This window comes from Salvelinus alpinus, chromosome 12 (assembly GCF_045679555.1).
Source record: "Salvelinus alpinus chromosome 12, SLU_Salpinus.1, whole genome shotgun sequence".
NCBI classification, from domain to species: domain Eukaryota; kingdom Metazoa; phylum Chordata; class Actinopteri; order Salmoniformes; family Salmonidae; genus Salvelinus; species Salvelinus alpinus.
Genome location: NC_092097.1, coordinates 3,888,848 through 3,949,896, shown reverse-complemented (window position 1 = coordinate 3,949,896; position 61,049 = coordinate 3,888,848). Strand labels below are relative to the sequence as shown.

At 43.1% G+C, this 61,049-nt stretch overlaps 2 protein-coding genes across 5 annotated transcripts; one reads left to right on the top strand and one right to left on the bottom strand.

Annotated features, from left to right (window-relative positions):
* Window positions 1-787: 787 nt before the first annotated feature.
* LOC139535369 (poly(rC)-binding protein 2-like) lies at window positions 788-15,436 on the top strand. Of its 4 annotated transcripts, none has more exons than XM_071334709.1 (12): window positions 788-966; window positions 2,711-2,849; window positions 3,008-3,064; window positions 3,171-3,287; window positions 3,625-3,756; window positions 6,738-6,872; window positions 7,105-7,179; window positions 9,260-9,301; window positions 10,308-10,380; window positions 10,734-10,789; window positions 10,963-11,132; window positions 14,315-15,436. In XM_071334709.1, exons 2-12 carry the CDS (start codon window positions 2,781-2,783, stop codon window positions 14,349-14,351), a joined length of 963 nt encoding a protein of 320 aa, XP_071190810.1. In that variant the 5' UTR covers window positions 788-966; window positions 2,711-2,780; the 3' UTR covers window positions 14,352-15,436. The 4 variants fall into 4 exon arrangements, with proteins under 4 accessions (XP_071190810.1, XP_071190808.1, XP_071190811.1 ...); XM_071334707.1 differs by having other exon boundaries at window positions 10,287-10,380; XM_071334710.1 differs by having other exon boundaries at window positions 789-966; window positions 6,738-6,866.
* LOC139536495 (mitogen-activated protein kinase kinase kinase 12-like) lies at window positions 15,274-53,417 on the bottom strand. Its single transcript, XM_071337048.1, has 12 exons — window positions 53,407-53,417; window positions 52,851-53,009; window positions 50,572-50,680; window positions 30,708-30,817; window positions 25,364-25,480; window positions 25,021-25,158; window positions 24,478-24,726; window positions 23,738-23,931; window positions 23,114-23,391; window positions 22,884-22,951; window positions 22,434-22,728; window positions 15,274-18,090 (listed from the first exon to the last, which is right to left on the bottom strand). Exons 1-12 carry the CDS (start codon window positions 53,415-53,417, stop codon window positions 17,995-17,997), a joined length of 1,824 nt encoding a protein of 607 aa, XP_071193149.1. The 3' UTR covers window positions 15,274-17,994.
* Window positions 53,418-61,049: the final 7,632 nt, after the last annotated feature.

Sequence of the window (61,049 nt, the reverse complement as noted above, 5' to 3'; positions counted from 1 at the left end):
TCAATTGAACTGTTGGCGATAGTATCCTCCTCCAGTTGGTGGAGGATGTTCAACCTGTCAGAATTATAGTATGCTCAGATTCCCTGTCTGTATCGAATAGTTTATCATCTGGCAAATCTAGTACGAGTGACCTACTATTGGAGGCATTAATGTTATTATGGACAATTGAATTGTAGTAGTGAGATTCTGCTGGGTCCCAGCCCATTCGGGTGTGGAAGGGAATACAATTGTAGACCAGATAATCAAAATAGCTTTAAAATGAGATATCATTTATATTAATGTTTCACTGGGTAGAGGTGAGGCCAAATGTTAGGTGAGAGTCATTTTGATAGATGTGTGGCAGAAGAGATGGGACTCTGAGCCCAAGGGTCAGCATTTATATGCCCTCCATAGAAAGGTTGGTGGACCAAGATTCAAAGGTCAGATTAGGAAGGAAGAGGTGTTTGCTCGATTACGCCTAGGACATTGTACAGTGAACTCGTCATTACATCTGGTTGGCAAGCATGTGAATGGTGTGTGTCTGGAGTGTATGGTCTGTGAAACGGTAGTATGCATGTTGAAGAGACCGAAAGATTGAAGTCGTGGGTTGGAAGGGATTTGGGGCATGCGGAAGGGTCTATTATAAGTCAGTTGGGCTCTTTTTTAAGGGTTATTTTTTTTATTTTCTCAGAAGTACTGAATTAGGTAGGAGGATTTAGAAATGTGGAGCTAATGTTGTACACCGTGATTGACCACACTCCTAAACAGTAGGTGGCGGCACGCACCATTAACGTTTGTTTGCGGACCGCCATTATATCATGGAAGAAGAAGCAGCTCAGCGACTGGAGCCCGATCATCATCTCACACTTCCCTCTTCCCCGAATCCTTTTAAAACTCTCCCCCAGGTTTCTACCCTCCCAAACCTCTCCCTTTCTACCCTCACAACCCCACCCCCTCCCCGACAACGCATCCCAAAACACGGATCAGGTAAGAACATTTTCTATGTGTGTGCAATACAATCACAAATAAACCCACACCGCGTGAATTTGCCAGGCCGCACGACTTGCACGCAGCTCACAAAGCCAGCCAAATGGCTGCTATTTACGCTTGTCCATTTGTAAATGACCAGTGTTGGGGTGTTTGTAGCCGATATATTCTTGAAACAGTACTAGCGTGAATGACAACTGCACAGCCATTCATACAATGTACACATGCTCCACAAATGGATGCTAGCCACTCAGTTAACTTGCTAGTTAGCGCGCTATGCTAGGTCGTAAATCTAGCTAAATGCTAAATTAGAGCCGGCCGGTGAGGCTAAACTGCATGCTTTAGCTATGAGTGAAGTTAAATTCATTGCAGCCAAGTAATCGGACACATTGTCCATTCATTTACGAACTGAGCCGTAATTTATTTTCGTTCGCGATTCAGTCTTGGGACCATTAACCTGTTTGTTAGTCTAACATGCCAGCAGTGTGCTACTAGCAAGCTAAAATATGCACACGTGAACCATTGCTATGATGACCACGCCAACTAAATGTGTTCCTTTTAGTCTAATGGCAGGTTACTTTGCATGAATTATGATACAGTTCTAATGAAAATCACGCACGCAACCTCATACTAGAAGGCCCCATTCTTTTTGGGGGTCAGAAGTTAGTTGAGAACTCAACTCTGTTCATAACGTTAACTACATCTCTACGGCGTTGTGTACAACTCTCAATCCATACTCGTAAAAAATATATATTGTTCAATGCTTTCCTTGTACTAGATTTTCTTTGGGTGCTGAAATCCGTAGTTTAAAAAATAAATAAAAGTAGCATTTTACGCGTCCTCTGCATAGGTAACGTTAGCTGTTGTTGAGAAGGAGCAGACCGTCATTTCACGGCAGATTTTTACAGTCGTTTTGGCAAGGGACACAGAATGCGTTATAGATTTATCAAACTATGGATTCCAACTGACAATCGGGACAAGCACGGTTACACAGTAAGCGTTAAAACATTTATATGTATTAAAGTATCGAGTAGTAGAGCACGTTTGAAGTCGTAACTTCGCACTCCATTGAAAAGCTGTGGAATAAAGGGTGCAACATGACAGACCTCACTCAAAATGACTTAATCAAAAACTACGGAATTCAGCACCCAAAGAAAAGCCCACAGTTACACGGGACAAACATGGGTACAAGGTGAAATAAAATAATGTACATTTTTACATCCCTGGTAGCGACTCGATGTAGTTGGTGGTACTCTCAGCCAACATTTATCGCAACTCTACTCTGTAGAGGTACAGAGTTGAGTTTATGCAGCAAGGTGACGAGCTGCAAAATGATGTTTCACTCTTATAATAATGGCAATCAGTTTAGATCAGGTGTTATGCATATATTTGATTAGTTTGTAAGAACATCAGTGCCTACAGATAATCTCATCCATTGAACTAAAAGCAGCTACTGTTGTAAGAAACATATCATTATTTGGATGGTTTCAGCAGCTTGTATCGTTTACTTGATACCTTCCTATTAAGTTTTACGAGTTCAATAGTTCGCTAGCTATTTAGTATGCTTGTACAAAGTCATAGGCTGAATTAATAACCAAAACCACCGGTCGTGGCCTGTACACTGATCTCACATTCTATATTCAATTGTTCTCCTCCTCTTCCCTCCGCCTCATAATACTTCTTCCTATGCACTATTCTAACTTTTCCTACTTTTCTCACTGTTTTCTTGTCTGACCTCCTCCAGATCCAATCTTTGTGACCATACCCCAGTTTTGACCCATCTGCAGCAGCTACTCTCCCATCCAGTGGTAGTTATGGACTCCGGCGTGATTGAAGGAGGACTCAATGTCACCCTGACCATTAGATTGCTCATGCACGGCAAGGTGAGCAAGATCCCACAGCAAATGACTGTTAGCCCACGGTGCTAAAGGCTAGGTAATGCCATGCTGACCATTAGATTGCTGGTGCAAGGAGTGACCTCCCACAGCAGGTGACTAAAGTTTAGGAATTACAGTTCTAACTGCATTTGTTTTTCTTTTAGGAGGTTGGAAGCATCATTGGCAAGAAAGGTGAATCCGTGAAGAAGATGAGAGAAGAGGTGACAGATGCCTTCTGTTTCTAAATGACACTAAAGCTGTTTGTGTTCTGTCAGTCGCACCTCTTTTATTTAACTCATAACTATTGGTGAATTTCCTTGCGTCCAGAGCGGAGCTCGCATCAACATCTCAGAGGGCAACTGTCCTGAGAGGATCATCACTTTGGCAGGCCCCACCACCGCCATCTTCAAAGGATTCTCCATGATCATCGAAAAGCTGGAAGAGGTAACTTAATTACTCTGTCTCGTCCAGGCCCAACTGTTTATTTGTCACTTTGGGATCTATAGGGAATGTGATGAGGCTATTTTTACGGAACCGATTAACACTACCTCTCAGTTCAGGTGCATGAATAGAGGAACTGACTGGATGTGTGAGGTGTTCAACTAATCCAAGAGGACTATTAGAAGTTGATTTGAAAAAAGGTTCTTTATTAACAATACATCTGTTTACAGTTGTCCTCCAAGAGTGTCTGAGCACCTTTCACATATCCATCAAGGATGTTGTCAAGTAGACGTTCTGGAGTAAGTTAATTGATCAATCAATCTCCTCTCTTCTCTCCCAGGACATCAGCAGCTCCATGACGAACAGTACGGCCACCAGCAAGCCCCCTGTCACCCTCCGCATCGTGGTGCCAGCCAGCCAGTGTGGGTCCCTCATTGGCAAGGGAGGCTGCAAGATCAAAGAAATCAGAGAGGTGGGTGGGAGAACATATGTACTCGCACTTGTTTTTTCTTACTAGCCAGCAATGCAAAATAGTCACCTTTCGGCTAAATTACAATTTTTGAATCCAAAATAGGTGGCCTACGTGATTCGTGTAGATCCGGTGAGAAAAGTTTGGGCGGGGGAGGAAGTGGGAGTTGGCTTTGGATCACTACTGGCTGTAAGCGAACAAGTGATGCGCGTTTGGAGCAATACTGGCTGTATCCAAGGCTCAGCCAATCGTTCACATTAACAGAATGCAACACGCGACTGAAGTTAGAAGAGACAACCAATTTGCTTGTTACAGCATCAGCGTGCGCTCTGGAAAGACAGTGGAGAGTGGAAAGGCAGTTTGCCAGTTACAGCAGCGCGTCCCCTGAACGATAACAAAGAGATAGGTGAGAAACCTAACCACAGAGATGGGGGTGAGAAGGTGATGACGCGTATTTCATGAGCTGTAACTGAAAAACAACTGGCATTTGGAAAGTTTGAGTTGAGGTAGGGCTGGGCGGTATACCGTATTTTACTATATACCGGTATTGATGCACGGACCTGTTTGGGTTTTTACTTTACCTTCTATAATGGTATTTTAATATTTGGTTTGTTAAATGTGATGCGCAGTGTGTAACGTCTGTTTTTATAGTTTACTCCGCTACTTGAGTCATCCCTCTACGCTCTCTCTTTCCATGCCGCTTTCCACACAGACCTATTCCCACCCCAGTCACTCAAGGAGCGCATTTGTTGTTGCTTGACCATGAGACACTTTCGTTCGGTCTGCATGGTCAATGCTGCACATGCAACAATGTTGATGACAACGATGTTTTCGCTTTGATCTTAATATAAATCCACAAGCGTTCTATAATTATAATATTAGTTTGTGTTTCTTACATCTGCAAACAGCTAGTTTGTATTTTCTTAGTAAGTTAAGCTAAATCGTTTTAGCCACTAATGCTAATCGCTAGTTAGCTGGCAAGCTAATAAAAGTACTGAGTCAGAGCAAACGTAGCTAGCTAATACAGCCTGATACCAGTGCTGGTGGAGGCCTAAATCAGCATGTTTGTGCAACAGTATCTTCTAAATCAAAGAGGAATAGGCGAAGCATGAATGTTGGCTACATAAATAAAGATTTAATGTAGCCAAAGACTTTAAGGTCGCCTAGGAAACACTGAACATCACTTTGGTTCCTACCCTGTCACAATAACTCGTCCATGGCATTTTCATTCGTTGTCATGTCAAACAACACTATTCAAAGTGCCCACTATTAGTTATATTCCAACTATAGAATTATAATAAACATTCTATTTCTGTGTTTCCAAAAGTTTACCCAAGTGTTTTGATCTAAATCGCAATTGCAACATTTGGTTATAAATACATTTTGTATTTTTGCCAATACCGTGGAAATTGATGGAAATGCAGAAAATTATTTTAGGTTAAATTGAACAGCATAAAACAATCTGAATGGAGAAAGACCCATTGAAATAATTTAGAATATACGTAGCCACCCTAGGGTCACGCACTACTCATAAAGCAAATGTAAAACTTTTATTAATCAAAAACATAAAATACCGCCAAATGTGAAAAATACCATATGATATTTTGGCCATATCACCCAGCCCTTATGTGAGGAAGAAAGTGTGGTTGAACAAGTATTGTTACCAATGTTAAGTATCTTGCTAGCTGGATCGAATTCTCTGTTAGCTAGCCAGAGAAATGTTGGGCAACATTAGCCAACTTAACTGATCAAATAGAGATTATGGTGTGAAAATGAGCTGATTTAATAAAGTCAGACAGCTAGCTAGTTAACATTACAACATCAGATGAGCTAACGTTAGTAACCTAACCAAAACCTAACCTATAGTATTAACTGGTATGCGACTCCTTGCCGTTCCTCAAGTTATAATGTGTTACTTGCTTACTGGACCCTGGCAGTCTGTGTGAAATGTTAACTAGCTAATGAACTAACTGCTATCTGTGAGCTAATGTTTTCCCTCTACAGTATGTGGTTAATTTTCAGAATGAGAGAATTAGGGGAAAATCAGGCGTTGCTTGTTAAACAAGTGGATTCAGGGATCAAGTGTAGTTGGAGTTGGGCCTGACTTAAGATGGATGCCACTATAGAGGTGAAAGGAACACCACACACTTCCCCCTTCTCACTTTTTCAATATACTTTTTCAATTATGCCAACAAAGGGTATCATGCTCAGCTGGCACATTGTACACTTTCTGCCTGTGGACATCTGTTCTACAATGTAATAATGTGCAGTGTAGCCCAAAGATATTGGTTTTGTTGAACTTTCCTATAACACTTGTGTGAGTGAAGGGGGATTATTACATTTTTTTTACTCTGAACGTTATTTTTGCACACATGTAGCCTTGTGCACTTGATTGATGTCTACTATAGTGGCCACTATAATAAATAAAATAAAAATAGAATCCCTGTTTCATTCTATTTCTACTTTTAAATGTTTTTTCCCGAAGTGCAATATTTATATTGTGTGGTCTCAAGCTTTCTATTATAAAGGCTGTCATGGCTAATAAATTGTTTTTTTTCTCAAGACTTGAGTGTCGTTTGCAGTAGGCAACAAATAACATTGGATTGCTTTCTTAATTTTTTTTAGCTGTGAGTTAGGTTCACGTTAACCACTTTATCTTACACACAGAGACTGATCGTGTAGATTCTTTGTTTAATTAGTTAACTTACATTTCCCCCTAGCAGGGATTTTTGGGATGTTTCGGTGCAAAAAAAGTGTCACCTTCTTGGGCCCGCACCAGTTTGCATCCCCGACTTGCACCGATTTAGCAGAAAGTGGCTATTTTGAAAGGTTTTACTTGCAGTGACTGTGATCGGTGGTCGTTTTACCTACCTTAGTTCAGAGCACTGATTGTAAGTTTTCTCTGGATATGAGCGTCTGCTAAATTACAATTTTTTTTGTGTAATATGTAATTCCAGACCAGTCAATCTCTCCTCTCTCTCTAGTCGACAGGTGCTCAGGTACAGGTGGCAGGGGACATGCTCCCTAACTCTACAGAACGGGCCATCACCATCGCAGGGACCCCCCAGTCCATAATTGAGTGTGTCAAGCAAATCTGCGTGGTTATGCTCGAGGTAGGTGTAAGTAATATCATCAAATTGTTGATCTATTTTTATTCAGCTTAAATGTTAATAATTTTCTTCATTCGTCAAATTACCCTTGCAACCTCTTTGGTAGCCATTTTGGCATCTCTTGCTTACTTATACAAAAGTGTTTTGAAAACACGTTTGAATTAAACCCATTTTCCTGTCCCTCCTTCTCTCCCATCCCTCTCCTGTCTCTCATTTTCTCTTTCCCTTCTCTTTCCTCCAGTCTCCCCCTAAGGGGGTCACCATCCCATACCGACCAAAACCTTCAGGATCCCCTGTCATCTTTGCTGGAGGACAGGTATGTTTGATATATTTTTTAAATGTATATACATGTTTTTATTTAGATCAACTTACTGCTTGCTGGCTGGGAAGGGGAATGGGGGGGGGGGGGTTCCTCTGAGAACTAACCTGTAGTTGATCTGTTATCTGTCCTGCTGTATTTTTATAGGGAATTTACCAATAATAATAATAAACTGTATGATACTTTTGCCCGGCCTTTGGTTTTATGTTACTGTTATGACATCTCTGGTGGTTACTAACAGAAATAGGGATGTGCACGTTTATTTGAATATCTGAACGGACGTTAGTATTCAAATACTTGTGGAAGTATTCATTTTTGTGGGCAAGAGTGTAGGGGCCTATTTTAACAGAGAAAAATGCTTCTTTTTTTTTCAAGTTGAAATATCCATGTTACATACAAGGATATACCATGATATTTCAAATTATTAATTTAATAAAAACCTTTTCAGTGTAGCTATGACGCACTCCCATACGTCATAGCAGAGTCTTCTTGCTCCCATTTCACTGGCCCCTCTGCAGCTTCAGCAATATCGCGCCAGCCTCTCTCCCTTGCGTCGCAGTGCTGTTAAAAACTTAAGTTAAAAAAATATCCAGAAATCCCACACACATGCATGCTATTATTCGAATAGTGAACTTATTTCAAAAGCCCCATCCCTAAACTGAAGTAGACCTCCCTCCACCCACCATTGATACTGTTACTGGGAGAAGGAATTGATAAAATCCCTGAAAACCCAAGCCCAGTTCATGCTCCGCTAGGCAGAGTGGAAACGTGCGTTGTTTTTTCTATGTTTTCAATCGCTTTAACATCCTTTTAGAAATGTTATCTTTCTCGATTAATATGGATACTTTGTTCAATATTTGGCTACTTTAAAATATATTGAGAGCATTTAGAGACATAGACCTATAGGATCTGTGTGTGTTGAAGAAAAATATACTCTTGTTTTGGGGACATGAAACATTCAGGCACTGGAAGCTCTAGTCCTGAGCACCGAGTTAAATTGTTTCAAACCATTTTTAAACTCTAAATTGTTGTTTGAGATGGATGTTCAATGTTTTTGTTGCCTTAAATTTCTCTATAAAAAAAAAAAAAGATAAAATTGAGATTTCCCCCCACTGATCTACACAATATACTCCACATTTTCAAAGTGAAAGAGATGTTATAGAAATGTTCGGGAAATTAATAAAAAAAAAAAAAAACAGACGTCTTGATTGCAAAGGTCTTCACACCCCTTTCTGTGGCACATCTAAATACGTTCAGGAGCAAGTTTTCATAACAATTTCTTGGATGGGGTCCATCTGTTTGCGAAAGAGGTGATTCTCTTGATTTGACGTTAGAGGATTTGACTCTTTTTCAAAAATCAAATGGCACAGATAATTCAGGGTTGCTTTCTTTATAAACAAATACACGGATTTGACAGTTAAGCTATCACTCAAATGAAAGCCAGCCCCTGTCACTCTGTAGAACTACCCGTGAGGTGGTGATTTATTGAAATTATCCAGTCCAATTTTTAGTATTTATTTTGTATTCGCCATCTACCGTAAACTTTGGCACAAGGAGATGGGTTGATAAATGGCTACTACAGGTTCTTATCTATCGACAGTTATATGTTGTATACCCAGGTTCGTTGTGATTTGTCTGTAAGAAGAGCGCAAATGGTACATGTTGCTGCGGTTATTGTCCCAGTTTCATCGATTGCAATATCGAGTAGAGTGATTAATTTGCACGTGCTATTACAGTAGAACAAGCTAATTAATTCCAGTTTAGAGTGGATGCTTGGCGAATGTTTACGCGTGTTCACTTTAAGGTACTAATTTAGCAAAATGAAAGTAATCTGAACGCAAGTGTGACGTGTAGAAGACATTGGTCTTAAATACACAACCTATTTCAGTATATTCATTGTTTTGACACTGGACTATAAATCCATAACAACAGGAAGCAGCAACATGATCAACTTGTGTTTTTAGGCATTACATTTTATACTTTTAACATTCTAACATACGTTTGTCCTGTGTACTCTTGTGGCTGCGAATCGTGATATGTTGACAGGATGCCTATGAACACGTTGTTCTCTTTTCAGGCGTATGCCGTTCAAGGGCAACATGCGATACCCCAGCCAGATGTAAGTGCTGTTGTCACAATTTCTCCCTCCTGGTGTCCGTATCCTCTCTACCCTCTGTCCTTCCCCCAAAATCCTTACCTGTCCCTGGCCTACCTTTCCATACCTTCCCTACCTTATGCTATCATCCCTACCCTTCACCTCTCAATGTATGCCCCCCAGTTCCCTATCCTCTGTACCTCCCTGCCCTCCAATTTATTTTATCTACCATTCCTAACCGACCCTCCCTCCAACCAGTGCACTAGGAAAAGGTGTTAGGTAGACTGTAGGGCCGAGGCTCCAAACCCAGCCTGGTTGTAATGCCTTAAGAGGAAGGGTTTGGTCAGAAACGAGCCTTATGGAGAAGAGATGACATTTAATAGACAAATCATTTAGAGGAGGTAGTGTATTAACCAATAACGTAATTCTCAACATTTTTATTTAACATATCACTGGGTTATGGTTTAAGAAATGATGTTTATGTTCACTATTGATCTTATGTTATTGTCTTAACTATTACTGTGTTGATTATACCGTGGCCTGTAGTTGTGTGGGACTGGTTGGTTTTGTTTGGTACGGGCCAAGAAATATCTATTCCTACATACTGAGAACATGTAGTGTCATATCCATCTGCCAGAAGACTATAGGCAAACGTTCCAAACGGAGTCCGAGTTCTCCAGAGCTACAGTGGAAAGACCACGGGGTACAAATATATGAAGAATGATTCCACAACCCACACAACACTTGTCCGTTTTAGAGAGAGAAAATGAGATGGCTGGGTTATGTGTTCATTAGTGCACGCAACAGAGTTTAACAGGAAAAAGTCCAGGTAGTCCCTTAACTGTTCCAGTCAGTTTGGTATGTAATGAACACAACTCCAACTACTATTATGAATGAATGTTGTGGTGATTGAAATGGTTTCGGTGCTTTACTGACCGTGCTTCTTGTCCCGTCTCTTTCCTTTCCATTTCTCTCCCTCCCTCCCTGCCCCCATCTCTTGCCCTCACAGTCTTCCTCTATCTCTCCACAGCTCACCAAGTTACACCAGCTGGCCATGCAGCAGAGCCCCTTCCCAATGGCCCCAAGCAACCAAGGATTCCAAGGTACTAAGGACTTCACAATACAATAGTTTGTATTAAAAAAAAAATCTAAATATAAGGTTCTTGAAACTACTGCGCTCAGAACTGGTGTGTTGACCGAATGAAACCATCATGCTTTTTAAAGTTTCATTCGTTGAGGCAAATGGCAAACTGCAAATGTTCTGGCTGTCAGGCCATCGTTGGTGTGTCACACGGATAGAAAAAATAACTCCTCGACAAAGTCTTTACCTGCTGAAATGCCAGTTAAGAGTTTGTTACGTTGAACCTGCCACCACAATGGCATTTACATATCACGAAGAGTGCCAAGTTCCTCTTGGTCCTTGTTTTGTTTATGTATTTTTGGCTTGTTGATTTAGGAGGGATGGATGCTTCTGCGCAGACTAGTTCCCATGAGATGACCATTCCAAATGATGTAAGTATTTCCACAGGGATGACTCTGACCCTCCCCTTCCATTTCCCTCCAGTGATTAGACATTTCACACTATAAATCGGCTCCACTCTAATTGATTGGCGTAACTGAATTTCTGGTTCTGTCTGCCCTCTTGTTGATTGGCTAAACTGACTTCCTGTTTTTCTTCCTCCTAGTTGATTGGCTGCATCATTGGTCGCCAGGGTGCTAAGATCAATGAGATTCGCCAGATGTCGGGTGCCCAGATAAAGATAGCTAACTCTGTGGAGGGCTCCGCAGACAGACAGGTCACCATCACTGGTTCCTCCGCCTCCATCAGCCTGGCAGAGTACCTCATCAACGCCAGGTCAGACACATTAGTTACAAGCTTTTTAACCAACTACCATATTTTGTCCTTTTAGAGTCAGGGATCATTTCACTTTTGGTTGCAAAATTCAAGAAACTTCCCCTAAATTCCTGGGATAGATTCTCAGTTGGAAGATTACCTCCCTGCATGTTCCCTCCTGATTCTGGAAATCCTCCAACCATGTTTTCTGAAAAACCTGAGGACTTTGGGTTCTGGGAACTTTCTGGAATTTTGCTGCTGGTCCTGGAGCACCACATTTGCTTGGTGTAGTAGGCTTTTGATCCAGCCCAACGCAAACTAAAACAGAGATGGGTTGGCACAAATGCCTGTGGCTCTCCAGAACTAAGGTAGCCAAATATTCAACCAAGCCCCCTTCTACTTAAAAAATAAAATATTTTATTTTTTAAGTAGAACTGAGAATCCACCCAATCTCATCTACCCCACACCATGGCACTTCCTTTTGATATTTGGGTGCCTCCCAGTTAGTCTGATTACAGTACAATGTGTTTGTGTTAGATGACTGCTTAACCCCCACCTCTATCCATGGCATGTTTGAGGGGATCAGTTTGAACAAGACGAGGCACAGAATCGCCGGTCTTTATCACATAATGAGTAGTTATTCGGGGTTGGAAGGTGATTTGTAGATCAGTGATCCTGTGCAGTCCGGCTGGAACGTAGTCGATCTCAAACACGCACATTGTCTATTGAAACATGAGTCGGTCTTCTAATGATGTTTACTCATTGACGACCACTATTGTCCGTTTTTTTATGCCTGTCACTCTCACACCCCTCCCTGACTGTCAGTCTGTGCTTATGATTCCCCCTCATGCACCCTCCCAACCCTGAAGTCTACCCCTCACTCCTTCCATACTCACCAGCCTATCCTGGAACCCATCCCGACTGTGTGTCCCTCTTTTTCCTTCTTGTCTCTCTCGTTTCTACAGCGTAGAGTCCTCTAAATTCTCCTCCTCGAACCCTGAACAGACTCACAGCACCAGCCTCCTCTGCCCTCCTCTCTCCACTACTACCACCTCTCCTGCCGCTACCTCCTCTACTGCTTCCTCCTTCTCTTCCTCCTCCTGTTTGGCGCCCCCCTCCGCCTCCATCTCTCTGTCCTCGTTGGCTCCTCAAGGACCTTCTTCCTCTGACTCACCACTCCCACCCAACTCCCCTGCTGTCCCCTGTGTCTCCAGTCTGCTCAGTCTTAAGCCCCTCCCCCTCCTGGCCCTCCATGTCGTTTCCACTGGCCCCACCTCCTCCAGTGACCCTGCCCACTCAGCCAATCCCGAGCCAAAGCTTTCCTCCGAGCTGGGCTCCAAGTCGAAGAGGCGAAGGCTTTCTCCGTACTAAAGCCACGGCCATAATAGAAACTACAAGTACAGACGTGAAGTGTGTCCCAAATGGCACTTCCTTCTACAGTGCACTACTTTTCACCGGGGCCCTCGTCAAAAGTGGGCTCTGGTCAAAAGTGGTGCACTTTATAGGGAATAAGGTGCCATTTGGGATGTTGCCAAGCTTAGCGCTGTCTGTACTTGGTCCTCACTGCTTTAAACCTGGCTGTGCCCTATGCCACATGCTTCTTAACTATACAATTAATCCCCAAAAAGTTACACTCAGATATGGCTTCTCTCGTCCATGTCCTTTGGTCCACTGCTCGGTGTATGTCTCGCTCACCCTCTTGAGGGTCCCTGATCGTTCTATCTAAAGACTGCATCAGCATGGGCACGCTTGTCTCAGACTGACTTCAACGTTACTAATTTAAAAGCTTTTGGTTGGATTTTCTCTCTTGCTGTAAGCTCAGGTAGCACCTCATGCCATCTTTATGTTAAGTTCTCATGCCGTGTTTCATTTATTTGAATATTAACTTTGTCCTGGATAATACAGTTGAAGTCGGAAGTTGACAAACACCTTAGCCAAATACATTTAAACGCAGTTTTTCACAATTCCTGACATTTAATCCGAGTAAAAATTTCCTGTTTTAGGGCAGTTAACATCACCACTTTATTTTAAGAATGTGAAATGTCAGAATAATAGCAGAGAGAATGATTTATTACAGCTTTTATTTCTTTCATCACATTCCCAGTGGGTCAGAAGTTTACATACACTCAATTAGTATTTGGTTGCATTGCCTTTAAATTGTTTAACTTGGGTCAAGCTTCCCACAATAAATTGGGTGAATTTTGGCCCATTTCTTCCTCCGGATTGAGGTCAGGGCTTTGTGATGGCCACTTGAATTTGTTGTCCTTAAGCCATTTTGCCACAATTTTGGAAGTATGCTTGGGGTCATTGTCCATTTGGAAGACCCATTTATTTGCGACCAAGCTTTAACTTCCCGACTGATTTCTTGATGTTGCTTCAATATATATTATATAATTTTCCTTCCTCGTGATGCCATCTATTTTGTGAAGTGCACCAGTCCCTCCTGCAGCATAGCACCCCCACAACATGATGCTGCGTCCTCCATGCTTCACGGTTGGGATGGTGTTCTTCGGCTTGCAATTCTCCTTTTTCCTCCAAACATTACGACAAAGCTATAGTTTGTTAACAAGAAATTTGTGGAGTGGTTGAAAAACAAGTTTTAATGACTCCTACCGAAGTGTATGTAAACTTCCGACTTCAACTGTATGTGGGGTAGCTAGTTATATTTGTAAAGTGTTCATTATAGTGTTAAAATCTTGTTTTGTTTTATGCATCTATCTGCCACATGGGGTAAAGTTGGGCTTAATCACTATAATAATTTGCCCTCAGGTATCATATAGCCCTGCTAATCATGGATTGTTGGACCTTTACAATTTCAGGAAATTGATGTCCTCGTAATGCCTAGATTAGGACTCTTGATTCGAGCCATAACTGCTTCCTTTATCCTTTCGCTGGCAATCACTGATGCACTACAATGTATTAGCACTGATCAGAGGTCAGTGACCGTAAGGTGAAATGGAAGGACATGGAATACACTCTTTGAAGAGGTTGATGTCAAGGAAACCACATTCTCTTATCCATTGGTAGTTAATACACCTCTAGAGGCGTATCTATTGGGTAGACATTTTATGAGCTGAAAAAAGTGTTGTGGAGGTTTGTAGGTTAAATTGTGAAAAGGTGAGTTTGTCCTGTTTTTATCGTTCTAATTTGAAACGCATGGCTTATTCTCTCCCCCTTCGATCTCTCAATGTGTCTCTCTCCAGGCTCTCCTCTGAAGCGACAGGACTGGCGGCCAACTGATAGAACAGACTGCATAGACGTGATCTGCACTAACCCCCCCCCCCCACATTTTACCTTCTACCACCAATCGATCCATCAGTCAGCTCTCTCCTTTAAAGTGGTCAATGCAACTATCCAACTCGGTTTATTTTTTATTCTTTTTTGAAAATCACGCCACCCACCTGATTTTATTTTGATCTGCGTTCATTTTTCTGTTTTTACATAATTGTTTTTGTTAAGGCCCTTTGTGTCCCAGTTGGATGTTTTTAATGATTTGTTCTAAGGTTCTTTTTTGTTGAAGGGAGAAAGTTTTCTGTCTTTCTTGACACCATCACAAGAGTATAGGTAGAAAAATCTGAATAGGTTTAGTTCTCTAAAAGTTTTTGTTTTATACAAAGAACAAATAAATGTCCAAACAAAATATACTTTTTTTCTCTTCTGCATTTTTAGCCCCCCCCTCCAACCCACCACCATCCTGCATCCCCTAGTAATTTTATCCATTGCAGAAATTCAAACTCACCTTGATTTGGTGATGTCACTTCTTGTTATGTAACTTCCTGTGATGTCACTATGCTCGCAAAATAAAAGGGGGAATACGTGTTTGTCATCAAAGGGGGAATCAGTCACTGCTGGTATTTTGGGTATGACAAACAGCTCTAACACTACTGGAATACATGGATATTGCATTTGTTGAAAACAATTTCAAACTATGTATTCATGTCACCTTAACTTTTTTGTTTCTGTGTCATTCCTATTTTTCCACCTTCACTTTTGACCCCCCCCCCCGTGATCATGTTTCTTCAATGGAGGAAATATTTGTTTTAACTACCAAAGGAGAGAAACTCCTGAACTATGACTGGCGTGTCTGTTTGTGAGCGTGATGAGAGAAACTACGATATTATGAATCGCTGAAACTAAGACGGGGCGATTAAAAAAAAAATTCCTGCTCTTTGCTTTCTTTGCTCATGTCATATTTAATTTTTTTATTATTTGCAGGAGATAAAGTAACTTTTGTGCACGTTTTGGAAAGAAATGTAGACATTGGGTGCCACGACATTGTTAAAAAAAACTACAGGAATAAAGATGTGAAATGCTCAAATGACAAATTCTCGTTCTGTGTTGCTGCCTGTCGTGTGTAATCTATTCCTTTTCATAATGGGCAATAAGTTATTCTACTGGGCACTGAAGTTCATAGGAATGGTCACTGCTATGATTTTATGAACACTTTAACACTTACCCAGCATTAAAGTCTGACACCCACATTTCCAGTTTTTGAACAGGGATTTTTATTTGTTTCTTAAATATATTTATTGTACACAGATGCGATATAAAAACAAAACATGTACTTTCAAAGGGACGAGGAGTCTGTTTTTGATTCAGCATATTGGAAACTAGCTTGGAGCCAAATCGGTTAGTGTTGTGCTGCACAAACATTAACGTGACATTTACCATGGGGACTTGGTAAGACAAATCAACACATCAGGCTAATCAGAAACATACAGGAGCCTCTTTCTCCAGTCACCATAGGGCTGTGGTGTTTTGCTGTATTGGCAACAAAACAATTAATTATTTGTCCACATCTACAGTCAGGTCCGAAATGATTGGCACCCTTGAGAAAGATGAGCAAAAAAGCCTATAAAATAAAACCAATTAAAAGTTGAGGACAGAATAAATTCAGAGATTTTCTTTAACCTGTTTTTTACAAAATGTATGCTTTTACAGAAAATAAATACTAGTGGATATATAAAACCTTACAGAACACAGGAGCTGCCATTTTATAGCTTATCAAATGGAACCTGCTGAGTCATTTGATAGGAGAGGATGGAACGTAGGCTGTTTAAACATAGGCCTCTATTGCATCCCGATGCTGCCCGAGTTCACACTTGCGCAATAAAACATATATTTGGATTGGTAGAGGGTGGTTCCACCATATTTCTTACAGCAGTCCTTTCCTTTTCAATCCAAGAAGGGAAGTGAACAAGTGCACATTTAGGTGATAAGGATTTAGAATTGGGACGCATCCTTAGTTGACAGGAAAGTAACTAGTTGCAGAACAACTAGTTAGTTTAGGAACACACTAGTCTGCTGTTCATGAGTTAATTAGTGAGTGGTAGATTCCCTTTTTTCTATAGATTCTGTTTCTATGGGTGATTAAGTCCCTTTGATCTGAGCCTCATGCTCTGACTAACATCTGCATTTGGACAAAAAATACAAGTACAACCCATACATACTATATTACAACCATGCTTTAGTGATCTGATCTAGTATCTTTACACTTGTAGATGGCAATGCACATGGTCGGTGACTGAGGCTTCGTCTCGAATGGCACTCTATTTCCTATGAAGTGCACTACTTTTGACCCAGAGCTGTGGGGATTAGGGTGCCATTTGAGATTTGACCTGAGGTTTTGTTCTCAATGGTATCCTAGTACGTAGTATTGCATTTTAATACAGTATAAAGACTGCAATACCAAATAAACACAAGAGTTAATCTACAAAAACAAGTGCGGTCAGACCCTGGAAGAAAGGGGCTGTAGTTTTAGTTTACAGCAAGGGGAATGATTCAGAGTTAGTGGACATATTGCTTGGTGTTGTTCATTATCTATCATTGTTCTGCTCTCTTCAACCTGTCTTGCCATAGAAATATAATGCCATAGAAATATAATTATTAGATTATATTTCTATGCTTATTAATGCCCTGTCATCATCTTCATGAACAGCATCCGGTATCTGACCAATAGAATATCTGTTCAGGGCCATGTTCAGTAGGCAAACGTTGAATGGTTCAGATAGAAATGTCATGAATAGAGCTGACATGGTTCATTTGTTCTACATGTCAGAGAGGTATGTATGTTCTACATAATCTTTTTCTATCTGAAATATCCACAATGTTGTGCCCTGCTGAATGCACCTGAGTTCTGTTGTCTGGTACAATTCAATAGCGCCCTCTAGTGTAAAACATTAGTCAGCACCATTAGATGATCCAGTCTCACATTTCAACTCTTACAAATGTTTGTTAATTGAATAAGTGTCTCAAGAGGTCCAAATATTTACATACATGTTACATTAAATAAAATACAGATTGTATAAAAAAATGTGGACAACAAAATCCCTGATGAAAAACATTTATAAATACATGTGAAAATATAAAGAGGAAGAATGTAAACATTGATTTTCTCTCTAATACCCAATAAATAAATTAAACGACACTCAGTGCACGATCCTTGTGAGGAAACAAAAGATTTTGGACATGAAATAATCCGTACCAATCAAGTATACAAAGTGCAGATGCCTCTCTGACAATGTAGACATATAATCTGAATGGGAGACTTTACATAGAATAGATAATAAAGTATGACAATTTTTTGGACAAAATAGAGAAGTAAGAAACAACGGATAGTGAAAGAACAACGGATAGTGAAAGAATCACTTTAACATGTAGAAGTTACATCTGTAGTATGGTGTTGCAGAGGTCCCTGTAGGTGAGGTGAGTTGGCTTGTTGGAAGTGTTTTTGCAAGGCTGGGACTGGGAAATGAGAGAAGGGAGGTTGAGTTGAGGGTGGGGGGAGTTTGGTTGGCTGTACATAGGCTTGTCCAGGAGGCTGGGGCTGAGGTCTGGGGGGGAATGGGCCTGGGTCTCAGTCTGAGGCTGTGGCCTGGTCTCCTCACCAGTTGGTGCTGGGGAGCCTATGGGGCTGGGGCTCTGTGCAGCCTGAGTAGTCCAGCTCAGCACTGTCACACTCAGAGTCATCATACAGGCCCTGGGGTGAGGTGGAAAGGCAGAGTTAGAGGATGGCAATGGGCATTACTGCATTGTGACTGGTTATTAATACAGTTCTTCCTAGCCATTGATTAAATAAATTTTTCCCTCATCAATCTACACACAATACCCCATAATGACAAAGCGATTACAGGCTTTATTTACATAAGTATTCAGACCCTTTGCTATGAGACTCAAAATTGAGCTCGGGTGCATCCTGTTTCCATTGATCATCCTTGAGATGTTTCTACAACTTGATTGGAGTCCATCTGTGGTTAATTCAATTGATTGGCATGATTTGGAAAGGCACACCTGTCTATATAAAGGTCCCACAGTTGACAGTGCATGTCAGAGCAAAAACCAAGCCATGAGGTTGAAGGAATTGTCCGTAGAGCTCAGAGACAGGATTGTGTCGAGTCACAGATTTGGGGAAGGGTACCAAGAAATTTCTGCAGCATTGAAGGTCCCCAAGAATACAGTGGCCACCAAATGGAAGAAGTTTGGAACCACCAAGAGTCTTCCTAGAGACCTCAGACTGGGACGAAGGTTCACCTTCCAAATGCAAAATGACCCTAAGCACACAGCCAAGACAACACAAGAGTAGCTTTGGGACAAGTCTCAGAATAACCTTGAGTAGCACAGCCAGAGCCCAGACTTGAACTCGATTGAACATCTCTGGAGAGTAGAGGTCGACCGATTAATCGTAATGGCCGATTAATTAGGGCGATTTCAAGTTTTCATAACAATCGGTAATCAGCATTTTTGGACACGATCATGGCCGATTACATTGTACTCCACGAGGAGACTGCGTGGCAGGCTGACGACCTGTTATGCGAGTGCAGCAAGGAGCCAAGGTAAGGTGCTAGCTAGCATTAAACGTATCTTATAAAAAACAATCTTAACATAGTCACTAGTTAACTACAGATGGTTGACGATATTACTAGTTTATCTAGCGTGTCCTGCGTTGCATTTAATCGATGCGGTGCCTGTTAATTTATCATTGAATTACAGCCTACTTCTCCAAACGGGTGATTTAACAAGCGCATTCGCGAAAAAAGCACTGTCGTTGCACCAATGTGTACCTAACCATAAACATCAACGGCTTTCTTAAAATCAATACACAAGTATATATTTTTAAACCTGCATATTTAGTTAATATTGCCTGTTAACATGAATTTCTTTTAACTAGGGAAATTGTGTCACTTCTCTTGCGTTCTGTGCAACAGAGTCAGGGTATATGCAGCAGTTTGGGCCGCCTGGCTCGTTGCAAACTGTGTGAAGACAATTTGTTCCTAACAAAGACAGCCAACTTCGCCAAACTGGGGATGATTTAACAAAAGCGCATCTGCGAAAAAAATCACAATCGTTGCACGAATGTACCTAACCATAAACATCAATGCCTTTCTTAAAATCAATACATAGAAGTATATATTTTTAAAACCTGCATATTTTAGTTAAAAGAAATCCATGTTAGCAGGCAATATTAAACTAGGGAAATTGTGTCACTTCTCTTGCGTTCATTGCACGCAGAGTCAGGGTATATGCAACAGTTTGGGCAGCCTGGCTCGTTTGCAAACTAATTTGCCAGAATTGTACATAATTATGACATAACATTGAAGGTTGTGCAATGTAACAGGAATATTTAGACTTATGGATGCCACCCTTTAGATAAAATACGGAACAGTTCCGTATTTCACTGAAAGAATAAACGTTTTGTTTTCGAAATGATAGTTTCCGGATTTGACCATATTAATGACTTAAGGCTTGTATTTCTGCGTGTTATTATGTTATAATTAAGTCTATGATTTGATATTTGATAGAGCAGTCTGAGCGGTGGTAGGCAGCAGCAAGCTCGTAAGCATTCATTCAAACAGCACTTTCGTGCATTTGCCAGCATCTCTTCGCTGTGCTTCAAGCATTGTGCTGTTTGACTTCAAGCCCATCAACTACTGAGATTAGGCTGGTGTAACCAATGTGAAATGACTAGCTAGTTAGCGGGGTGCGCACTAATAGCGTTTCAATCGGTGACGTCACTCGCTCTGAGACCTTGAAGTAGTTGTTCCCCTTGCTCTGCAAGGGCCGCGGTTTTTGTGGAGCGATGGGTAACGATGCTTCGAGGGTGGCTGTTGTCGATGTGTTCCTAGTTCGAGACCAGGTAGGGGCGAGGAGAGGGATGGAAGCTATACTGTTACACTGGCAATACTAAAGTGCCTATAAGAACATCCAATAGTCAAAGGTATTTGAAATACAAATGGTATAGAGAGAAAAAGTCCTATAATTCCTATAATAACTACAACCTAAAACTTCTTACCTGGGAATATTGAAGACTCATGTTAAAAGGAACCACCAGGTTTCATATGTTCTCATGTTCTGAGCAAGGAACTTAAACGTTAGCTTTTTTACATGGCACATATTGCACTTTGTTTTCGCATTACTTAAACCAAATTGAACATGTTTCATTATTTATTTGAGGCTAAATTGATTTTATTGATGTATTATATTAAGTTAAAATAAAAGTGTTCATTCAGTATTGTTGTAATTGTCATTATTACAAATAAATAAATAAAAATCGGCCGATTATTCGTATCGGCTTTTTTGGGCCTCCAATAATCGGCATCGGCGTTGAAAAATCATAATCGGTCGAGCTCTACTGGAGAGACCAGAAAATAGCTGTGCAGCAACGCTCCCCATCCAGCCTGATAGAGCTTGAGAGGATCTGCAGAGAAGAATGGAAGAAACTCCCCAAATACAAGTGTGACATGCTTGTAGCGTTAGAAGACTTGAGGCTGTAATCGCTGCCAAAGGTGCTTCAACAAAGTACTGAGTAAAGGGCCTGAAAACTTATGTAAATGTGATATTTCATTTATTTTTACACATTAGCAAAAATGTCTAAAAACCTGTTTTTGCTTTGTCATTATGGGGTATTGTTTGTCGATTGATGAGGTAGAAAAAACGATGTAATCCATTTTAGAATAAGGCTGTAACGTAACAAATTGTGGAAAAAGTGAAGGGGTCTGAATACTTTCCAAATGCACTGTACTTTTGTATATATAGTGCACATTGTTCATAACAAGCTGTGAAATCATATAGCATCAATTTTTACAGCACAAAGTAAATGGAACATCCTGGGGCACTCAAATGTGGACTCAGTCAGAACCTCTGGGTCTGGTCTAGCCTCCCTCCTAATGAGTCTCTCGCACTAGGTGGCTTACGTCCGCACATGAGACTAGATCTGCTCTGTCAGGTACAGATGGTGCTAAAGCATAAAGTTCATTGTAATTAATCTGGAAATAAATACTCATAACAGTCATCAGAACCTGGGACCTGATAAACCGGACATCTACATCCAACAAGAGTCCAAGGACAGATGGATACACTAGCTAGAACTTTCTCATCACAGATATAGTAGGACAAAAAAGCATGACCGTGGCTGGACAATTGTATTGTTTCCCCCACGGTGTTCATCAGGTTCTACTGTAGGTGACAAGGCAGGCACCATGTTGTGTGGACTAAAACAGCATAAAACTCGGTGTATCACAAAGCATGATCAAATGAATTGGCCAGCTACAGTAATTTTGAGAAACATTGAGAAATAGTTTGGTAAATATTTTGGTCAAATTAACCAGTTATCTACCTTTGATATAAGTAGCTAGCTATAGCTATCTGGTTGCTTGCTAGCTAGTTATCTCCCATGCCAATTTCTAATATCTGACTTACTCGCAAATATGAAGTTATTTCATAATGAAAGTTAACTGGCTACCACATCAAGGTTTGTGACATTAGCTATCCCCAGTTAGATCATGTGTTTTCCCTTGTTGCATCTGCATGCTTGTTGCGTTCTCCCTGGTGCACTTGTTTGTTCGTGAGCTGGCTGCTCATTCTAAATAGTATAATCTAATCTGTTCAAAACAGTGGCAGCATGTGACATGCAAAAGTGAAATAAGTGTGTTTACGCTGTTGTTCAAATGCACAGATCACTTTGAATATCTTTTCAAAGGAACTACCGGTAGTTTGAAAACTTGGCATATTTCTGTCATGCTGCTTTGTTGACAACTTCAACCACCCCCACGCCCATACACCCAGCCAATCAGCGGCCGCCACTGGTCCCGACACAAGAGCAAAATCCAAATATAGACCTATATTCTGTTATAGGGATGGCAGCCTTAATGATCAGAGCATGCATTATAATCATCGTTTCTCGTCGATTATTGCTAAACATAACAGTTCTCATGGCAACGTTACCATAGTTCTAGTTGTCACGGTAATACTTTGTCACAGTTCTAGTTGTTACGGTACCCCACCTCATAGTTCTACGGTTCCCAGAGTAACCCTGTCCCTGCCTACCTCATAGCTCTGCTCTGTGTTGAGCTGGGTCTTGACCTGGCGGATGGTGGCCTCCTCTGATAGGCCTTCGGCTGGGTCAAGGGTAGGGTCGGCAGAGATCTCCGACCCCTGGGACAGAAGGTCGTCGCTCTTGTCGTCCAGCCGCTCATCCGTGTTGGTGCTGACCACGTCGGGCGTGCCACTGTGGGAGTGGTCGCTGGTGTTGCCCTCCTCTCCGTCCGACACGGACACTGCTGACAGGTTCTCAGAGCTGAAGGTGGACAGGGACTGGCACTTGTTGATGCTCACTGGCCGACTGCATGGGGAAGAGAGGAAATAGATTAAATAATGGGGCTCTCAATAACTCAGACACAAGCTATTTTCTATCACACCAAGAGGTTCTTCCTGCTGGACTATATACTTTAGAATCTTGACTATATACACTATAATGTATAAGATGTATATTCTCACCGTCTCCGCGGTAACTCCACCTCACTGTCCACCTCCCCTTCCTCTTCCTCTGAGGACACACCACATCTCTGCAGGAGACATGGAAGAGATATGATGAGACTTAGAAAGGGATCAGCTTCATCTCACAACTATTTTTCTCAATTGATTTGGCACGTTGTCGGAATGTTTTTAGGAAAAGAACCAGCACCTTATGCATTACAGACAAACATATTTTTTTCTGGCAGATCTACCTGTTTGCGTGTGACTTGTTTTCGGTAGAGCAGTGCTGCAGGTGTGAGGTAGCACCTGGGTGACCTTATGATACCCGTCTCCTCCTCCTCCTTCTCATCCTGGGGTATTCTCCCTGGGCCTCCCAGCAGCGACCCCCTCCCTGCTGTCGCCCCCCTCCCACAGGGCGAATCTGGGCTACTGGAGAACGGGATGGCCGCGTCCTCGCTGGGGGTGTCACTACGCATTGGGGTCTCTGCCTGATCGCCTGTCCCTCCTCCACCTCGACCTCCTCCTCCACCTGCAAGTCATTCATACCAACCAGCATCAGTTTCCTTATTTCCTAAACACAGAAGGACTATACACTGTAGATGTTGTGTCATGGTGTATTTATTGACGAATGTCTGTCTTGATCATGTCTTGTGATCTATGTCCTGTGACTGAAGTGATGTAGGTGATATACTATGGATGCATCCCAAATAGCACCCTATTCCCTTTATCGTGCACCACCATATAGGTCTCTAGTCAAAAGTAGCGCCCTACTTAGGAATAGTTTGCAATTTGGGACACCGCCTATATGTACGCCATGTATCCCTCTATATCACCAGCAAATTTCCCTATGGGACATTATTATAACTATTCATCACCTCCTCCTCCCAGGCCAGCAGAGGCGCTCTGGCTGCCCCCTCTCTCCAGGCCGGGCTTCTCCTGTCCCTTGCTGCGGCCCTCTGCCTCCAGATCGGTGGAGATAAGGTCCGGGCTGGATGAAGACATCTTCTTCAGCAGCAGGTCATGTTGGAGACCTCTCAGGGCTGCGCTGGGGTCCAGGTGCTGCTTGCTGCTGGGGAGGGATACATCTTTATTGTGGGCCCTGAAGGCCGATTTGAGGATAGTTTTCAATGTGCACTGAGTGTACAAAATATGAACTTTCCACGACAGACTGACCAGGTGAATCCAGGTGAAAGCTAAGATCCCTTATTGATGTCACTTGTTAAATCCACTTCAATCAGTGTAGATGAAGGGAATGAGACCAGTTGAATAAGGATTTTTAAGTCTTGAGACATGGATTGTGTATGTGTGCCATTCAGAGGGTGAATGGACAAGACAAAAGATGCCTTTGAACAGGTATGGTAGTAGGTGCCAGCACCACCAGTTTGTGTTAAGAACTGCAACGCTACTGGGTTTTTCACGCTCAACAGTTTCCTGTGTGTTTCAAGAATGGTCCACCACTCAAATGACATCCAGTCAACTAGACACAACTGTGGGAAGCATTGGAATCAACATGGGCCAACATCCCTGTGGAACTCTTTCGACACCTTGTAGAGTCCATGCCACAACAAATTGTTAGGAAGGTGTTCTTAATGTTTTGTACACTCAGTGTAAATACCTGGGTGTGGAGGTGGTGTTGGTGGTGGTCAGTGACATAGTATTAGCCAAGCCTAGGTTAGAGGACAGGGCTGCCTTCAGCCCAGCCAGGTCTCCACTGCTGCCCTTCCCTGCCTTCCTGTAGCGGGACTTGGCCCGACGCGACCTCCCCGGGGACGTGGAGCCCTTCTGGGGGCAAGAGGGGATGGTCACCTGGGTGATGGAGGAGTCCAGTTTGGGGAGGATCACCTCTGACTTCAGCAGGTCTGGCCTACTGGAACACACAGTGCGTAAAGACTACAGTTTCAGTACACTGAATAAATAGAGTCAAAGTCAAGTCAAGAGAAATAGATGCAGCTACAGCCTTTCTCCTTGTATCCAAATAAACAATATACAGTGAGGGCTCAAACTGTACATGCTTACAACCAGTAATAATACATAATAGCTGTATGCCCGGTAAGTGTTACATGCTTATTAATCCAAAAACACATGTATACAGACAGGGATTGAATGTGTGGGATTAGTGAGTGTGAATGGTTCAATGGTTTCCCCCCCTCAGTCTCACCTCTTGGTGTGAGAGGCCAGTTTCTGAGGTATGTTGCGTTTCTTGATGAGTTTCTCCATGGAGTTGGACGAGCGTTCTTGTCTGGAGCTGTGGTGTTTGACGCATACTGGGTACTTCTTATCCAGGGACTGCTCCCTCCTGGGAAACACACACACACACACACAACATCATTCATTCATTCATTACTTAGCCACAGTAAACATATCACAAACGTCTGTATTATGTATTACATTATGTCTGCCGTTCCCTCTCCCTGCTTGTGTCTTTGGCAGATGGGCATGAATATTGTACACACAGGTAGATATTGATTGTAAAGGTGTGCAACAATAAATATGATTATCACTTGAGTAGCTCTTTCTCCTTGAGTTCGAGCTGTAGCATGACAGCATTGAGCTCCATGTAGAGGTTGTTGGCCCTGTCCAGTTTCCTCTCGTAGTGCTCACGGATGTCCAGGGCATGCCTGAGATGGAGAGAGAGAGAGAATGGAACGGGACGGACAGGGTTAAAACACGCAGTACAGCTAGCCATTCAATTTGATGTATGCAAAGGCGCAATGAACACAATTGGTGAGCAACATCATCAACATCATTTGACAGCCATAAACAACACACACAGTAAAGCTTTTGCTGTATGTTGATATGTACAGTTGAAGTCGGAAGTTTACATACACCTTAGCCAAATACATTTAAATTCAGCTTCACAATTCCTGACATTTAATCCTATAAAAAATTCCCTGAAATTCCCTGACCCACAAAAAGTTGGGTGAATTATGGCCCATTCCTCCTGACAGAGCTGGTGTAACTGAGTCAGGTTTTATAGGCCTCCTTGCACGCACACGCTTTTTCAGTTCTGCCCACAAATTTTCTATAGGATTGAGGTCAGGGCTTTGTGATGGCCACTCCAATACCTTGACTTTGTTGTCCTTAAGGCATTTCCCCACAACTTTGGAAGTATGCTTGGGGTCATTGTCCATTTGGAAGATCCATTTGCAATCAAGCTTTAACTTCCTGACTGATGTATTGAGATGTTGCTTCAATATATCCACATAATTTTCCATCCTCATGAGGCCATCTATTTTGTGAAGTGCACCAGTCCCTCCTGCAGCAAAGCACCCCCACAACATGATGCTGCCACCCCCGTGCTTCACAGTTGGGATGGTGTTCGTCGGCTTGCAAGCCTCCCCCTTTTTCCTCCAAACATAACGATTGTCATTATGACCAAACAGTTCTATTTTTGTTTCATCAGACCAGAGGACATTTCTCCAAAAAGTATGATCTTTGTCCCCATGTGCAGTTGCAAACCATAGTCTGGCTTTTTTATGCCGGTTTTGGAGCAGTGGCTTTTTCTTTGCTGAGTGGCCTTTCAGGTTATGTTGATATAGGACTCATTTTACTGTGGATATAGATACTTTTGTACCTGTTTCGTCCAGCATCTTCACAAGGTCCTTTGCTGTTGTTCTGGGATTGATTTGCACTTTTTGCACCAAAGTATGTTCATCTCTAGGAGACAGAACGCGTCTCCTTCCTGAGCGGTATGACGGCTGCGTGGTCCCATGGTGTTTATACTTGCGTACTATTGTTTGTACAGATGAACGTGGTACCTTCAGGCGTTTGGAAATTGCTCCCAAGAATGAACCAGACTTGTGGAGGTGTACATTTTTTTTCTGAGGTCTTGGCTGATTTCTTGGGATTTTCCCATGATGTCAAGCAAAGAGGCACTGAGTTTGAAGGTAGGCCTTGAAATACATCCACAGGTACACCTCCAATTGACTCAAATGTCGTCGATACACAGCTATTTTCTGGTTTCTTCAGAGATGTTCACTTGGGTTCAAGTCTGGGGTCTGGCTGGGCCACTGAAAGACATTCAGAGACTTGTCTTGAAGCCACTCCTGTGTTGTCTTGGCTCTGTGCTTAGGGTCGTTGTCCTGTTGGAAGGTGAACCTTCGCCCCAGAGGTCCTGAGCTCTTTGGAGCAGGTTTACATCAAGGATCGATCTGTACTTTGCGCCGTTCATCTCTCCCTAGATCCTGATTAGTCTCCCAGTCCCTGCCGCTGAAAAACATCCCCACAGGATGATGCTGCCACCACCATAATTCACCATAGGGATGGTGCCAGGTTTCCTCCATACGTGACGCTTGGCATTCAGGTCAAAGAGTTCAATCTTGGTTCTCATGGTCTGAGAGTCTTTAGGTACCTTTTGGCAAACTCGAAGTGGGCAGCCATGTGCCTTTTACTGAGGAGTGGCTTCCGTCTGGCCACTCTACCTAAAGGCCTACAAAGGTGGAGGGAACACAGAGGAACTCTGGAGCTCTGTCAGAGTGACCGTCGGGTTCTTGGTCACCTCCCTGACCAAGGCCCTTCTCCCCCAATTGCTCAGTTTGGCCAGACAGCCAGCTCTAGGAAGAATCTTGGTGGTTCCAAACTTCTTCCATTTAAGAATGTTGGAGGCCACTGTGTTCTTGGAGACCTTCAATGCTGCAGACATTTTTGGTATCCTTCCCCAGATCTGTGCATCGACACAATCCTGTCTCGGAGCTCTACGGACAACTCCTTCGACCTCATGGTTTGTTTTTTGCTCTGACATGCACTGTCAACTGTGGGACCTTATATAGACAGGTGTGGGCCTTTCCAAATCATGTACAATCAATTGAATTTACCACAGGTGGACTCCAATCAAGTTGTAGAAACATCAAGGATGATCAATGGAAACAGGATGCACCTGAGCTCAATTTTGAGTCTCGTAAATAAGGCATTTCTGTTTTTTATTTTGAATACATTTCTAAACATTTCGAAAAACCTGTTTTCACTTTGCATTTAGTGGGGTATTGTGTGCAGATTGCTGAGGATTTATTTTTATTTAATCCATTTTAGAATAAGGCTGTAATGTAACAAAATGTGGAAAAAGTCAAGGGGTCTGAAAACTTTCCGAAGGCACTGCTTGTATGTATGTATAGTGGCAAGAAAAAGTATGTGAACCCTTTGGAATTACCTGGATTGGTCATACAATTTGATCTGATCTTCATCTAAGTCTTAACAATAGACAAACACAGTCTGTTTAAACGAATAACACACAAACAATTACACGTTTTGTTTGTATGTCTTTATTGAACACGTTGTGTAAACATTCACAGTGCAGGGTGGGCAAAGTATGTGAACCCTTGCATTTAATAACTGGTTGACCCTCCTTTGGCAGCAATAACCTCATCCATATGTTTTCTGTAGTTGCGGATCATACCTGCACAACGGTCAGGAGGAATTTTGGACCATTCCTCTTTACAAAACTGTTTAATTTCAGCAATATTATTGGGATGTCTGGTGTGAACTGCTCTCTTGAGGTCATGCAACAGCATCTCAATCGGGTTGAGATCAGGACTCTGACTGGGCCACTCCAGAAGGCGTATTTTCTTCTGTTAAAGCCATTCTGTTGTTGATTTACTTCTGTGTTTTGGGTCATTGTCCTGTTGTATCACCCAACTTCTGGGTGATGTCCTATTGAGCTTCAATTGGCAGACAGATAGCCTTACATTCTCCTGCAAAATGTCTTGATAAACTTGGGAAATCTGTCGATGATAGCAAGCTGTCCAGGCCCTGAGGCAGCAAAGCAGCCCCAAACCATGATGCTCCCTCCACCATACTTTACAGTTGAGATGAGATTTTGATGTTGGTGTGTTGTGTCTTTTTTTTCTCCACACATAGTGTTGTGTGTTCCTTCCAAACAACTCAACTTTAGTTTCATCTGTCCACAGAATATTTTGCCAGTAGCGCTGTGGGACATCCATGTGCACTTTTGCGAACTTCAGACATGCAGCAATGTTTTTTTTGGACAGCAGCGGCTTCTTCTATGGTGTCCTACGATGAACATTATTCTTGTTTAGTGTTTTACATATAGTAGACTTGTCAACAGAGATGTTAGCATGTTCCAGATATTTCTGTAAGTCTTAAGCTGACACTCTAGGATTCTTCTTAACCTCAGTGAGCATTCAGCATTGTGCTCTTGCAGTCATCTTTGCAGGACGGCCACTCCTAGGGAGAGTAGCAACAGTGCTGAACTTTCTCCATTTATAGACAATTTGTTTTACCACATACTTTTTCCAACCTACACTGTGAATGTTTAAATTATGTATTCAATATAGACAAGAAAAATACAATAATTTGTGTGTTATTAGTTTAAGCACACTGTGTTTGTCTATTGTTGTCACTTAGATTAAGATCAAATCAAATTTCATGACCAATTTATGCAGAAATTCAGGTAATTCCAAAGGGTTCACATTATTTTTTTTTCTTCTTTTTTTTATTTTATTACCCCTTTTTTCTCCCCAATTGGTAGTTTATACAGTCTTGTCTCATCGCTGCAACTCCCGTACGGACTCGGGAGAGGCGAAGGTCGAGAGCCATGCATCCTCCGAAACACAACCCAACCTAGCCGCACTGTTTCTTGACACAACGCACATCCAACCCAGAAGTCAGCCGCACCAATGTGTCAGAGGAAACACCTTGCGACCTGGTCAATGAGACAAGGCCAAACCCTCCCTAACCCAGACGACGCTAGGCCAACTGTGCGTCGCCCCATGGACCTCCCGGTCGCGGCCGGCTGCGACAGAGCCTGGGCTCGAACCCAGAATCTCTGGTGGCACAGCTAGCACTGCGATGCAGTGCCTTAGACCACTGCGCCACCCGGGAGGTCCACATACTAGTTCTTGCCACTGTATGTATGTATTTTTTATTTAATTTTTTTTATTTCACCTTTATTTAACCAGGTAGGCTAGTTGAGAACAAGTTCTCATTTGCAACTGCGACCTGGCCAAGATAAAGCATAGCAGTGTGAACAGACAACACAGAGTTACACATGGAGTAAACAATAAACAAGTCAATAACATGGTAGAAAAAAAAGAGAATCTATATACAATGTGTGCAAAAGGCATGAGGTAGGCAATAAATCGAATAATTACAATTTAGCAGATTAACACTGGAGTGATAAATCATCAGATGATCATGTGCAAGAAGAGATACTGGTGTGCAAAAGAGCAGAAAAGTAAATAAATAAAAGCAGTATGGGGGGTGAGGTAGGTAAATTGGGTGGGTAGTTTACAGATGGACTATGTACAGCTGCAGCGATCGGTTAGCTGCTCGGATAGCAGATTTTTAAAGTTGTTGAGGGAGATAAAAGTCTCCAACTTCAGAGATTTTTGCAATTCGTTCCAGTCGCAGGCAGCAGAGAACTGGAAGGAAAGGCGTCCAAATGAGGTTTTGGCTTTAGGGATGATCAGTGAGATACACCTGCTGGAGCGCGTGTTGCGGGTGGGTGTAGCCATCGTGACCAGTGAACTGAGATAAGGCGGCACTTTACCTAGCATAGCCTTGTAGATGACCTGGAGCCAGTGGGTCTGACGACGAACATGTAGCGAGGGCCAGCCGACTAGGGCATACAGGTCGCAGTGGTGGGTCGTATAAGGTGCTTTAGTAACAAAACGAATGGCACTGTGATAAACTGCATCCAGTTTGCTGAGTAGAGTATTGGAAGCTATTTTGTAGATGACATTGCCGAATGTATGTATGTATGCATGTATGTATGTAGCTATGTATGTATGTTTGTATCTTTTGTAGCATTATTTCTGTATGTTCATTCCCTCGCTTTCTCACTCACTCACTCAAATATTCATTCATCCGTCCATAATGCTCTCCCTGTACCTGAGCTCCTCTTTGCGTCGTATGATCATCTCCTCATCCAATCTGTGTATACAGGTCCCCTCAGACTTGATCTTTTCAAAGTGCTGCTTCACCTCCACTCGCCACTCCGCCTGCACCACAGACACAGCAACAGATCATGTGTTAGTTAAAACTCAGCAACACAGGCCATAGTGTCTCAGTCACAACAGTCAGACAGACAGCAGCATAGACATACCATGTGTCAATCAAATGTCAATCAAAACAACGGTCAAAACGAATCCATGTCACTGAGCATCTCAATCGTGCTCAGTAAACACAGTGAAAACATTCTGAAAGGACACCGTGGACATTTTCCTGACTGTGTATCATTCTGACCTGTCCCTCTAGCTTCTGTCTGTTTGTCTTGTCTTTTACAAGGACAGAAAGGTTTTAAAGAGAGAGAGATAGAGAGAGTAAGTGTGTGTGCTCGCGTGCATGTCAGTCTATCACGGTCCCTTCTGTGTGTGTGTAGCTCTTGTTATTAAACTAATGCAGCCATCCCTCATTCCTCTATGTCCCTCCCTTCTCTCTGCCTCTCCTCCCTGCATTTCCTCCCCTCTTGCCTGCCTCTCCTCCCATCATCTCTGCTTCTGTCCCCTCCCTCCCAGACTCTCCTCCTCTCCCCTCCTCTCCTCCTCTCCCCTCCTTCCTGCCTCTCCTCTCCCCTACTCCCCGCCTCTCCTCCCCTACTCCTTGCTTTTCCTTCCATCCTCTCCTCCCCGTCTCTCCTCCCTGCCTCTTCTCCCTACCCCCCCTCCCCTTTTCTCACTGCCTTTCCTCCTCTCTCCTCCTCCCTGCCTCTTCTCCCCTGCGCCTCCTCTCCACCTCTCCTACCCGCCTCCCTGCTTCTCGTCCCCATTAAAACAAATGGGAATTAGCTATGGCATAAGGATTCAGACTCATTGATCTCCTCGTCTTTGACAAAAATAAGAGATAACATGACTAGCTAGAAAGCTAACTAACTGTCAGTAACCTCCATTTGGATCCTATTAAATTACAAGAAGGGCTATGTCATAAACCCTCAAAGTGACAGAGTGGGGTGAAAATGGTAGCCATATTGGTCAGGGAAAATTCAAACCAGTCTAATTTGAATCAATGGCAGTAGAGGCATAATCCTGATTTTACTTATGCAGGAAAATCAAAGTAAGGCATGTGATATCCGAAATTGTGTAATAGAATTATTGTCAAGCTAAGATATAGTCATGTAATTATAAACACAGTTTCTACGGGTTTTATTTTCTGTATAAAATAGCCTCTAAAATGTAGGACGATAAATGTCAAAGGTGTGTTTTATTGGAAAGCTGTGAGTGCTATTATATGATACAATATCAATACGTGTCACATTAACAACTTGTGTCAGCCATTGTATGGCTGTGAATTGACTGCATTGTTTGAATGGAATGTTGACATATTGGCAGTTAATTAGAACAATCAATTGAATAATTCCTGTCTGGCTAGCTAGCTAACAAACATAGAGTGTAGATATATTCTTCAAATTCATTATTTTACACAATATCTTATCACAGCACTGGCTAACCGTGGTTGGCCAACTCCCTGACCAAAATGGCTGCATCATAAGAAGGTTCATGCCCATTCTACATAGTATTCAATGTCCTAATTCTATGGTGCACAGCTAGCTGTCAGTGTCAGTGCCCTCCCCTCCCCGTTTGTTGTTGTTTCTCTCCACTCCAAGTGAAATTCACAACAACAATATGTGCACACCCCCAATTCAGGTCTATCTATTAGTAGCCCCTGTCATTATTTGGTGGTAGAACTAAACTAAAGCATTTCTGCTGTTAGACAGGATTTATATCGAAATAGGGGTGACATTACCCTCTGGTTTAAGGTTTATGACATAAGCCACTGGAGTGTAATAGTGTATCTCTATGGGTACAGTAGAGCAGTGGTTCCTAAACTGTGGGTTGGTGTATTACAACAAAAATAGTATTATTATTTAAATATACAGTGCATTCAGGAAAGTATTCAGACCCCTTGACTTTTTCCATATATTGTTACGTTACAGCCTTATTCTAAAACGTATTAAATAGATGTTTCCCCCCTCATCAATCTACACACAATACTTCATAATGACAAAGCAAAAACAGGGTTTTATACATTTTGGCAAATGGATTACATAAACAAAACTGAAATATCACATTTACATAAGTATTGAGACCCTTTGCTCAGTACTTTGTTGAAGCACCTTTGGCAGCGATTACAGCCAAGCAAGCTAGCCAACGTTAGCCAACAGCTTGACTGCTGATGTTAGGTCAGAACGCTCGGATCCACCCTACTCCTCTGGTTTGTAGAAATGTTAGCAAATGTATTAAAAATAAAAAGCATAAATACCTTATTTACATAAGTATTCAGACCCTTTGTCACGCCTTGACCTGAGATGTCTCTGTTTTATTTATATTTTGGTTAGGTCAGGGTGTGACTAGGGTGGGTACGTTAGTTTTTGAATTGTCTAGGGGTTTTGTATGTCTATGGTGTTTTGTATGTCTATGGTGGCCTTATATGGTTCCCAATCAGAGGCAGCTGTTTATCGTTGTCTCTGATTGGGGATCATATTTAGGTAGCCATTTTCCCTGTGGTGTTTGTGGGTTCTTGTTCTATGTTTAGTTGCCTGTCTGCACTATCCATATAGCTTCACGGTTCGTTTTGTTATTTTGTTAGTTTGTTCAGTGTTCATTCGTTAAAATAAATAAGAATGTACGCCTACCACGCTGCGCCTTGGTCTCCTCCTTACAACGGCCGTGACAGAAGAACCCACCACAAAAGGACCAAGCAGCGTGTTCAGGAGGAATGGACCTGGGAGGAGATATTGGACGGAGCAGGACCCTGGACGCAGGCTGGGGAGTATCGCCTTCCGAAGGAGGAAATAGAGGCAGCAAAAGCGGAACGGCGATATTACGAAGAGAAATACCAACGAGGTAGGCCACAGAAACCCCAAGAAGATTTTGGGGGAGGCACATAGAGCCAGTCAGGGAGTCGGATGAGGAGTTCGACGCAAGATGGAGAGCGCTGCAGAGCAGGCGTGCTGGGGAGCGTGTGACTGGTAAGACACCGTGTTACACAGTGATGCGCACGGTGTCTCCAGTTTGCATTCATAGCCCGGTGCTCTCTATTCCAGCTCTTCGCACTTGCCGGGCTCAAGTGAGCATCCAGCCAGGACGCATTATGCCAGCTATACGCTCTAGATCTCCAGTGCGCCTTCACAGTCCAGTACGTCCTGTGCCTCCTCTCCGCACTCGCCCTGAGGCGCGTGTCCCCAGCCCGGTACCACCAGTTCCGGCACCACGCATCAGACCTCCAGTGCGCTTCCACAGTCCAGTACGGCCTGTGCCTCTTCCCCGCACTCACCCTGAGGTGCGTGTCCTCAGCCCGGTACCACCAGTTCCGGCACCACGCATCAGGCCTCCAGTGCGCTTCCACAGTCCAGTACGGCCTGTGCCTCTTCCCCGCACTCGCCCTGAGGTGCGTGTCCTCAGCCCGGTACCACCAGTTCCGGCACCACGCATCAGACTTCCAGTGCGCTTCCATAGTCCAGAGCTTCCGGCGACAGTACCCAGTCCTGAGCTTCCGGCGACAGTACCCAGTCCAGAGCTTCCGGCGACAGTACCCAGTCCAGAGCTTCCCGCGACAGTACCCAGTCCAGAGCTTCCGGCGACGTTTCACAGTCCGGAGCCTCCGGCGACGGTCCCCAGTCCGGAGCCTCCGGCGACGATCCCCAGTCCGGGGTCTCCGGCGACGGTCCCCAGTCCGGGGTCTCCTGCGACGGTCCCCAGTCCGGCTTCTCCTGCGACGGTCCCCAGTCCGGGGTCTCCGGCGATGATCCGCTGTCCGGTTCTACAAAGGTGGAGGGAACAGGGTAAAGAGGGGGGGCTGCGTCCAGAACCGGAGCCGCCACCGAGGGTAGATGCCCACCCGGACCCTCCCCTATAGGTTCAGGTTTGCGGCCGGGAGTCCGCACCTTTGGGGGGGGGGGGGGTACTGTCACGCCCTGACCTGAGATATCTCTGTTTTCTTTATATTTTGGTTAGGTCAGGGTGTGACTAGGGTGGGTACGTTAGTTTTTGTATTGTCTAGGGTTTTTGTATTGTCTAGGGTTTTTGTATGTCAAGGGTTGTTGTAGGTCTAGGTGTTTTGTATGTCTATGGTGGCCTGATATGGTTCCCAATCAGAGGCAGCTGTTTATCGTTGTCTCTGATTGGGGATCATATTTAGGTAGCCATTTTCCCTGTGATGTTTGTGGGTTCTTGTTCTATGTTTAGTTGCCTGTCTGCACTATCCATATAGCTTCACGGTTCGTTTTGTTATTTTGTTAGTTTGTTCAGTGTTCATTCGTTAAAATAAATAAGAATGTACGCATACCACGCTGCGCCTTGGTCTCCTCCTTACAACGGCCATGACACCCTTTGCTATGAGAATAATTGAGATCAGGTGAATCCTGTTTCCATTGACCATCCTTGATGTTTCTGCAGCTTGATTGGAGTCCACGTGTGGTAAATTCAATTGATTGGACAAGATTTGGAAAGGCACACACCTGTCTATATAAGTTTTAACAGTTAACAGTGAATGTCAGAGCAAAAACCAAGACATGAGGTCGAAAGTTTTGTCCGTAGAGCTCCGAGACAGGATTGTGTCGAGGCAGAGATCTGGGGAAGGGTAGTGAAAAATGACTGCAGCATTGAAGGACCCCATGAACACAGTGACCTCCATCATTCTTAAATGGAAGAAGTTTGGAATGACCAAGATCTTCCTAGAGCTGGCCGCCAGGCCAAACTGAGCAATCGGGGGAGAAGGGCCTTGGTCAGGGAGGTGACCAAGAACCCGATGGTCACTCTGACAGAGCTCTATGGTTCCTCTGTGGAGATGGGATAATCTTCCAGAAGGACAACCATCTCTGCAGCACTACACCAATCAGGCCTTTAGGGTAGAGTGGCTAGACAGAAGCAACTCCTCAGTAAAGGCACATGACAGCCTGCTTGGAGTTTGCCAAAAGGCACCTAAAGTCTCTCAGACCACCAGATATAACTGCCGAACTGCAGTCAGGTCAAGACCCTGGTGAGGATGACAAGCACGCAGATGAGCTTCCCTGAGACGGTTTCTAACAGTTTGTGCAGAAATTCTTCAGTTGTGCAAACCAATAGTTTCATCAGCTGTCCGGTAGCTGGTCTCAGACGATCCCACAGGTGAAGAAGCCGGATGTGCAGGTCCTGAGCTGGCGTGGTTACACGTGGTCTGCGGTTGTGAGTCCGGTTGCACTTCCTGCCAAAATGTCTAAAATGACATTGGAGGCAGCTTGTATCTGGTGGACATTCCTGCCGTCAGCATGTCAATTGCCCGCTCACTCAGACTTGTGACACTTCTGTGCATTGTGTCGTGTGACAAAACTTCATATTTTAGAGTGGCCTTTAATTGTCCCCAGCACAAAATTTGAGAGGAATAAGCTTTTTGTGCTTATGGAACATTTCTGGGGGGGAAAAATTCAGCTCATGAAACATGGGACCAACACTTGACATGTTGCGTTTATATTTTTCTTCAGTATATTTTTCTTGTGACAGAAGCAAGAAGTATTAGCTGGTCGATTTTAGCTTTTGACACCATGTGTCAAAAGTGCATAAAGATGTGCATAAAGATAAACACACGTAACTTTACTTGCCGAAGTCTGGTCGTTTATTCACATACAGCTAGCTAGCATACAGCCAAATATGCTCCTTGTTCTATCTGTGATACAGCGGTACCAAAGACAGCACAGTATGAAGATAGGCAGAAACTCCAATAGAAATCCCTGATCACGCTTGTAGGCGTTGCCAGGCAATGTTGGCTAGGTAAGCTACAACACAGAAACATGCCTTCGGGTCTAACATTCACCTCGCACCGAACTGCGAATGTGCAGACCGTCAAATCAAAGGCACTCCTTCAATATAAAGTAGCTTTTGTCACTGTCACAAGGTTGGAGTAATAACATGTTCAACTATTTTAGACATTGGCTCAACTCTAGGTTGTACATTTAGATTTCAAGAAAATTAACAAACAAGGAAGAATTTTTCACTTCTCTCATTGACTTGTCAAACTCAAAACCCCGGCCTTGTCTGCTTGGTCTGTTTCGCAAGTGTAAGCACCTCTAACTTTAGAATCTCTGTGGCGGTACTGGTACATCCAGATACCTCCGAGTGACTGTGACCTACCCATGATGCTCTAGTCATGACCTAGGCAACAATAAACAAAAACACATTCCATATTTAGGCTAAGGCTAGTGTTCAAAAGATTAACCATAACACTGGCTATGGCTGGTTCTGGAGATGGTTTGTCATAAGCATTTATTATAGCATTTGCCATCTAATGTTATCTCTAAATGGGTGTTCTCGTGTCCACTACCAGTGAAAATCTGTGCTGCAGAGAGGTAGAGGAAGCTTATGTTGCTGATTGCATTTCATTCTCAGTACATAGTCATCAATCATGCAAGGAAAAATGACTGAAAGACACAAAATGACATATAGTGGTTGTTATGAGCCCTTTGTTGTTCACACAAGAAACCTATTTTCAATGATATAGCTACCATCACATAACACAGATGAAAGGGTAAAGGGTTTATAATAATCTTTGAGCAAACTGTTCATGCACCTACACTACATAGTTATTCTACAAAAGAATAGCAATGGTTGTCCTGTAGCAGAAAGTGTATGCCATAGGATTAGGAATGTAATTTAATAGGATCTCTGTGGTGTATGTATGCACTTTACAGGTGATGGCAAAGTGCAAAAACGTGTTGGTGGCATGCTACTGACCACCCAGGTTTTGCCCTATATGCCTTAATATATGCCCTGCAGGCTGTATGCAATGCTTACAGGCAAGAACATGGGGACATGGATGCTGAAATAAGTGGGTAGGTAAATGCAAAGTATGCTATGTTGGCGCACAGGAAGGCTTCTAATTATAGGGAGACTGGACATCCCTTTAATAACTGAAATATCAATTAACCCCGAGTCAATCGGGAAATCTAACCCTGAGCAAAATAATAGTGGACTAGAATACACCTGTAGGCTTTCTGTAGATTGGAATAACTTTGAATCAATTTAAAAGTTTTCAAATCAGATCAAGCATTAACCGGCGATAGCAGACACTCATATACGTTTTGGCGGATGCTTTGTTGGTGTCAGAGGTGGAACTGCATTGGTCAAATCGGTGAGCAGCTGCTCTTGCGATCATTGTCACGAAGCCACACACGTCGTACTCCAGTCAGAAGTTCAGAATGAGAAAGTGTAGGCTATATAGAAATAATTACGCTCAAATAGAAAAATCATTAAAGGAAATTAGGATCTCTGATCCTAATCGAGGTGTAGAGCACATTTTATATTCCAGTGTTCGAACTTGTACACAAGGCTGCATGGGATTCTGTTAATGCGACTCGGTGCAGCCAATGGCAATGTCCACTTTAGGTATAATGCCGGGAGCCACTTGAGGATTTGACAGCTCTAACGCAGTTCTACCCTGACACCGTTAAAACAACTCTCTGCAGATGTTGGCTAAAGCGGATCTGGTTGAATCGAGCCCTTAGTTTGCAATTGTGATAACAGGTTCTGAAAGGTAGGCAAATCGTTGGCAGAAAGTTGCTGTGCATTAGTGTCATGGGTACCTAAGAACAAATCTCCACTTGGTAATCCCAGCGTGTGCAGACCAGGTTCCCCGATCCCACGTACACTGGCTTAAAACTAACCCCATTAGAATGATTTAGTGAGTCAAATTGTGTAAGCATCTTTACTTTATTTGAAGGATATAACTATTTAAAAAAACGGTATTTATTGCAATTACAACCACTCCCTCAGCCTCTGTCCATCTGGTCTCATGCAGCACAGCAGTCCTGTAAAACATATGACACAAATGTAGAGTTAGTTCATTGAAGTTATTGTAGTTGGAATCCTAACTTGAGATCTATGTAATTTAACTTTTGTACAAATCATGATGTGATGTCAGTAGAAGATTTATGGCAGAAATGATGTGTTGATATTACTCAGCCCATTATGTTATGGCTCCAAATCCAACATCAACAAATCTTAGTGATAGGATTCCGTGACTTACCTTCAGCATCCCGGAGTCGCCTCTTCAATGTTGACATTGAGACTGGTGTTTTGCAGGTACTATTTAATGAAGCTGCCAGTTGAGTACTTGTGAGGCGTCTGTTTCTCAAACTAGACACTCTAATGTACTTGTCCTCTTGCTCAGTTGGGCACCAGGGCCTCCCACTCCTCTTTCTATTCTGGTTAGGGCCAGTTTCCTCTGTTCTGTGAAGGGAGAAGTACACAGCGTTGTACGAGGTCTTCAGTTTCTTGGCAATTTCTCGCATGGAATAGCCTTCATTTCTCAGAAGAAGAATAGACTGAGGAATTTCAGAAGAAAGTTCCTTGTTTCTAGCCATTTTGAGCCTGTAATCAAACCCCACAAATGCTGATGCTCCACATACTCAACTAGTCTAAAGGCCAGTTTTATTGCTTCTTTAATCAGAACAACAGTTTTCAGCTGTGCTAACATAATTGCAAAAGGGTTTTCTAATGATCAATTAGCCTTTTAAAACGATAAACTTGGATTAGCTAACACAACGTGCCATTGGAACACAGGACTGATGGTTGCTGATAATGGGCCTCTGTACGCCTATGTAGATATTCCATTAAAGAATCTGCCGTTTCCAGCTACAATAGTCATTTACAACATTAACAATGTCTACACTGTATTTCTGATCAATTTGATGTTATTTTAATGGACAAAAAAATTGCTTTTCTTTCAAAAACAACAACATTTTTAAGTGACTCCAAACTTTTTAACGGTAATGTACCTTCCTTCACTATACTTGAATGAATGTGTAGACTACATTCTGGACGCCGTAATTCAGTGTAAGTCGGTAGGAACACATTAACTGGTGCAACTGCTGTCTCATCCCGTCTCAGGTCACCACACATTACTGCTTCCTCGTAGCAGACGAGAAAGACAAAGGTAGATGTGAAGTGTGGTAAGCAGTTGAACAGTTATATCTGTCTGCCATGGCTGTATACAAACAGTTCTTATATCTATCATAGACCAATGTTTAACTTCTGGACAGATACTCAAGCATTCTCCAGAGAGGAAAAGCGAGACTGGTGTTTGGACACGGCGTCACTCTTCTCTGGTTGGCCGTATTCGGAGCAAAGGGGGGCTAGGATAGTCGCGCTTTCCGGCAGCTGTTAGTATGGCCCTGGATCTCCCACAACATCCTGGAACAGTAGCTCCAGGAGTATGTCGACGTAGCCTAGAAAAATAAATTACTTATACAGGCAATTACAAAATGTGAGTAATCACTGTTGCTTAAGCTAACCAACTGTGTGTCTGGAGGGGAATAACTTACCATACGTAGGTAAGTTATTAGGTTTCAAGACTTGGATGGAGTAGTCTCCTTTCTTCCACTTAGGGAACCGAATCTTGAACCTGGGTTCTCGGGCTGCGGTGGTTGCCTGAAGCCTGTCTGCAGTCTTGTTGTGGTGCATGGCTGCCAGAAGAAGTCTGTAAGAGAGCATGTCAGACAGGTGAGTGAACATCACAAGTATGTATAAACATTCAATTGATTTGTGCATACCTTCATAACATCCCAGGAAAGGAAAACACCGGATTATTTGAGGCAAACTTTAGGACCATGCAATGGTAGCCTATTTTGGAACATGTCTGGTACATGGGTCTGACTTTACCCACATCTTTCAGCAGGCTTTTCACATACCTTGGTGCCTGTTGAATAGAGTAGGTGTAACTCTGATAAACACAAAGGTACACAAATAGAGGGATCATCAACTTTCGCACATAGTTGTTTTGGGCCACTCCTTGACCTCTGTGCCTGTAAGTAGTTGGTGCAGGCAGTTTGGGAAAAGGTAGTTGTCGTCATGACTTTGGACATTTTACATTTACAGTGTCTTGCAAAAGTATTCATTCCCCTTGAAGTTTTTCATATTTTAATGCATTACAACCTGTAATTTAAATGTATTTTTATTTGGATTTCATCTAATGGACATACACAAAAAAGTAAAAATTGGTGAAGTGAAACAAAAAAAATAAGTGGTGCGTACATATGTATTCAACCCTTTGCTCTGAAGCCCCAAAATAAGATCTGGTGCAGCCAAATACCTTCAGAAGTCACATAATTTGTTAAATAAAGTCCACCTGAGTGCAATCTAAGAATCACATGATCTGTCACATGATCTCAGTATATACAGTTGAAGTCGGAAGTTTACAAACACCTTAGCCAAATACATTTAAACGCACTTTTTCACAATTCCTGACGTTTAATCCTAGTAAACATTGCCTTCCTTAGGTCAGTTAGGATTACCACTTTATTTTAAGAATGTGAAATGTCAGAATAATAGTAGAGAGAATGATTTAACTTCAGCTTTTATATCTTCAATCACATTCCCAGTGGGTCAGAAGTTTACATACACTCAATTAGTATTTGGTAGCATTGCCCTTAAATTGTTTAACTTGGGTCAAACATTTTGGGTAGCCTTCCACAAGCTTCCCACAATAAGTTGGGTGAATTTTGGCCCATTCCTCCTGACAGAGCTGGTGTAAATGAGTCAGGTTTGTAGGCCTCAATTGCTCAGACACACTTTTTCAGTTCTGCCCACAAATCTTCTATAGGATTGAGGTCAGGGCTTTGTGATGGCCACTAATACCTTGAATTTGTTGTCCTTAAGCCATTTTGCCACAACTTTGGAAGTATGCGTGGGGTCATTGTCCATTTGGAAGATCCATTTGCGACCAAGCTTTAACTTCCTGACTGATGTCTTGACTTTGCTTCAATATAACCACACATTTTCCTGCGTCATGATGCCATCTATTTTGTGAAGTGCACCAGTCCCTCCTGCAGCAAAGAACCCCCACAACATGATGCTGCCACCCCCGAGCTTCACGATTGGGATGTTGTTCTTCAGCTTGCAAGCCTCCCCCTTTTTCCTCCAAACATAACGATGGTCATTATGGCCAAACAGTTCCATTTTTGTTTCATCTGACCAGAGGACATTTCTCCAAAAAGTATGATCTTTGTCCCCATGTCCAGTTGCAAACCGTAGTCTGGCTTTTTTATGCCGGTTTTGGAGCAGTGGCTTCTTCCTTGCCAAGCGGCCTTTCAGGTTTTGTCGACATAGGACTCGTTTTACTGTGGATATAGATACTTTTGTACCTGTTTCCTCCAGCTTCTTCACAAGGTCCTTTGCTGTTGTTCTGGGATTGATTTGCACTTTTCACACCAAAGTACGTTCATCTCTAGGAGAGAGAACGCGTCTCTTTCTTGAGCGGTATGATGGCTGCGTGGTCCCATGGTGTTTATACTTGCGTACTATTGTTTGTACAGATGAATGTGGTACCTTCAGACATTTGGAAATTGCTCCCAAGGATGAACCAGACTTGTGGAGGTGTACAATATTTCTGAGGTCTTGGCTAATTTCTTGGGATTTTCCCATGATGTCAAGCAAAGAGGCACTGAGTTTGAAGGTAGGCCTTGAAATACATCCTAAGGTACACCTCCAATTGACTAAAATTATGTCAATTAGCCTATCAGAAGCTTCTAAAGCCATGACATTTTCTGGAATTTTCCAAGCCGTTTAAAGACACAGTCAACTTAGTGTATGTAAAGTTCTGACCCACTGGAATTGTGATACAGTGAATTATAAAGTGAAATAATCTATCTGTAAAAAATTGTTGGAAAAATTACTTGTGTCATGCACACAGTAGATGTCCTAACCGACTTGCCAAAACTATAGTTTTTTAACAAGAAATTTGATAAAAAATTAGTTTTAATGACTCTAACCTAAGTGTATGTAAACTTCCAACTTCAACTGTGTACACCTGTTCTGAAAGGCCACAGCATCTGCAACACCACTAAGCAAGGGGCACCACCAAGCAAGCGGCATCATGAAGACCAAGGAGCTCTCCAAACAGGTCAGAGACAAAGTTGTGGAGAAGTACAGATCAGGGTTGGGTTATAAAAAAATATCTGAAACTTTGAACATCCCACGGAGCACCATTAAATCCAATATTAAACAACAAACCTGCCAAGAGAGGGCCGCCCACCAAAACTCACGGACCAGGCAAGAAGGGTATTAATCAGAGAGGAAACAAAGAGACCAAAGATAACCCTGAAGAAGCTGCAATGCTCCACAGCGGAGATTGGAGTATCTGTCCATAGGACTACTTTAAGCCGTACACTCTGCAGGGCTGGGCTTTACGGAAGAGTGGCCAGAAAAAAGCCATTGCTTAACCTCTTTCAGCTAGGGGGCAGAATTTTTATGTTTGGAAAAATAACGTTCCCAAGGTAAACGGACTATTTCTCAGGTCCAGATGCTAGAATATGCATATAATTGACAGATTAGGATAGAAAACACTCTAAAATTTCCAAAACTGTCAAAATATTGTCTGTGAGTATAAGAGAACTGATTTTGCAGGCGAAAACCTGAGGAAATCCAACCCGGAAGTGCCTTTTATTTGGAAAAATCACTGTTCCGTTGCCTGCCCCTCCTCCATTTAAAGGGGTATCAACCAGATTTCTTTTCCAATGGCTTCCTCAGGCTGTGACCAGGCTTTAGACAGTTTCAAGCTTTTATTCTTAAAAATTAGCGAGATTTATCAAAACGCGTCAGGTGTCCTTTGATTAGTTCCTGCGCGCGAGAGATGTAGCTTGACATTTTCTTTCGCTGTACTATTGAATAGGTTACCGTCCGGTTGAAATATTATCGATTATGTATGTTAAAAACAACCTGAGGATTGATTATAAAAAACGTTTGACATGTTTCTACGAACATTACGGATACTTTTTGGAATTTTCGTCTGCCTTTCAGGACCGGAACGAGCCTATGGTTTTCTGAACATAACGCGCAAACCAAATGGCGTTTTTTGGTTATAAAACTAATCTTTATCGAACAAAAATAACATTTATTGTGTAACTGGGAGTCTCGTGAGTGCAAACATCCGAAGATTATCAAAGGTAAGCGATTCATTTTATTGCTTTTCTGACTAGCTAATTTGAGGCTAGCTGTTCTTACTGTTTTGTCTAGTGATTGATAAACTCACAAACGCTTGGATTGCTTTCGCTGTAAAGCATATTTTCAAAATCTGACACGATAGGTGGATTAACAACAAGCTAAGCTGTGTTTTGGTATATTTCACTTGTGATTTCATGATTATAAATATTTGTAGTATTTTTTTTGAATTTGGCGCTCTGCAATTCAGCGGTTGTTTATGAAAATGATCCCGCTAAAGGGATCCGTGCGGCAAAAAGTTAAAGACAAAAATAAGTAAAAACGTTTGGTGTTCGCCAAAAGGCATGTGGGAGACTCCCCAAATATATGGAAGAAAGTACTCTGGTCAGATGAGACTATAATTTAGATTTTTGGCCATCAAGGAAAACGCTATGTCTGGCGGAAACCCAACACCTCTCATCACCCCAAGAACACCATCCCCACAGTGAAGCATGGTGGTGGCAGCATCATGCTGTGGGGGTGTTTTTCATCAGCAGGGACTGGAAAACTGGTCAGAATTGAAGGAATGATGGATGCGCTAAAAACAGGGAAATTCTTGAGGGAAACCTGTTTTAGTCTTCTAGAGATTTGAGACGGAGGTTCACCTTCCAGCAGGACAATGACCTTCAGGATACTGCTAAAGTAACACTCGAGTGGTTTAAGGGGAAACATTTAAATGAATGGCCTAGTCAAAGCCCAGCCCTCAATCCAATTGAGAATCTGTTGTATGACTTAAAGATTGCTGTACACCAGCGGAACCCATCCAACTTGAAGGAGCTGAAGCAGTTTTGCCTTGAAGAATGGGCAAAAACCCAGTGGCTAGATGTGCCAAGCTTATAGAGACATACCCCAAGATACTTGCAGCTGTAATTGCTGCAAAAGGTGGCTCTACAAAGTATTGACTTTGAGGGGGTGAATAGTTATGCACGCTCAAGTTCTGTTTGTCTTGTTTCTTGTTTGTTTCACATAGAAAAATATGTTGAATCTTCAAAGTGGTAGGCATGTTGTGTAAATCAAATGATACAAACCCCCCAAAAATCTATTTTAATTCCAGGTTGTAAGGCTACAAAATAGGAAAAATGCCAAGGGGGTTGAATACTTTCGCAAGCCACTGTACATTTCAGTCATTTAGCAGACACTCTTATTCAGAGCGACTTACAGTAGTGAGTGTATACATATTTGAACTGGTCCTCTGTGGGAATCGAACCCACAACACTGTCGTTGCAAGTACCATGCTCTGCCAACTGAGCCACAATGCTCTCCTGGACATGGTTAGCTACCGATGTCCACTGCCACAATTTCCTAACCAGTACAGGTGGTTGATTATTATCCCCCAGCACCTCACCACATCAGTTTCTCTCCTTCCCAAGAGAATTCTCTCATTCTTCTCTGCAGATCCTCTCAAGGTCGGTCAGATTGGAAGGGGAGTGTCGCTGCACAGCTATTTTCAGGTCTCTCCAGAGATGTTCGATCGAGTTCAAGTCCGGGCTTTAGCTGGGCCACTCATGTACATTCAGAGACCTGAATCCACTCCTGCGTTGTTTTGGCTGTGTGCTTAGGGTTGTTGTCCTGTTGGAAGGTAAACCTTCGCCACATTCTGAGGTCCTGAGTACTCTGGAGAAGGTTTTCATCAAGGATCTCTCTGTACTTTGCGCCGTTCATCTTTTCCTCGATCCTGACTAGTCTCCCAGGCCCTGCCGCTGAAAAACATCCCCACAGCATGATGCTGCCACCACCATGATTCACTGTAGGGGTGGTGCCAGGTTTCCTCCAGACGTGATGGTTGGCATTCATGCCAAAGAGTTCAATCTTGGTTTCATCAGGTCAGAGAATCTTGTTTCTCATGGTCTGAGAGTCCTTTAGGTGCCTTTTGGCAAACTCCAAGCAAGCTGCCATATGCCTTTTACTGAGGAGTGGCTTCCGTCTGGCCACTCTACCATAAACGCCTGATTGGTGGAGTGCTGCAGAGATGGTTGTCCTTCTGGGAGGTTCTCCCATCTCCACAGAGGAACTCTGGAGCTCTGTCAGAGTGACCATCGGGTTCTTGGTCACCTCCCTGACCAAGGCCCTTCTCCCCATATTGCTTAGTTTGGTCGGGCGGCTATCTCTAGGAAGAGTCTTGGTGGTTCCAAACTTCTTCCATTTAAGAACGATGGAGGCCACTGTGTTCTTCGGGACCTTCAATGCTGCAGACATTTTCTGGTGTCCTTTCTCAGATCTGTGCCTCAACACAATCCTGTCTCGGAGTTCAATTGACAATTCCTTCAACCTCATGGCTTGGTTTTTGCTCTGACATGCACTGTCACTGTGGGACCTTATATAGACAGGTGTGCCTTTCCAAATCATGTCCAATCAATTGAATTTACCACAGGTGGATACCAAACAAGTTGTAGAAACATCTCAAGGATGATCAATGGAAACAGGATGCACCTGAGCTCAATTTTGAGTCTCATAACAGAATAAGGTATTTCTGTTTTTTATTTTTAATAAATGTGCAAAATTTTCTAAAAACCTGATGTCACTTTGACATTATTGGGTATTGTGTGTAGATTGATGAGGATTTAAAAAAAAATATATATATTTTAGAATAAGGCTGTAATGTAACAAAATGTGGGAAAAGGAAAAGGGTCTGAATACTTTCCGAATACACTGTATGGCTGACTCTTCCACGTCTTGATGTGGTCGCAGTGAGGGCATATCTGGACAATGGAGATCAGTATGCCTTTGAACCGCCTCAAACCAGACAGGAGTGGAAAAGCTGCAGCACACAGTCGTCGTACACAATGTAATTCCTCAACATGTGAACAGGTGTGTTAAGGACTCTGTAATTGCCGGTATGAGGTACACTTTTTTTTCACTGTCTACATTAGTCTACAACACATTTAGTCATAAAATAACATTACAAGCTCACTACAGTGTCATCTTACAGTTTTCCATCGCAGATGGTGTTTGTGTCGTCAACTGGAGTCATCGTTGGAATAGTCCAAGGAGCTGAGGACTGCAAGGAGCTGAGGTTTCAGGCATGCGCACCAGTGTTGCTGTATTTGAAGACACGCTCTTGTGTTTTGGCTGGAACTGGGCGGCTGTAGATTATGCAGAAAGACAACTGATGTTTTGGCGTCTCTGTGATACTCCTATCATGGCGTACCATCCACATGCAACTCTTTGTTGTGATAAACAGGCAAAATGACACGTTTGATAATCTAGTGAACTGTAGGCTACATAAAGTAGGCAGTCATTATCTCATTCCCATTGGCAAGTCCAGTCAAACTGTCTGCCCCCAAACCCCTTCCCCACCCAAGTGCAGCCTGTCCCTCTCACACTCTCCGCAGCTCCTCTGAACCTTACCTCAGATAGCGATTTGTATTGGTATTGTTTCTTAGAGATGCTTCTCAATTGAGCTGCGGATTTACCCAGTAAGCCTGTATTTGAAGTCATCTGAATGTCAACTATGTCAGTAGCAACAGTAACATGAGGTAACATTACATCTGAATAGGTGGGGAGAGGCAAAGGGAATAGCCAAGCCAACTAGCTAATTATTCTTGTTGATTGTGTTATTATGAGCACCACTGTAGGTTCTACTTGAGCGTCATAAACTCGACCTTGCTCCTCCTTTGTGGGGATGCTTGCGCAGAGAAATTACAAGCCTGTGGCGGGTCTGTCTGGGAGCAATCTCTCTTCTGCTAGAAACCCGTAAATATATGTACATTGTAACCTAGAAAGTTTTGGATACGTTTTGTCCTAAACCAAATAGTTTGGTGGCTAGCTAGCTATCTTGAACTGACCTCACTTCATTCGGATGTTTTGATATCATACATTTATCACAGCTAAGCTAACGTCGTTAGCTAGCTAGTTTATTGCATAAGCATTTCATGTAATGATGTAGCTAACTATTGTAGAAGGGGCACGTTTATAATTTACATTTGATCAGATAACTAGCTAGCTGAGAAGCTCTCTTTTACTTACAGTCTCGCCGTCCGGGTAGATGGTTGGAAAAGCATCTTCATTGAGTCAAAGCCTCATTTGAAAGCCCAGCTCCACCGGCAAGTAATTAAAAAAGGACTCCCGGGTGATATACACATTGCAGACTGACACACGTACAGTTTCTTACGACTCTTCAAAGCTGAGGAAAGTCATCCACTGGCAGTAAACATGAGGATGGAGACATCGAGAGGGCAACTCATACAAACTCCAGTCTTTGATGTTTCAACCAGCAACCCTGCACGCACCGTAGCCGCGGGGCATTGCACAAATGGACAGACAGACACACGTATAAAGCTACAAAAAGACAAAGAGATACAGAAGTGAGACAGATAAACTTGGACAAAGCTACAAACAGACAAATGGATTTAGACAAATAGACAGATTGATATATAGATATAGAGTGCAAAGTAGCGGTTTAAAACAGCAGCAATAGCAAGTGGACGTCGAAAGGATGTTTGGCTCAGTCGCGAAGAGGAATAACTTTGCATGTGTTTCTAATAAATATTTAAAAAATTCAGGCCATGCTTGTGGGTGGTAACATTTAAATAAAACCCAGCCCTGAACCAAAACGTAGGCAAAAAAATATTTGTACTTCATCTCATAGGAAAACACAACATTGAGTGGGCAGTTCGGATTTGTCACTTCAAGCCCAAATATATCATATGTTGACTAAAAGGGTGACTTATTGATTTAAATCGTGCAACATCATGTGTAAGCTCTGGCCATTGTCTTTCAGCTCTAAAGATTGGATTTCTACTCGCATGGGCATTTTAAAGAATTAATAAGTTGTTTCAGAACTTGAATTACTTGCCAATACAACTACATGAATCTAGAAAATAAGTTTTGTGGGTCAAAGTGCAGTATTTATTTAGTAAAGTGCCTTCTGAAAATATTCAGACCCATTGACTTTTTCCACATTTTGTTAGGTTGCAGCCTTATTCTAAAATTGATTAAATAGTTTGTTTTCATCAATCTACACACAATAACCCATAACGACAAAGCAAAAACAGTATTTTAGAAATGTTTGCTACTTTATTACAAATAAAAAACTTAAATCACATTTACATAAATATTCAGACCCTTTACTCAGTACTTCGTTGAAGCACCTTTGGCAGTGATTACAGCCTCGAGTCTTCTTAGGTATGACACTCAAGCTTGGCACATTCCCATTCTTCTCTGCAGATCCTCTCAAGCTTTGTCAGGTTGGATGGGGAGTGTTGCTGCACAGCTATTTTCTGGTCTCTCCAGAGATGTTCGATCGAGTTCAAGTCCGGGCTCTGGCTGGGCCACTCAAGGACATTCAGAGACTTGTCCCGAAGCCACTCCTGCGTCGTTTTGGCTGTGTGCTTAGGGCCGTTGTCCTGTTGGAAGGTGAAACTTCGCCCCAGTCTGAGGTTCTCAGCGCTCTGGAGCAGATTTTCATTAAGGATCTCTACACTTTGCTCCGTTCATATTTGCCTTGATCCTGACTAGTCTCCCAGTCCCTGACGCTGAAAAACATCCCCACAGCATGATGCTGCCACCACCATGATTCACTGTAGGGGTGGTGCCAGGTTTCCTCCAGACGTGATGCTTGGCATTCATGCCAAAGAGTTCAATCTTGGTTTATCAAACCAGAGAATTGTGTTTCTGAGAGTCCTTTAGGTACCTTTTGGCAAACTCCAAGCGGGCTGTCATGTGCCTTTTCCTGAGGAGTGGCTTCAATTTGCCCACTCCACCATAAAGGTCTGATTGGTGGAGTGCTGCAGAGATGGCCTTACTTCTGGAAGGCTCTCCCATCTCGACAGAGAAACTTTGGAGCTCTGTCAGAGTGACCATCGGGTTCTTGGTCACCTCCCTGACCAAGGCCCTTCTCCCCCGATTGCTCAGTTTGGCTAGGCGGCCAGCTCTAGGAAGAGTCTTAGTGGTTCCAAACTTCTTCCATTTAAGAATGATGGAGGCTACTGTGTTCTTGGGGACCTTCAATGCTGCAGAAACATCTGGGCCTCGACACAATCCTGTCTTGTAGCTCTACGGACAATTCCTTCGACTTCATGGCTTGGTTTTTGCTCTGAGATGCACTGTCAACTGTGGGACCATATATAGACAGGTGTGTGCCTTTCCAAATCATGTCCAATCAATTGAATTTACCACAGGTGGACTCCAATCAAGTTGTAGAAACATCTCAAGGATGATCAATGGAAACAGGATGCACCTGAGCTCAATTTCGAGTCTCCTAGCAAAAGGTTTGAATAGTTACGCAAATAAGGTATTTTATGTTTTTTATTTTTACATTTGCAAAAATGTCTAAAAACCTGTTTTCGCTTTGTCGTTATGGGGTATTGTGTGTAGATTGCTGGGGATTTTTTTAAATGTTTATCAATTTTAGAATAAGGCTGTAACAAAATGTGGAAAAAGTCAATGGGTCCGAATACATTCCGAAGGCACAAAGGTTTGCTAGCAAGTCTTTCACATTGGCTTTGGCCAGGGCCTCCCCGGCCAAGTCCAGGGGGTTGCCTAGCAGCACTTTCCTCTAACAGCTATCACGACAGCTCAAATGGCTTTGAAAAAATACAATTTCAGATAATAGTGAAAAATGTCTAACAAAATAATTATATTATGGAATTCACTAATCATAAACTATTGACATATAATGGAAATGTGGGTACATTTGTGGACAAAATTCGAAATTACTCAACTGTACAATGAAAGTTTAATTTCTAAATGGCCGTCCTGTAGTAATGTTGCCGGCATGCAAATGTCCATTCTAGTGTTATTTTAAGTACGTCTCTTGTGGGGTCAGGGTTAGAGAGCAGTAATCTACTGTACTCTACTGGGCTCTACTTTACCTGAGATTTGAAGTATGTCTCCTGTGGGGTAGACAGCAGGTCAGCTGAAGCGATATCCAGATGTAGGAGGATCTGACGGAAAGAAGGTCTGTTCCTGGGCTTACAGCTCCTGGGAGCAGGAAAAACAACAATATTAGAACATGTCTACCTCTACCTTTTAAAGGGTAACTCTCAACTCCAATTTCAGCCTTTGTCCAACCCCTTCAAAAAAATAAAATGCATTCAGGTGAGAAGTTGTGGGTGGGGAGAATTGCTCATAAATACTAATTTTGGGGGTGGGTAAATGTAGTTATACCTGATCCCAACAATTTCTCACTAGCATACTTACCAGAAGTCCACTGGCATGCTCAGATAATAAAATGGTGTGCATCGCAAGTAAATATGGCTCTGGATAGTTCTCTCACAGTGGTAATATGCCGAGTTCCTGACATTAATTGCCACCTGCCAGTTCGAATCCCCCATGCAGTTAAATTTTTTTTTATTGTGGTCTCGGTATTGTTTTGGGAAGAAAAGTGCTATCGTCACTGTGAAAATGAAGATTAGGCGCTCATTTCAATCCAACCCGCATTGCAGTATTTACGCAGTAGCTTTTATCCCAATGATCAAATTACTCACAGATTGGTCTTGGGTACTGTATAACAACCTACAACTACTACCACCCATCTCACAGGTATGCTTTCACTTTCAGAATTAGATGTGTGTAGGCATCGGAGGAATATTATAAATGAAATATTTAAAAAGCAGGTAGCTTGCGATCGACTTGTTGGAGACCACAGACGTAGAGGTGCCTCTACATCAGCATTTCAATAGTAGAGTTGAATCGCTGTGGGCAAAAAGAGCTAGATTGACAACTAAAAGACCAAAAAAAGTATGTGGACACCTGCTCGTCGAACATCTCATTCCAAAATCATGGGCATTAATTTGGAGTTGGTCCCCCCTTTGCTGCTATAACAGCCTCCACTCTTCTGGGAAGGCTTTCCACTAGATGTTGCAACATTGCTGCAGGGACTTGTTTCCATTCAGCCACAAGAGCATTAGTGAGGTCGGGCACTGATGTTGGGTGATTAGGCCTGGCTCGCAGTTGGCGTTCCAATTCATCCCAAAGGTCAGGGCTCCGTGCAAGCCAGTCAAGTTCTTACACACCGATCTCGACAAACCATTTCTGTATGGACCTCGCTTGATGCACAGGGGCATTGTCATGCTGAAACAGGAAAGGGCCTTCCCCAAACTGTTGCCAAAAAGTAGGAAGCTCAGAATCGTCTAGAATCTCATTGTATGCTGTAGCGTTAAGATTTTCCATTACTGGAACTAAGGAGCCTAGCCCGAACCATGATAAACAGCCCCAGACCATTATTTATCCCCCACCAAACTTTACAGTTGGCACTTTGCATTGGGGAAGGTAGCGTTCTCTGCCAGATGGCGTGTTTCATCACTCCAGAGAACACGTTTCCACTGCTCCAGAGTCCAATGGCTACGAGCTTTACACCACTCCAGCCAACTCTTGGCCTTGTGCATGGTGATCTTAGGCTTGTGTGCGGCTGCTCTGCCATGTAAACCCATTTCATGAAGCTCCCGACGAACAGGTATTGTGCTGACGTTGCTTCCACAGGCAGTTTGGAACTCAGTAGTGAGTGTTGCAACCGAGGACAGATGATTTTTAAAGTGCTACGTGTTTCAGCACTCGACGGTCCCGTTCTGTGAGCTTGTGTGGCCTACCACTTCGCGGCTGAGCCGTTGCTGCTCCTAGCCGTTTCCATTTCCCAATAACAGCACTTATAGTTGACCGGGGCAGCTGTAGCAGGGCAGAAATTTGATGAACTGACTTGTTGGAAAGGTGTCATCCTATGACGATGCCATGTTGAAAGTCACTGAGCTCTTCAGTAAGGGCCATTCTGCTACCAGTGTTTGTCTATGGAAATTGCATGGCTGTGTGCTCGATTTTATACATAACAGGTGTGGCTGAAATAGCCGAATACACTAATTTGAAATGGTGTCCACCTACTTTTGGCCATGTAGTGTATATCACTTTTGCAATGAACTGTCACAATGAAGACCAGAATTGATGTGTTTTACTATATATATATAAGCCTAAAAAAATGTGGTTTTCGAAGAAAATACGTTTTTTCATGAAAGCTGCTCTTGTAGCTCTTGTTTATCTCCTCCTCAGTTACTGCCATGTTTATGGCCTTTCCTCCACGCCTCCCTTCATCCATCTGTCCATTTCTCTACCTCCCACCCCTTTCCCACCTCTCTACCTCCCTCCCATTCCTCTATCTCACCAGCACTGTCGCAGCAGTATTTTGAATCCATCTGGGCAGCTCTCTGGGACGGGCAGGTTCAAGCGGTTGTTGCCCACTCCCCAGATGATGGCCGAGGAGTCCACGTCTTTATACGGCACCTCTCCTGTCAGCATCTCCCACAGTACCACACCAAACGACCTAGAGTGAAAGAGAGAGAGACATCTATGAGCTCCAACTAATCTTTAACACTAACCTTTCCATACCACCCTGCATCCTACTGCTGGCCTGCCTCTAAAGCTAAGCAGGGTTGGTCCTGGTCAGTCCCTGGATGGGAGACCAGATGCTGCTGGCACTCTTCCCTCTAGTCTAAGGAGATCCCAGTATAGTGAAGGGGATATTGCCCTGCCTAGGGTGCCATCTTTCAGATGAGATGTTATAAGTGTGTCCTGTGGTTTAAAAAAAAAATCTCATGGCACTTATCGTAAGAGTAAGGTTTTAAACCTTGGTTTCCTAGCCAAATTCCCAATCTGGTCCCTTTCAGTCATGGCTACCAAATCATCCCCCTGATTCCCAATTGGCATATATCACACCTCACTTCTCCACCATGACAGCTGATGTGTGGTGAGTGTTCTTGAACAAAATGGTTTCCATGCATTCCCCTAAATGGATGTTACACATTGGTCATGGAAGAGGTAAGTTTGCCCCCTTACTATGTAAAGCACTTTTAGCACCTACTGTAGGGGGAAAGGCACTATATAAATGCAATACATGATTATACAATAAAGACTGAAACCACTCTAGTACACACGTTTTACAAGACAACAAATCACTACCCCGCTTGTGTTTGTTTTTCAGCCTCTTTTATGTACCCACCATGCTTTTTCCAATGTTGTTTTCATCTCTGAACTAACACACAATGACCACAACACTGTGTACATGTTTGTTTGAGTATTAAAGGGGTCAGTCAGACGGCCTGTGTTTATGTGTGTACTGTGCTCCCCTGGCCGCCGATGCAGGTCACCACCGCTCATGAGGACTGTGAGCTCTCGTTCTCCGTGGCCGACGTGAGTAGGAAATGTAAGCGCGTTAACCCTCGCAAGGCTGCCGGCCCAGACGGCATCCCAAGCCGTGTTCTCAAAGCATGTGCAGACCAGTTCAATCTCTCCTTATCCCAGTCTTTTGTCCCAATTGCTTCAAGATGTCCACCATTGTTCCTCTACCCAAGAAAGCAAAGGTTCCTGAACTAAATGACTATCGCCCCGTAGCACTCACTTCTCTCATCATGAAGTGCTTTGAGAGGCTAGTTAAGGATCATATCACCTCCACCTTACCCAGCACCCTAGACCCACTACAATTTGCATACCGTCCCAACAGATCCATGGATGACGCATTCGCCATCACACTGCACACTGCCCTATCCCATCTGGACAACAGGAATACCCATGTAAGAATGCCGTTTATCAACCACAGCTCAGCCCTCAACACCATAGTGCCCTCCAAGATCATCACTAAGCTCGGGGCCCTAGGTCTGAACCCCACCCTGTGTAACTGGGTCCTGGACTTCCTGACTGGCCGACCCCAGGTGGTGAAAGTAGGCAACAACACCTCCGATACGCTGGTCATCACAAGGGTGCATGCTGGGCCTCCTCCTACACTCCCTGTTCACCCATGACTGCGTGGCCACGCACGTCTCCAACTCAATCATCAGATGACGCAACAGTGGTAGACCTGATTACCAACAACGATGAGACAGCCTACAGGGAGGAGGTGAGGGCCTTGGCGGAGTGGTGACAGGAAAATATCTCTCCCTCAATGTCAACTAAGTGAAGGAACTGACCGTGGACTTCAGGAGACAGCAGAGGGAGCACGCCCCACATCCACATTGACGGGGTCGTAGTGGAGAGTGTGAAGACAATGTGGTGAAGAAGGCGCTACAGCGGCTCTTCAACCTCAGGAGGCTGAAGAAATTCAGCTTGGCCCCTAAGATTCTCACAAACTTCTACAGATGCACCATTGAGAGCATCCTGTCGGGCTGTATCACCGCCTGGTACGGCAATTGCACCGTCCGCAACCGCAGGGCTCTCCAGAGGGTGGTGCAGTCAGCCCAACGCATCACCGGGGCCACACTGAGGGCCCTCCAAGACATCTACAGCACCCGATGTCAAAGGTAGGCCAAGAAGATTGTTGGAGCCAAATTCAAATTTTCTTTATTTGTGCTATATTTATTGTTTTGCTCAATTTATAAAAAATATATTATTGAATATAAGTATAAATATTTAATTATGAATTATGGAGAATGGTTGATGAACTCATGTGTTTCTATTATGATTATCACGGGTACTTAAAAGCATTATAAAGCCTTTCCTGGACACACCCCTTTTTTCCGATGTTCCCCTTCCCTTTACCTATTTAGTTTTTTTGCAGTATGGGTCTACCAGGCCTCAGGTATGGCGGTACCTTCCCGTTTTGTTGACCGCTACGCTACAACTTGCAACTAAGACATCTCCTACGAGTCTATTTTGTTTACAGTTTAAACCTGATCGCTTTGACTTTGTTCGTCGATGGATATAGCCTATGAAATTACCTTTTGTTTGGAAAATAAATGTTTGTTTTTACACTATTGAGGCTTGGGATTCCCTGTTCTGTGGTTGCTTTGGATGCGCATCTGACTATGGCATCACATACAGTACACCTGTGGCCTCAAGCCAAGTTTGGAATTGGATTACGAATTGCCTTTTATATAGATCATCAAGGACCTCAGAGACAGTAGAGGTGCATCAAAGCTGGGACAGAGACTGAAAAACAGCTTCTATCTCCAGGCCATCAGACTTTTAAATAGTCACCACTAGCTGGCCTCCACCCAGTACCCTGCCCTGAACTTAGTCACTGTTACTAGCCGGCTACCACCCGGTACTCTACCCTGCACCTTAGAGACTGCAGCCCTATGTACATAGTCACTGAACACTGGTCACTTTGATAATGTTTACATACTGTTTTACCCACTTTGTTTGTATATATTGTATTCTAGTCAAGGCTCATCCTTTATAACAACTGCTGTACACACCTTTTATATTCATATACTGTACATCAGTGGAGGCTCCTCAGAGGAGGAAGGGGATGACCATCCTGCTCAGAGTAATTTCATAAAAATTAAATATTAAAGTTATCATTTTTAGATAAAACTATACTAAAAATATTAATATCACCAAAAAATGTATTAAAATACACTGTTTTGCAATGAAGGTCTACAGTAACTTCAACAGCACTGTCTGGGGAAGCACCATGGTGTAGCAGGAGGACAGCTAGCTTCTGTCCTCCTCTGGCTACATTGACTTCAATACAAAACCTAGGAGGCTCGTAGGCCTCAGCCCCTTCCATAGACATACATGATAATTATGACCACTTCAACCAATAGATTATTTTGCAGTAAGAACTGACACGTTGTCCATCCAATCATAGAATTAGTATCAGAGAATGAACCTAGTGTGTTGTATTTGGATTGTGCCACAGAGCATTATGGGGGTTCTGTGGGTTGAGAAACTTGGTGACATTGTTGGATAGAGATTAAGATCAACTCTATAATGCCATAATTAAACAATAGAATGCTCATCCATAAGCGGTGCTCCTAGTGGCTTAAATCCATTTTACCTCATTTCTACCAGCATGTCACATGTGCAACTAGAGGGAAAAAAACCTTTAGACCACCTTTACTCCACACACAGAGATGCATACATAGCTCTCCCCGCCCTCCATTTGGTCCTGATTCCTGCTTACAAGCAAAAACTAAAGCAGGAAGCACCAGTGACTCGCTCAATACCGAAGTGTCAGATGACACGGATGCTAAGCTACAGGACTGTTTTGCTAGCACAGACTGGAATATGTTCCGGGATTCATCCAATGGCATTGAGGAGTATACCACCTCAGCCTTCGGCTTCATCAATAAGTGCATCGATGACGCCGTCATCACAGTGATTTTACGTACATATCCCAACCAGAAGCCATGGATTACAGGCAACATCCGCATCGAGCTAAAGACGAGAGCTGCCACTTTCAAGGAGCGGGACACTAATCTGGACGCTTATAAGAAATCCCGCTATGCCCTCATACGAACCATCAAACAAACACAGCGTCAATTCAGGATTAAGATTGAAACCTACTGCACCGGCTCTGATGCTCGTCAGATGTGGCCGAGCTTGAAAACTATTACGGATTACAAAGGGAAACCCAGACGCAAGCTGCCTTGTGACGCAAGCCTACCAGACGAGCTAAATATCTTTTATGCTCGTGTCGAGGCAAGCAACACTGGAGCATGCACGAGAGCACCAGCTGTTTTGGATAACTGTGTGATAACGCTCTCGGTAGCCAATGTGAGCAAGACCTTTAAACAGGTTAACATTCACAAAGCCACAGGGCCAGACGCATTACCAGGATGTGGACTCAAAGCACGCGAGGACCAACTGCAAGTGTCTTCACTGACATTTTCAACCTCTCCCTGACCGAGTCTGTAATACCTACATGTTTCAAGCAGACCACCATAGTCCCTGTGCCCAAGGAAGCGAAGGTAACCTGCCTAAATGATTACCGCCCCGTAGCACTCACATCGGTAGCCATGAAGTGCTTGGAAAGGCTGGTCATGGCTCACATCAACAGCATCCTCCCGGATACCCTGGACCCACTCCAATTCACATACCGCCCCAACAGATCCACAGATGATGCAATCTCAGTCGCATTCCACACTGCCCTTTCCCACCTGGACAAAGGGAACACCTATGTAAGAATGCTGTTCATTGACTACAGCTCAGGGTTCAACACCATAGTGCCCATAAAGCTCATCATTAAGCTAAGGACCATGGGACTAAACACCTCCCTCTGCATCTGGATCCTGGACTTCCTGATGGCCCCCAGCTGGTAAGGGTAGGCACCAACACGTCTACCACGCTGATTCTCAACACTGGGGCCCCTCGGGGGTGTGTACATAATCCCCTCCTGTACTCCCTGTTCACCCATGACTGTGTGGCCAAACACAACTCCAACACCATCATTAAGTTTGCTGACGACACAACAGTGTCACCGACAATGATGAGACAGCCTATAGGGAGGATGTCAGAGACCTGGCAGTGTGGTGCCAGGACAACAACCTTTCCCTCAATGTGAGCAAGACAAAGGAGCTGATCATAGACTACAGGAAAAGGTGGGCAAAACAGGCCCCCATTAACATTGACGGGGCTGTAGTGAAGCAGGTTGAGAGCTTCAAGTTCCTTAGTGTCCACATCACCAACGAACTTTCATGGTCCAAGCACACCAAGACAGTCGTGAAGAGGGCACGACAACATCTTTTCCCCCTCAGGAGACTGAAAAGATTTGGCATGGGTCCCCAGATCCTCAAAAAGTTCTACAGCTGCACCATCGAGAGCATCCTGACCGGGTGCGTCACCGCCTGGTATGGCAACTGCTCGGCATCTGACTGTAAGGCGCTACAGAGGGTAGTGCGTATGGCCAAGTACATCACTGGGACCAAGCTTCCTACCATCCAGCACGTATATAATAGGCGGTGTCAGAGGAAAGACCAAAAAATTGTCAGAGACTCCAGTCACCCAAGTCATAGACTGTTTTTTCTGCTACTGCACGGCAAGTCTAGGACTAAAAGGCTCCTTAACAGCTTCTACCCAGGGGCTGAGCCAGAGGGGTGTCCGGGGTCGCACTGGACACCCCTGACATCTGATTGGCCACCCCGGGTGCCAACCCAAAATGTAATTCGCTACTGGCAGTTTGATGCTGATTGACATCTCATTTCACCTCTTGTTGAAATAAGCCTTTATTTTGACGTTTGGCGGCAGATTTTTCAAATCGAGGACGAAGAAGAGAGAATATTAACTTTGGTTGCGAGATACAGAAGAATAAGAAGAACATACAGAAGAAGTAGAGGGATTCCGCAGCTCCACAAGCTCTTTTTGCGATTAGCGAAAGCATCATATTTGAAGTAAGTTTTAAGGTTTACCAACGGGTTTAGGTTTCCTGAACAACGCTGTGTAAGTTAACGTTAGACCTTTGGCTCCATTTAAAATATATATATATATATATTTCACCTTTATTTAACCAGGTAGGTCAGTTGAGAACAAGTTCTCATTTACAACTGCGACATGGCCAAGATAGAGCAAAGCAGTGCGACACAAACAACAGAGTTGCACATGGAATAAACAAACATACAGTCAATAACACAATAGAAAAGTCTATATACAGTGTGTGCAAATGTAGTAAGATTAGGGAGGTAAGGCAATAAATAGGCCATAGTGGCGAAATAATTACAATTTAGCAATTAAACACTGGAGTGATAGATGTGCAGAAGATGAATGTGCAAGTAGAGATACTGGGGTGCAAAGGAGCAAAAACAAAATAACAGTATGGGGATGAGGTAGTTGGGTGGGCTATTTACAGATGGGCTATGTACAGGTGCAATGATCGGTAAGCTGCTCTGACAGCTGATGCTTAAAGTTAGTGAGGGAGATATAAGTCTCCAGCTTCAGTGATTTTTGCAATTCGTTCCAGTCATTGGCAGCAGAGAACTGGAAGGAAAGGCGGCCAAATGAGGAGTTGGCTTTGGGGGTGACCAGGGAAATATACCTGATGGAGCGTGTGCTACGGGTGGGTGCTGCTATGGTGACCAGTGAGCTGAGATAAAGCGGGGCTTTACCTAGCAAAGACTTATAGATGACCTGGAGCCAGTGGGTCTGGCGACAAATATGAAGCGAGGGCCAGCCAATGAGAGCATACAGGTCGCAGTGATGGGTAGTATACGGGGCTTTGGTGACAAAACGGATGGCACTGTGATAGCAAATTGGATGAGAGTGTTGGAGGCTATTTTGTAAATGACATCGCCGAAGTCAAGGATCGGTAGGGTAGTCAGTTTTACGAGAGTATATTTGGCAGCATGAGTGAAGGATGCTTTGTTGCAAAATAGGAAGCCAATTCTAGATTACATTTTTGGATTGGAGATGCTTAATGTGTGTCTGGAAGGAGAGTTTATAGTCTAACCAGACACCTAAGTATTTGTAGTTGTCCACATATTCTAAGTCAGAACCGTCCAGAGTAGTGATGATAGACGGGCGGGCGGGTGTGGGCAGCGATCGGTTGAAGAACATGTATTAAATTTTTAGAGCATTTAAGAGCAGTTGGAGGCCATGGAAGGAGTGTTGTATGGCATTGAAGCTCGTCTGGAGGTTTGTTAACACATTGTCCAAAGAAGGGCCAGAAGATTACATAACGGTCACAGACAGTTGATCAGATAGAGATCGGTTCCCAATTTAGCCTAACATTCTGTTTACATCTGTGCTAGTAATACACACATATACAGTGCAGTGTTGTAAGTTACAGTATACGAATGTTTAGCTAATGTGGGGTAACTAGTAGGCTGCTAGTGTTGAGTTAATGAAATCCATTAACTCAGATTTTCATACTTGAACTCAAAACAAACAATTGTTATTATCAATCTGTTAACGTTACTCAAAAGATTACCACAATTTGCAGTTAGCCTGTTTTCTATCGTAAAGGTGTACAAAATTATAGCTAGCTAAGTTACTTACTGCAGAGTAGAGCTAGCCATGATCTAACTCGTAACTTAGGCTGGTAGTTGATTTTAAGGTACAGTTATGATAATGGGGATTTATAACTAAGAATGAGATTGGACTAATATGTGGGTAATTGGATGCTTAGATGTAACCATAGACTGTCTTATTTTTGCAAAGGGTCAATTAAACATGAAAAGAAAGGGAGAGATATCAGACTTCTGTTCCAAAAGGACCCAATGGCAGGCCAGGCCTATACTTTAAACTACACATTTTAGTTAGCAGCTGTTAGTATCTAATCTTGGGGATCCCTTAATTATACATTTCCATAAAGATATGACACATTATTTAATGTGTATTTCAGACATTTCAAGATCCAGAGAAGAGGGTCCTGTACAGCCCTGTTTGAAAACATTTCCCAAAACTCAGCATAGTACAAAAAAAGGGCTTTCAACAGCTCCTGGTATAAGGACAATTCATGGCTTGAAGATTCGACTTATTGTTTCGCCTGTAGGCATTTTTCTCTGCCCAATACACCTGAATCTGCCTTCACATCACAGTCAGGTTTTTGTAACTGGAAAAAGGCGCTGTTTAAAGATTCTGGGTGTAAGCTCCATTCGAAGGCAGAGCATCATATCAATGTTATGTATGCTTGGAATCAGCGTAAAAGGGCTAT

Excerpts from the sequence above, each read along its gene's own strand:
- LOC139535369 (XM_071334707.1), top strand. The coding sequence starts at position 2,781 with ATGGACTCCGGCGTGATTGAAGGAGGACTCAATGTCACCCTGACCATT. Across the intron at positions 2,850-3,007 it reads GATTGCTCATGCACGGCAAG|GAGGTTGGAAGCATCATTGG; the intron begins GTGAGCAAGATC and ends TTTTTCTTTTAG. Across the intron at positions 3,065-3,170 it reads TGAAGAAGATGAGAGAAGAG|AGCGGAGCTCGCATCAACAT; the intron begins GTGACAGATGCC and ends CCTTGCGTCCAG.
- LOC139536495 (XM_071337048.1), bottom strand. Across the intron at positions 50,681-52,850 it reads ATACTGCTGCGACAGTGCTG|GAGCTGTAAGCCCAGGAACA; the intron begins GTGAGATAGAGG and ends TCCTGCTCCCAG. Across the intron at positions 30,818-50,571 it reads AGACATACTTCAAATCTCAG|GCGGAGTGGCGAGTGGAGGT; the intron begins GTAAAGTAGAGC and ends TCTGTGGTGCAG.